Raw genomic sequence first — 57,243 nt, forward strand, 5'->3', positions numbered from 1 at the left:
TATAAAGGGTGCTAAACTGGTGATTACTGGGGCTGCTGGGATGGGTTTCCTCCCCACTCTCTGCTGAGGTTTTGCTTAAAGAAATGAGCTGATGGGCTACAGCAACCTTCCAAAGACTACCTGTCACAAGTGGAATGCTTTGAGCAAGAAGAGGCTCACATATGAGACGTGGACCTTGTTTCTGCTCTTATTTACGTTGCTATAAGCAGGAGCAGTTCCTGTGGAGCCACTACAGTGATGCGCTTGCAGCATGAGAGCAGAACTGAGATTGTGTGCCAGGGATCACCTTGCTGCAGAAACATTGATGGTGGTGGAGACTTTTGAGGAAGGATATGGCCTCCTGGCTACTCCCATACATGCCAGCATCTGAAAACAGTTTTAAGCCCTACAGGCAGCCCTACTACAGCAGCACAGCAACTGGAGAGGACCCATTTTTCTTCATCGATGCAGGCAATAAAATGTTCACTGTGAGGTTTTCTACTGTTCCTCTGCACACTCTGGCACCAGGCACTGCGTTTTATCCATGGGGCCAGCGTGGTGTCTGGGTAAGGACCTACACAAGACCAGGAGACCTGGCTCTGCTCCCTTGGAGCTGCTCTGGGTCCTCCAGCAGACGATTCTAGGCAGTCAGAGCCACAGGAACAGATTACATGAGTTCTTTGGGTTCCTCCTAGGCCATTTTTCTAAGACCTAATTATTTTTGTGCTCAGCGTTTGGGTTCTCCTCACTTTTCCTTGTCTATTCTGGATGGTATCTCCAAGGCAAGAGCTGTTCCTCACAATATACCAGGGTTCTCATGATACTGTGTGGACACCGGCACAGGGTGCCCAGAGAAGCTGTGGCTGCCCCATCCCTGGCAGTGTTCAAGGTCAGGTTGGACACAGGGGCTTGGAGCAACCTGCCCTAGTGGAAGGTGTCCCTGCCCGTGGCAGGGGTTGGAGCTGGAGGAGCTTTAAGGTCCCTTCTAACACAAACCATTCCATGGTTCTATGGTTCCCTGGGTCTGTATCTAGGATTTATGGCCCTGCAGGTGCAATCCCACACAGCACAACTCACCGTACTTCAGCATTATGTCTCTTTACTGGTTTCCAGCTGATTCCTGACCCTTGTCCTGCTGGGCACAAACCTCCAAAGGGGCCCCTTTCCCTCCTTCCACGCAAAGATAACAAAAACAGGTGCCAAAGGGGTTAAAGCCTCCTCCAGAAGGAGCGGCCGGGAGCAGGACAGCCGGTGGCGCTCTCGGAGCCCGGATCTGTCAGGGATTGCGGAGATAATGGGATTTGCGGAGCGGTCCCAGCTCATCCCTCCGGCGCGATCCATGTTGGCTGGCTCGGGCACGCATCCAGCGGTTTGCACACCCGGGTGCACACTCGGATTCCTGCTCGGGAGGGGAGAACAAAACCATGGAGATGCGGCGTCAAGCGGCCGGGGGGGGGGGTGGGGGTGTAAAAATAATCCTAACGCCAATAATACAATTAAATCATCTCACACACACACAGAGGCACGCGGAGAAACGCACCCGCCCCAGCCTGTGTGCTGCACATGAACCTCGGCTTCTATCGGAGCCATGATTGTACGGGGGAAAAGGGGGGGTTGTGTCTGTCCATAGGCTGCCCCCGGCCCCCCCAGCGCTGCCCGGGGGGGGTCGAACACCCCGCAACCCCCGCGAAGGGCGTCGGGGCTGCGAGCGGGGCGGGGGGAGCGCGGAGTAGGAGGAGGAGAGAGGAGGAGGAGGAGGGAGGAGGAGTGTGTGCGTAGAGGGAGGCGGGGGGGGGGGGGGGGGGGGAAGGAAACCCTCATGGAAGTATGAAGGAGATGGTGGGAGGCTGCTGTGTCTGTTCTGATGAGCGGGGCTGGGCGGAGAACCCGCTGGTGTACTGCGACGGGCACGGCTGCAATGTGGCGGTGCACCAAGGTAAGGCACCGGAGCCCGGCCCGGCCCGACCGGCACCGGGCACCGCGGGGCCGCCGCCGCCGCCGCCTTCCCTCCGCCGGGCGCCCCGGGGAGGCCGGGGGGAAGGCGGGGGACACACACACACAAACACACACGGGGGAGGCGAAGGGAGGCGGGGGCGGGGGGGGCTTTGTTTTATCCCTATTGTTCAAAATAACGGTGTCGCCGCCGGCCTGGCTCGGCGGAGGAGCCGCGGGGGGAGCGGGGCGGGCATCAGCTGCGCCCCGGTTGCCGGCGATGGCGGGGGGGGGGGGGCACACACGCACCTCCCGGGGTGCTCGTTACCGGGAGCCGCCGGCCGCGGGGGGTTGTGGTGGTGGTGGTGCCTCCTGGGGCGGCGGAGCTGGGTTTCCCCCCCCCCGTTCCACCGGGTAGGGCGGGCTGCTGAGCCCCGGGGAACGGGGGTCCGGTACCCTCCGGTAACCCCCGGGGCGGGCGGCAGGAGGGCAGCCCCTTTGCTCGCAGGGCTGCGGGTGATTTGCATTTTAAATGACTTGGAGCACGCCCCTAACACACGGCACCGGAGTGGAAAGTTTGTCCTCGGGTCTGCCACCCAAACAACAACAAGAAGATTAAAAGGATATGTATTTGCTTTCGCTCCACGCCAGCAGAAAGGCACCGTGATTACCCTGGCTGCGTTGTTTTGAATAGCACGAAGGTTTCTGGGCTCATCTGGCATGTCTGTTTTTCCATCTATTATTATCCCATCCATCCACCAGCACATCTCCAGCCTCTTCCTGTACAAGCTCTCCCTCGGTGCCTTGATGCATGCTCCTGGTTCCAGCTCCGCTGGTGCCTGGGTCCGGAGCTTGGGCTTGCTTTTGCTTCCCCTGCTTTTGGTGTGTCCCTGCTCATGGGTTATTAAGAAGTCGCTTACAACCAGGTGACTAGAGGGGAGTTACAATGAGGAAGTGAAGCTCGTGGGGGTTTCTCTTCAGTCCGAGGTGATGCTCGAGTGTCTCCTGGCATCAAGCAGCCCTGAGGACCTGGCAGGACTTCCCTATGGAAAGATGCTTCTTTCTGGTTTAATTTCACTGTTAGAAGTCTACAGTTCTCATTATTTATCAAACACCATGCTAGAGAACAGGTTTCTTCATTGCTGTCTTTTTTGGAGGGAGATAAAGGGCATTGGCATCCTTCTGCCCACTCCCAAGATGAAGAGAAACACTTTTGCTTACCGGCAAAGGACAGCTTCACACGTGGAAGAACAGTTTCAAATGCACCATGCTTTTATTCTTTTAGGGTGCCTGTTCCTAGGCCCGCACAGGTCTGGTGACTGGATGGATTTGCTCTGCTGTTGTTTTGGTAGAGTTGGAACATGTTAGAAAAGCTTCAGGAAGAGCATCGCTTGCAAGCCTGGAAGCCCCAACTGTCTGCTTAGGTCTTGGATATCCTTGAGGATATAATAATGCATTTGTTGCTCAGGGAAGCTGTGGCTGCCCCATCCCTGGCAGTGTTCAAGGCCAGGTTGGACACAGGGGCTTGGAGCAAGCTGCTCTAATGGAAGGTGTCCCTGCCCGTGGCAGTGGCTGGAACTGGATGAGCTTTAAGGTCCCTTCCAACTCAAACCATGCTGTGATCCTATGATATGCAGTGTAGCAGTGTGTAGCGGATATTCTTCAATCCCCTTTTTGAAGCCTGCTCATAACCCTCTCAGTACTGTGGTGGTTTGGCTGGCTTTTCTTTCTGAAGCAGAAACAAACCACTGAAGGGGATCATCTCTCTAATTCGGTGCAATCACACCCAGGGTTTGGTGTCGGTGCTGCTTGGATATCCGCAAAACCAAAGTTACCTTTTGATATGATTGTACAGTTAAATAAAGGACGCTGGACTTAAAAACCCCCTTATTTTATAGCTACACTTTAGGGCTGACTCTTAAAACTACCTGTCCCGGTTCTGTGATGGTGCTTAGAAGTCTGCTTACTCAGGAAACAATTCTGAATGTTAACAAAACCATCTGATTGAAATGAAGCTCTAATAAGATAGTTCAGAACGCTTACGAATCATATTGTCGGCTCTGCCTTACTCATGGTCTGCTTTCCTCCTTGCTTTCCTCCTTCCTTGTTTTCTTCCTTTTTGAAGCAGCGGGCACAGAAGCTCACACTGGCTCCAGCTGAGTGCTTGCCTTTGGCCCTAAGCCCGCTGCTAAAGATGGACCCAGACTCCTCTGTCATTGCTTTCATGTAGCTTCTATTTTCTTGTGCATACGCCTTGGCTCATCTCACAGTCAGCTCTTTCAGTTTAACTCCACAATTGCATTCGTTTTCCTGCCTCATGTGGGGTAACAGACATTAGAGAGATGGAGAGAACCTATTGCGGGTCGTGTCTGGTCCATCCCCTGGGGAACATCACAGGATCGCTTCCAGCAGGATATTTTCAGATGCTTTGTCCAACCTAGTTTCAAATGTCTCAAGTGACTGGGATTCCATTCCAACTGCTAGCTCGTATTTGAAGGTGGAATGAGGAAGATAGAATTTGTTCTTTCCTAGGAGACTCCTATACCCTTGTCTGAGATGCATAGTCCTCTTACCACTATCTTTACCAGCCTCTTCTGCTTTAAATCCACTTGTGTGTTGGCTAAGAGCCCTTTCAGGGTCAGAAACGCTTCCTTTGGGGCTCACAAAGACCATCCTTAGAGAGTTAGAGGGAGGAGATTGCAGAAGAAGGTGAACAATCTTCAAGCAGTGTTGCCCCATCAGAGAAGGGCTAATTGTAAAGAAGTGGGAGCTGCAGCTTGCCGAGGGAGACCCTGAGAGCATCAGTAGTGATGTAGAAAGCAAGAGGGATGTGAGGTATAGCTGGATAAAACCAGATCTGTTGGGTTAGCAGCTGGAGGCTTGTACTGACACAGAACCTGCTCACAGGAGTAGTCCTGAACAGCCTGAACTCAGTGGGTTTGGAAGCCTGCGGGAAAGGCTGGACTCAGAGCCAGTTCCACTTGGTGTCTGTCTGAATTCTCATCGAGATGATTTCCTTCGTTATGCTGAGATTTAGTCTTAGTCCTGTTTATGGTTAAGGGGCCTCATAGCCATCCTTTACACAATGTTATATTGAGAATGATAATGACACTTCAGAGGTAAGAAATGACTCTGTGTTCCCTAGGCCAGAGGTAGCCACAGTTTATGAAGCGCTCCATTCCTGCTTAGGCTGGGTTTCCATAGGAATTTCTCATCCTGGGCATGAGCTTATTGGAAAGCTTGTGTAAATGGGCCTCTTGCAAAATGCCCCCTGTTGCTGGGTATGGAAACTCGAAAGAGGAATAAAACGTGGTGTAGATGTCACTTTTGGGTTTTGACACACATCTCTGAGTGATATCAGATTATCACTCAGCATCTCTGAGTGATAACAGCTCTGGCAACCTTTGATATACCCCTGACGTATGAAACAGATGATTTAAAGATGATCTAATGGACTCTCTTTGCTTTTCTTCCAGCTTGCTATGGAATTGTCCAGGTTCCTACCGGACCCTGGTTCTGTCGGAAATGTGAATCTCAAGAGAGAGCCGCCCGGGTGGTGAGTACAGAGCACGCTTGTACTTACACTGAGGAGCACGTTCATTCGGTGCCCTTCATGCCACTCCTGAGAGCCCCTGGCAGAAGCTATAGAGCCTGGAATTCCAGCACTGCTGCGATTGCGGCCCCAGCTCTGCCCGTAACCTGCTATATCTTGTTTATACCACGCTGTTAAACAATCTGACACAATGCTGTTAGCCATTTTGATGGCAATTCTGCAGAATTCTGCTTTTAAGCAAGTTATCAATGTCAACAGTTTTGAGTCTTGGAGCCCTCAATCTTCTTTAGAAAAGAAAATAATCATGGCATTCTTCTAAAAGGTGCTTTCCCTGCTCTGCAGGAAGCTTTAGAGTGGAGGAGAGTTGGCATCCAGAGATGCTGCTCTGCTGTCACAGTTACCGTGCTGACTGCCAGGGTGGATTGGCACTCGGCTCTCCCTTGCAGCAACAGTCTCCTGCATAAAGCTTTCTGAGTTTGTGAAGCAGGGAAGTGACAGGGAGGTGGATCAGGGCGCAGTTTCTGGCTAAAGCAGTGATTCAGCGGCCTAGAGCATTTACAAATGTTCTCAATTAATTCAGGCATTTCCCGGTGAGGCAGGGAAGTGGAAACAATCAGGCCCAGGGCTGCCTCTGAGCTCTCTGTGGCAAAGTTATTTGGGCAGTAAACTAGGCTGTGAGTTTATGACACGCCAGCTACTCTGCAATTACTTCCCACGTGAGCCATTCTCCGATACGGCTGCACCATAGAGCATCCTGAGTCGGAAGGGACCCATAGGGATCATCGAGTTCAACTCCCTGCTCCTCCCAACCGACTGCTGGGGCATTGGGATGTAGATCTTTAACGTGTTAGTGATGCCATGGGTGCTGCTTTTGCCATGCAATAAATCTTCCCCATTTCCTGCCTTTTGAACTGGTTTAGCTGAATCTTTTCTAAAGCACATGCTTGGTAGAGTTGATGTAGGTGAGCTCTGTGGATCTGTGCAGATAGCGTGCTTCATCTCAGCTGGGCTCTGCTCCCTGCACTACAGAAGCTTAATCTGGTTCACAGATGGGCAAAGAACTTGGCAACGATGAGCGAATGGGGGAATTAGGTATCTGTACCATGCTTTTGACATTGCATTAACTCATTCCTCATTGGAAGTGGGAGTGTAAACAAGGCCAGACTTTCAGACCTGAGCTCCTCTCCCATTGTAAGATGCTGCTTTTATGTGCACTGCAGTAAAGAAGATCAAATGTGTCTTTGAGTGGTTTTACTTCCTGCAGGTAGTTTCATAGCAAAGAAAGGAATTTGGGTTTCCTGGGCCTCCTTCCCCCTGCTCTCCCAAATGTGCAGGTAGAGTGAAGCCATTCAGCATTAGCTACAATGCAGTGTGAGCTGTAGTAACATGTATACACACAGCCCTTCTTACCTGTACTCATTGCAAGGACTGACTTTTCACGTGCACATTACACGCTTCAAGCTGCCTTCAAGGTATCAAGCCAACAATAACCCTGCAGGTGGCTCCTTATTTAACTTGCTCTGGGTGAAAGCCATTAGACAATGTCTGGTGGGCTTCGGTCATGCCATTCAGTCCGGTGGCATTCAGCCCTGCTGCTATAATAACTGAACAGTGCTAATCTTCCTTCCTAAGCAGAACTGGGGGTGATTTCCTATCTAAATCCCTCACCTTTTCAGTTAAACAGCAGCAGTCATAGCAACAGACATGCAGATGGGTAAATCTAGTTCTTTGATGTAGGGAGCAGCATGATCAGAGTAAGGGAAATGAGTCAGGTCTTATGAGACCTGTGTGTGGCTCTGCTACTAAACCACTTCAGATTTGAGCTCTGTGGTCCAGTGAGGCTGGAGGTGTGACTCTTCCACTGCTTTCTCCAGCTGTAAAGAGGGCATTACCAGCCTGCAAACACTGCCTTGGGGAGCTCGAAGGAGAGGCGCTGAGATTTGAGCACAAAATAGCCTGGCGGCAGCAGCACCAAGAAGGATTGCTATTCGTGTTTCTTTCATAATGAGTGTGTCGCAAACTCCTTTGGAAAACGTTTTTCTTCCCACATCTGCCTGCACAGAAGCATCTCAAAGCAGTTTACAAGCTTTGTCCGCAACAAACATATGTCTTGGCTAAATATTGATACTTCTGCTTTGAAAACGAGATACGGAGGCATGGAGAACGTTGCACTCCTTAGCTTTTAAAACATAGCTCTCCTGATTCCTGTATCTGTCCTTTGAAGAGATGGACTCCATCCCCAATTCAGCTTTGGAAAGAGGGTTCAGGAGCTCTAAGTTTCAGGTGTAGTCTGGTGGTAAATCCTGGAGTTAGGAGCCCCAGGGGCTCAGGAGCTCTCATCTTACCCATCACAACCTGGTTTAAATCAACCAAGCTCAGCTCTTTTTCCCAGAGTTGAAATAAAACCCCTCAGAGACCTCCTTAGCCTATGCAGGTTGAATAAGAGGAAGAGGTACTGCTAATCCCTGCTCATAACCCCTCCTCAGATGCTCAGGTCCCTAAAGGATGCTGTGGATGCTATTGTGCTTACAGTAAGCAACTGAAAGCCCATCCACTTTGTAATCAAATTGCCTCGGAAGCCCGGTGAGCTGAATGGCCAGAGGGCACTCATGTGAGGGATCATGTGAAGGCTTTAGCTGTCATTTGGAGGCAGGGCTATTAAAAGTCTTGTGTGGGGCCGATGGAGCTGTTAACCCCTCTTGTTACAATCAGAGCTTTGCTAATCGCATGGTGGGAGAGCGGCTTTGATCTGAGGGGTGGAGGGGAGAGCGGAGGGGCCTTTTCAAGTGCAAATTTCTTATTACAGTGTCTCAGTTAACCCATTTCTTCTTCTGTCTTGGCGCTGCCGGGCTTTCCACTGTGATTGTGAGAGCAGCTCCGGCAGCCCAGACCTGACCAGGAGCACTGAGAAACCCCTCCTGTATCACCCATCCCTATTTCAAGCCAAGTTGCAGGGCAAGTGAAACAGTGTCCTGACAGCAGCGCAGGTCTTTGTCCCCTCATCTCTTCTATGTTATCACAGGGATTTTGGGCTTGCCAGAGGTGCCTGTTTGACAGCCCTGCATGCTTCACTCCCATGAAAGCACTTGAGGATTGGGCTTAGCCTCCCTTGCTGCCCATTGCGTTACAGCCCTATTTATTGTGCCAGTCTGTCCAGAAGGTAGAATTGCAGCAGAGGAAAGCTTGCTTGAGGAAAACCTTTGTGGAAGGTCCTCGGGGACTACTTGGTAGCAGAGGCTTTTCCTTTAGCTGGTTATTGCTCACTACAGTGGTGTTCTTTGAGGCATGGAGCATCTGTGCTGTTGTGCTTACCAGAGCTGAGCGATCACAGTGAAGCGCAGGCAGGTGAGAGCACGGGGTCCCACACACTCATAGTGGCAGAGCCTCCTGTCTCCCTTTGACATCAGGCACCTCATTTAGAAACTTTCTGACAAAACCATTTAGAAACTTTCTGACAAAGCACATTTTTCACACAAAACAAGGGGTTTGTTTTGGGTTTTTAACAAATCTGACATTTTAACTGGGGGAGGAAATGAGGAAATGGAGAGGGACTTTTTAACAAGGACCTGTAGGGACAGGCCAAGGGGAATGGCTTTAACCTGCCCGAGGGGAGACTGAGCTGAGCTCTTAGGCAGAAGCTCTTCCCTGTGAGGGTGCTGAGGCGCTGGCCCAGGGTGCCCAGGGAAGCTGTGGCCGCCCCATCCCTGGCAGTGTTCAAGGCCAGGTTGGACACAGGGGCTTGGAGCAAGCTGCTCCAGTGGAAGGGGTCCCTGCCCGTGGCAGGGGTTGGAACTGGAGGAGCTTTGAGCTCCTTTCAACCTAAAAAAGGTTTGCACCTTTTCATGCCTTTTTTTAAAGTCAAAGAAAGCAAAAAGCACATTGAAATCTCCCCTGACCCATGCCATCGAAGCCAGCAGCTGGGTTTGGGTGTGTTTCGGGCTGTTCTGGGCTGGTAACACACCTCAAAACCACCCCACCTTCCACCAACCCTTCATAAAGGCGTTATGGCAGGGGGCAGAGCCCTCATGGAGTAACAGGCCAATGTAGAGGCTGAAATGAGTGAGCGTCTCATGTCCGGTGCCCCTGTGCCTGCTGGACCCGGATGGAGGAGATGTGTTCTTCATGGTTCTCCCCAAAAATGTCTCGAGAGAGAAGGAAGGAAGGAAAGAGGCAAAGGCAGATCATAGATAATGGTTTCTTTCTGCTTGCCTCCTCTCCAAGTCATGGCTTTCAGTTTTACCCCCAACCACAAAGCCCAAACCCATTTGTGTTTCAAAAAGCCCTGTGAAAGTCAAGGTTCATTTGTTGCCCCGTGCCCCTTGGGCTGAGGCGTTAAATACATCCCCATCAGAGAGGACGACATCGAGCTGTGTCAGAGCATCTTTGTGCACCCAAACCACCCTCAGCCCTTCTTCCACTTCCTCTCTTTGAAAGCAGCCCCATCTTTCATACCCGTGTTGTAAATGAATCATCTTTTCTGGCCCTGCATCGCTGGGAGTTCGATTAAACTTGTTGTTTCTGCTTTAATTTCAAGAGATGTGAACTGTGTCCCCACAAAGATGGAGCCCTGAAACGGACCGACAACGGAGGTGAGTACGTCTGCGCGGAGCTGGGTATGTCACACAGAGCCTCTGGGGCTGCTCCAGAGCACACAGGAACTCATTTCTGAGCCTGTGTCACCAGCAAGGCAAGGCTGGAGGCTCCGGAGGAATGGAAGCACTGCCTTTTCCTTACAAAACCTCACTTTCTGAAGCCTCCACGCTGAGAAGACCGTTCCCTGTGGAGAAGCCTCCCAGACCTCTGGCTGGCATTGGAACATGCAGCTTCTTGAGCGCAACCAGTGCGTGAGCTGGCTTTAAGAGAAACGTGGATGTTGCAGTTATTTGCTTCGTGCTTGCACAGCAGCAAGGTGATCCTTGGGTTACCAGAGCTTCAGCCTGGAGTCCCCGTTCGAGAGCAGGGACCAGGACACAGCAAAGATGTTTTTTCTCTGCAGAACTCATCACTGATGCTTCGCAGCCTCTGGTGCTGGGAAGTGCTGTGGAGCCTGATTTCAGTCGTCAGAGCTTGTAGCTATTGATGCTACTGGCTGGATAGGTCACATTTAATTCCTCTCAAACCCCTGTTTTTCAGAAAGGCTTCTGTACCTACCTGCCACTTGCCTTAATACACAAAGAGGTAAATTAGACAAAGAGGTCTTTCTTCTGACCCCCTATTTAGAGAAGAAGCACCAAGTCCGGGATATTTTGTGGAAGCATCCTCTAGAGATGGTCGTAAGTGCTAAGAGGCTTGGTGCAATAGCACAAGTATTGTGCTGGGGGATTGTTTTATAGTAACATAGCATCTTCTTCCAAACATACTATTACATGGTTTGGTCAGGTCAGTGTAGACAGGCACAAGAAGTGTTAGAGTCATGTCCCTTTACAGAATTATATAGCTCAAGTGCTTATGCTGCTGTAGGATTCTGTAATCACAGAGTTTGGTTCTGCCTGCCCAGGTGAATCCAGCCTTATTCTAACTAAATCCTTCCAGTGCAGTAGCCATACAGTATGGGTTAGCCCCCTAAGGCTTCTGACCTTTGAACTTGCTCCATTCTGATGTGACCAGATGGAATTTCACCTTACACATCTGATTTGCAAAGTGGCTTGGTGGATTTAGATTTTAACTTGATTTGACTTGCTGAAAAAGAGCCTTCCTCAGCCGTTGATAACAGCCAATAAAGGGAGCTTTGTTTCCAGTGGTGTGGGGCCACACGTCAAACCTGTCCCATCGACATAAACTGCATCTCTTGGATGCTTTTCCTGGGTTTGGTTAGGTCTTAGCTTTGGGTCTCAAGTGCTGGGGGGATGCTTTTCAGAACGGTGGGTGCTGTACAGGTCTGGTCCCAAAGAAACCTCTGTGTTCTTGTTTAATGTGGAGGTGGTATCCGTCTATCTTTCACCCACAAAGAATTTGATTCCTAACCAAGTTGCAACAAGCAGTATTTCAAATCTAACATCTAACTTCAGTTGGCTCCCTTCCTCTACTCCCTTCCCTCCCTCCCGTGCTTGTCTGCAGCCCTGGCTGCATTTATGCCTCCCCTGGGTTGCTCCATGTGAATCTCCACTCTCTGTCTCCTTTGCTTCCCCAGGGTGGGCCCACGTTGTCTGTGCTTTGTACATCCCCGAGGTGCAGTTTGCCAACGTGCTCACCATGGAGCCAATCGTCCTGCAGTATGTGCCCCATGACCGCTTCAACAAGGTAAGGCCACCTCTCTCTCCTGCTGCTCCAAGTGTATTTGCCCTCCCTTAGCTTTTTGGGGTCATCTTATCCTACCACATCTGTCCAATTCGTTCTAATTTCCAGGTACTCAGATCCCTTTCAAATTAACAAAGTCAATCCCCATTGTTGAAAGTAACTCTTGGGTCCTCCATTTCTCTCTTCCCTGACTCCCTACAAGTTGAGCAGTCTCCACTTTGGGGTTGGATGTTGGTTACTGCACCTTTTGATCTGACACCGTTGTTACTGGGGGAGGAAAAGAGGTGTGAGTTTTGTGCCTGCCACTGGGAAATAACCCAGAGCTGCTGTCCTAGGAGGGCGATGACTGGCCACGGAGTTAGGAGGTCTTGAAGGCTTTGCCTCCTGGCGAACAGCAAGAGCGAAGCACAGATTTTACCTGCCTAAAGGAGGCCTTTTCCTTTTCTCTGCAGACCTGCTACATCTGCGAGGAGCAGGGCAGGGAGAGCAAAGCAGCCTCTGGTGCGTGCATGGCCTGTAACCGGCACGGCTGCCGGCAAGCTTTCCACGTCACCTGGTGAGTTCCCCACAGCGGCCACGCTGCGCACGGGTGGTGCGGGGAGTTGGGCTGATGCTGCTGGGTTTCTTTGGTGCAAGGGGCATCTCATCCGTGCTGGGCTTGGGAGGGGAAGGCAGAGCTTTGCAGTGAGAAACGAGGGCTGGGGATTTCCCTCAGACCATGTGGGATCCAAGAAGAGAAGAGATGAGTCACAACGCAGGAATGTTCCTTCTGCAGCACAGCACATGCACAAGTATCATTCGGATGATGTGATTTCAAGGGCTGATATTTTCGTGTGCCCTTGCAGCCTGAAAACAACGCTGCCTCTCAGCAGAGCAGGGGCATTCCTTTACATGGATTCCTTGCTCATGAGGCATCCTTTGTTGGAATTGTGACTGGTTTCCCAGGCCTTCCTTAAGCAAAGCAAAGACTGCAAGATAAATCTGGTCGAAAAGCAGTGACAAGTTTGAAGATGTTCATATGAATTAAAACTAGTCTGAACTTTTCCCCCTTTCCTCCTTGCATACGGTTTGCCAAGCAGAACAGGAATCTTCAAGACCCTGGCTGGCTATCCTGAGCTGTTCTTTGCCCTTTGATGGGGTCTGTGGTCTGGTTGTACGATTTGCTCTATTCTCCCCCTGCTCTCATGTATTTCAGTGCCCAGATGGCTGGCCTCTTATGTGAAGAGGAGGTCCTAGAAGTCGACAATGTCAAATATTGTGGCTACTGCAAGTACCACTTCAATAAAATGGTGAGTGTCTTCACCCCTGCAATGGGGATTTTGCCACATGGAAGGCATCCTCTTCATCCTAGATTGTATCTGTACTCGGAGCAGTAGGAAATGCCAGGAACACATAAGCAAGGTCTGCAGCCTATTTCCCTTTTCAGCCATTCAGTCAGAGTCACTTAGGAATAAAGATTAGTTTATTATATTTCACATTTCTATAGCAGCTTTAAACCCATTTTCAAAACCAGGTGTTGAACTCTTCCCATCTGTTTTGGCCTCCCCAACCCACTCTGTATGGCTGAAAGATAAAGCCCAAGAAAGGAGAGCAGCTACAACGTTTGATGCTGCAGGGCAGCCTGGGGTATAGCTCAGACACCATGGGCAGAAGGGTAACACCGAACTGCTGCCTGAGGACACAGCCCAGAAGAGACGTGGAGTCATTCACTATTGGAGGGTTATTTGGGGCAAAGGACTTCCCCCTATTAATTACAGTACAGACGGAAGGAGAGGAACCCCTTTCCTCTTCTGCATAATTAGTAGACACCTGCTCTCCCTGCTCCAGCAGAAAGGAAACCTGATGCTCTCACTGCAGCTTTATGTCTCAGTGCTGCCTTTGTCGCTGGACTTTCCCACTTCTCCTTCCTGCTTATCAGCGCTGTCACATACAGTGACTGATGTCTCGAGCTTCCCCTGCAAGTCAAACTGGAGGACACCGTTCCTGCCCTTCGGGTCCCCTCAGTCTCTGACACAAGTGTAGCTCTGTATCGAGTTTACTGATGCTGAGATAGATAGCAGGACTTCTGCTAGAGCAGGGCGTCCTTCCGCTCCCCGTCATGACTGAGAGCTGGACACTGCTGCTCGGGAGGGCTGGCTTGTCTAAGCAGCATTGCTGCTTCCATTGAGTTTGCAGAATGGGTTCTTATCAGATGTGCCTTTCTTGTACAGGTGTCAGCGTACCACCAAGAAACAAAGACTGGGGGAGTTAGATCTATGTGCTGTTTGTAGCCCACTAGTACGGTGTTCGCTGGGGTCCCCATGTTAGGAACCAGGCTGGGCACTCGGTACAGGGAGAACTCGGTCCTGCATGTCGTAGATAAGCCATTCACTGTAACAGCGAAAGCTGGACTGTGTGACACCGTTTCCTCTCTCTCCTTCTCTATTTTCCCCCTTTTTCCCATCTCCAACTCCTCTCCCCTTCCCCACTTACCTCAGAAGACCTCACGTCACTCTGGCAGTAGCTCCTTCATTGCTGGAAGGAGGAGTCGATCCACATCCCCTGCTCAAGAGAAGCACGTATCCCACCACGAAAGGCCAAAGAAGGTAAGAGCTGCACAGAGTTTGTCCGTCCCGAGAGGCACGGTCGTGTGGGATGGAGGGGAGAGGGGCAAGAGCGTGCAGAGAGCACTGATGGCCTCGCGGGTGAGCCTTGACTCTTCCCAAGGAGTTTCAGTGCCAGAGATCTGAGTTGTAGCTGTGATTTTAACGCGTATGCCCAGAGAGCAGCACAGCCATGGGGGACATGAGGCCAAGTTTCCATGTTTGGATTACGCCAGAGGGGTCCTGGCAGAACGTGCCTGTGGAACGTGCAGCTTTCCCCTCTCTGTCCTTATGGCAAGTCCACTGTGAGACTTGAGTGGTTTCCAGCCACTGAATCGATCCGTGTGGAAGCAGCCTGGGCTGTGATTTCAAATGCAGCAGCTTGAAAACATAAACTGGAGGTCGCTGGCCTCAGAGCTTGGATTCCAAGTTTTAAAGGGCAAAAAGATAGTGAATAGAAACGTGCGTTGTGGCCAGGAGGTTAATTGTAGGCAAGAGCAATTAGCATGAGCCAGGTAGGACTTTGTGAGCTGGATTAACCAGCCACACGGATGCCACCTGCTTCAAGCCTCCCTGTGAAAATAGTTTATCTTCATTACACACCTATTTAGGAGAACTTTGTATGCCAGGTCTGATGGGTACAATAGTTACTGATCCAACTCTGCTGCTTAAGACCTACTCATCCAAAGTGCTGCAGTGCTCCGGGACGTGTTAACAGCACACCAAGGTTCATCATTAACCAACTGCCTCACGTGACAAATGCTCCTGTTTCAAGGGAAAACAGCAGGGAATGTGGAAGGCAGAATCCCAGGGGACTCCTCGGCTCTGACAGGGCTGCAGGTTCCAGTATGGAAGGGGATAATGTAATACAATAGCGAATATCATATAATAATGAATAGCCCTAAAGGGCAGGGCGTATGTTTTTTGGAGGATTCAGGCTCTAAAGCGAGAGGCAGCAGAATAAGAAGTCGTTCCTGCCCCCCGAAGGATACACACCTTTGGCAACATCAAGAATCCACAACATAGTATTGCCACTGTCCTTTGCCACCCCATCTATCCAAAGGGTTGGGGTGGGATCTGATGCAGAAATAATTAGTGCAGGGATACTGTCAGTATGGATGGGTAGGTTTTAACACCTTATGGGCCACATCCTGGCTTTTTTTAGCAGAAATCCAGAATTCCTCTACCAAGCAACCCCTGGATATATTCCACTATAGTCAGAAGCCAAATTTTCCTTGTTGTATAAACATAATTGATGCCCCTGTAAAGGGCAGCATGACGCTTTTAAGCCTTGCCATATGTGTCTGGCTGTTTACTTCTTTACTTGTTTTTGCCTTGTGGCGGTAGGGGCATCCTCAGAACGTGGAAGTGATTTGGAATGGTTTGTGATAGTGACCCACATCCAGAAAGAGCCCAGTGACACTCCGGTGGCTTAAGTTGCCTAAGTCGGATGGACCTCAGCCCAGTCTCCCAAGGTCAAGGGCATCCAGGCTTTCAAGAGCAGTCTGGCTGTCAGTTAATACTGACTGACCCCCCCCAGCATGCCCAGCTGAGAGGCCATAAATCCTGTGGGCAGGAAAGACATCTCCTCCTTTATTTACAGAGGTTATCCCGCAGTATCCAGTTTGAAACGCTGCCCACCCTGTCCATGACGTGCTCGGGAAGCTTGCCCAAACCATACCTGATACATGGGCAAACAAGGCAGAAACCTCAGTCACAAAGTGCTGCCTCCCCTGCTGCCCACACCGAGCCAGTAAATTTCCTGCTGCCGACAAGGCTAAAGCCTACGGGGAGTATTTACTCCTCTTGTGTGCTCAGCTGCTGCGAGCAGAGGAGGAGGAGGAGGAGGGAGGGAGAAAGAGCATCTGTGCCACGGCCGGGGAGCGGGCGCTTGGCACAAGGTGATGGGCTGTACTGGAACGTGCTATTTTTAGCCAAGAAGCAGGCAGCGAGGGTGGGAGAGAGGGCAGGATCGGGGTGATTGATGGCGGCTTTGGAGAGCTCGGCTGTAATTATAGCTGACAGACTGTGCAAGTCAAGGCTGGGGACCGTATGAGGGTTCCTGTACTTGCAGGGCTGGGAGCACGGTCATGTGCCTGGCAGGTAGGAGCAGGGGTGTGAGGAGTCTGCTTCCCAGCTTCGGTTGGAAAGCAGGTCAGTGCCAGGGGGAGAGCGAAAACAGGAGGAATACGGGTTTATTTATAGGCTTCTCAGTGGCGCTTGCCACTATTGTTAGCCTGTGGGATCCTCAGGAACACGCAGAGACTCAGTCTCGCTGCTGCTGCCTCGTCAACTCTCCTCTTCCTGATGGCTCGTTGGGTTTGCGAGCAGCAGATCCGATGGAGGCCCCTTCCAGGGCTGGGATTGCTCGGCTTTTCCAACTCCTTGCCCTTAGAGAGGGGCAGTCAGCAAGGAACGGGGGCCGAGGCGTGCGCAGCCGCTGCGATGGGCAGGGTGAGGAAGGCGCTGCTGGCTCCCAGGGGTGCTGGGTTGTGAAGCGCAGGGAGGAAGGGCTGGGTGTGAGGCCGTGTGGGAACGGAGACCTTCCGAAGGGCTACCCGCCGAGGGGCCCGAGCCGTCCCTTCCCACATGCAGTACGTGACTCGCAGCGCATGATCTAATCGCACGTGTTGCAAGGGAACTGGGCGTGCTGCTGCGCTGACCCCAAGGGGAACAGCTTCTTCTTGAGCCTGTCCAGCTGTGCAGCAGCTGGTTCCTTGCCCTCAGGGCCGGAGGCTCAGCACACCCCACAGAACCCTGTGCTGCAGGTGCTGCTGGCTCTCGGCTCCAGAAGGAGCTCAGTGCCTGACAGCTCCCTTGCAGAGCAGGGCTGGGGCTGCTGACTTAGCCTTTATGGAACAAGAGTGAATGGCTAAGTTGAAGGGTGCAGGATTTAACCCCATGGCTTCAGTCAGACAGCAAAGACTTGGGATTTGGACTCCTAAGCCCTGCTGTAAAACAGTTCAGCATTTGTGAAGAGTCTTGTTCTCTGAGGAACAAGGGACAATTGTGATGTGGGGCTGCGAGCCAGCGTCAGCAGCACGAATGATACCAGCCCAGGCGTTTCCTTCTGGGCTGTCCTGAAAATGGGAAAGCTCCAGGCTTTGGGTTTTCCTCTGCACATACCAGGCCTTAGCAAAACCAGCTCCATTTATGTCTCTGGGGTTGGTATTGCGATGTGTGTGCTCTGCCCTGTAGGAGCCTTGTTTGCTTAGGAAAGAAGAAAGAGAGAAGGGAAACAATAGCTAAATACCAAGAAAAGGCCGGATGACGCACAGGGGTTGAATGAAGTACAGATGTTCTGTCACCTATATTGTCTGCTTGAAATGCATAGGGGAAAATCACCACGCTCCGTGGAATGAAACTGGGCACACAAGGAGCCGATGGGAGCACGTGCACTACAATGGTTTCAGGTGGATACCCCATGGAGGGAGACACTCATGCAGTGTTATTCTTCATGAACACTTGGGACCTATAAGCAAAATCGGGAGGGGGGGGCTTTAGTTTGGATTTGGAGAAGGAGAGGAACAGTGCGTGCCCCGTGACACGGGAAAGAGAGGCAGGCACTTGGAGCAAATAAGCCAAACCTGCAGTTGTTCCTCAGGTCTGGGTACAGAGCCAGTTCTCCACGGTCATAGCACACCTTTAGCTCCTGAACTGCTTCCCTAGCCCTGGAAGGGACGGCTTTATTGGGATACAGGGCCTGGGTCTGTCCTGTTCCCTCTCATCCCTTCAGAACCAGCCAGGGCAGTGCAGGAGCCCCAGTCCCATGGTGGCTTGAGCAGATGCAGGGCAGAGCCTGCCTGCCACAGCCGTGTCCTGCCTGTCTGGACCCGATGCCAGTGGAGGAAGCGAGCCAAGGCTCCAGCCTGGCAGCTTTAACACACTGGCGAAGTTGTACTGGGCTGGAGTCTAAACCCACCGGGTCTGTGAGGGGCTTTGTGTTTACATTGGGGTTGGAGGTGGAGGTCTGCCTCTTGGGGTTTCACATCCACGCAGGCACCAAAGGGCAAAGGGGGCATTTTTACCAAGTGGGATGCAGGTGGCTGCTGGCATGGGGTTTTCAGGGAGTGCTGAACTTAAACCTGCTCTCATTTAGCTGGAGCAGCCTTGTTTCATAGCATCCTTAACCACCTTTCTGTGCCTTCTCGTTACGTGGGTCTCCAACCACCCCCAGCAAAGCCTTCCATTAGCAGGGGCAGCAGTAACTTGCGAGCACACAAAGCCCGGCGAGGGCGGTCTGTCTGTGTTTGTCTGTGTCTGCCTGCCCCTGCCTGCCCCTCTCTCGCACTCAAAGGGCGTCTCAAGGCAAAACCACAGACTCCCCATCAGGACCCAGCGCGAGTAGGGTCGCAGGAAAGCGCTTAGTGCCTCTGTGCCCGATGCTGCTTCCTCCTCGCTGCCGCTGCCATGGCTGCAGCCCAGAGCCGGCCTCCTCCTCCTCCTCCTCCTCCTCCGGGTGCGGGAGTTCAGAGAGCCTGGGAAAGAGGGAGGGAGCAGCAGAGCCCGCTTGGCTCTTTGCAGCTCCCGGCTCTTCCCTCCCTCCTTCCCCTCCATCTCCTTGCCGTGATCCAATTGCGGGTGTCCGGCAGATCAGAGGCAGGGGCTCGGGGAAGGGGAGCAGCAGGAGCGCTGCACATCCCCTTTTGGCAGCCGCAGCGCCCGTTTGGTCCCTCCTGCGCCGGGGAGCTCCGGGGGAGGCCGTGTCTGCGGCACGCCCCCCCCATGCCGCCGCGCTCCCCCCGCCGCAGGCCTGCCCTGCTCCGTGCCCGCATGCCAAGCCCCGGCTGCTCAGCCCTGCATGGGGAGAGGTGGTGCTGCCCCGTGCCGCTCGGTGCTGGGGGCAGGTTCACGTTGCCTGCAGAGCGCAGCGAGCACCCAGCAAGGTAGGGCTTGGCTTCGGCTTGCGAGGATGGGACGGGGGTGTTGGAAGGTTTTCTCAGTGCATCCCCTTCTCCGTCTTGCCTGGCTCCTGCCCCATGGCACAGCCACGCAGGTCCCTGCTGTTGGCAGTGGCTGTGTGAGGTTGCCTGGAGGGAGGGTTTGCAGAGCGCCTGTGTGCCGGGAGATGGAAGGGCTGGATGGGGAAGAGCCAGGTAGGGAGGGGATGGGACGCTTCTGAAGCGGGTAGGGGTTCGGGTGCTGCTTTGTGCCCTTGTGGCTCTTGCAGGAAGCATTTGGAGCCTTCCGCTTCCTGGAGAGAACCCACACGTTTAAAACCCTCTGGTGCGAGCTGGGGATGCCCCAGGTTGTCTGAGGACCTGTCGGCACAGGCAGGAGAGCCAGGAGGGACTGAGCACCCGGTGGTCTCTGCAGCATCACCTTCCCACCAGTGCCATGGTCTGGGGCAGCCCAGCTCATCTGCAAAGTGTCTGCGGGGTACCAGGATTGATTGTCCTGCCTGTTTAACACAGGGCACTGCCTTTGACCGCTGATATGGAAGAAGATGTCAGGTCCTGACACCTTTCTGAGTACCCAAAAGCATTAGAGAGTCACTGGAGGGTGGGAGGGGGGTGCTACTGGATGGGCAAAGGCAGAGGATGCTCAGACTGTGCGGAGCTTAAGGACTGCAGCCCCGAGTGATCCTGGGTGGCTGGTGCTGGGGTTTCTGCTCTGACCCAGCAGAGAGCCTGGAGAAGATGTGGTGTGGTGGGAGAGAAGTGTTTGGTAAGCACAACCGAGGAGGAAGGTGTGCCTGTGGGCATGGCCCGGGGCTGCGTGCAGGGACATGGAGCAGAAGTACATTGAGTCTGCGGTGGTTCTGGTTTCAATGCAGCCCTTTGAGCAGAGCACGAAGCCTGGTCTCTGCGGGCCAGATTTTCTAAATAGCTTGAGTGCAGTTGCTCAGCACATGGAGACAGGGACAGATCTTCAAAAGAACTCAATAGCCAGCAGTTGGCTTTCTGGAAAACCTGACCATTTATTCAGGCATCTAAATGGGAGCTGAGGCATTCCAGAAATCTGGTCCCTGTCGTGCAGGCTGGGGTCTTGCTGAATGTGTACATGTGTACACGCTCCTACATGGAAGCAGAGGGCTGCTCAGTTTGATGTCGCCTCTGCGCTGCCGACAGCAAAGGGAGATGGTTCAGGACACAGGACACAGGACACAGGCAGGATTGTGAAGCCGGAGGATGCGAGTTTGGTGGTTGCCATCACAGTGAAGTTGTGGGAGGTTTTATGGTTTGCTGTGGTAACAGGCAGGACATTGCTGCCTTTTCCCATGCATGTGCACACGTGTCTCTGTGTGTAGGTTCATTGCGGTTAGCCAAAACGGCTTGGCTCTGCTTTGTGTCATCTTGACCGTGATATGTGAATTTAAACCATCACAGTGCTGTCCTGCTGCCGTTTGCAGCTTCATGACTGAAACGCATTTGGGATTGGGGGCCTGGAAAGGAGAGAATAAGCTCTGTGGTACTCAAAACATTTAAGGATTGGGGTTTGTGCAGTTATTTGGCAAAACGTATTGCACTGGGGCTCCTGTTTTCCATCTCTGGCTTCCATGAGCGGCACTGGCAGCATCTCCGAGTAGGTGAGCGTGTATCCAGGTGGGATGGGGATCCCTGGTGTTTCTGTCTGAGTGTATGGATGACTTTCTGGGAAGTATCAGCAAGTTCCTTCATCCCTGGTTTCCTCATTTGTAAAACGAGATGTAGACATTAAAAACCCCTCTTCAGCCCCTTGAAACTCTCTCTGCTGTGTGCTATTTAGTGAGTGCAAATTGCTACTACTGCTGGAATAATGAACACTGATCTGCACATGGTCTGTGCTTAACTTAGCTGCTTAACTAACTGGGCTAGTTTCCCCATCTTTCTGTCCTAGAAGGCCCACAAGACACAGAGTTTATGGCACGAGAAGCCCCGAAGTATTTAAACCATGATGAGATTTAGTGAAGATTTAATTTTCATTTGTCTTTCGGCACTTAGGCTGCAGGAATCGCGTTTTCAAGCTTTCCATGTTCACTGCCAAAGCTGGAAATACGCATTAAAGAAAGGGGGTGGAAGAAAACAGGGATTCTTGTAAAATACCATAGCTCTAACAGAGGCTTTCACAGATCCGCTGAATGCCAGGAGTCTGGTGATAAAGTGATGGGTACTGGCAGCGTTGGTTGGGCACTCAGCAAGTGCAGTGAAGCTCGAGGCTGTGTTGGCCTCCTTTTCCCACCAGCTCATCCCAGGGAAAGCTTCCGTGGTGCTTTTCCTGCCTGGTGGCTGCTGCATGGGCCTCCTTTCAAGGGGAACGAATCCTCAGCCAAATGCACACCGGAAGGAGCTGCTTTCTGGAGCTCTTTTGCTTCACTTCATGCCTGCCTCCTCCAGCCTTTTCCTCCTGCCCTGTCCTTCCTCCTGTCCCTTTTTTTCCCCATGTAGTGCCCTGTTTCCGAAGCTGATTATTCCACTCTCCTCTCTCCTCCCCAAAACCACGTAGTGGAGCTCATGTATTTGCTGCAATTGCATCTTCCCCTGACAGCATCCCAACTCTGGCATGTGCTGGCAGCTGTAGCCTCGGGGCTTTGCCTGCATGAGGAAGCAATCAGCATCTTTCTGAGGGTCAGTGGATTGTGATATGACTGCTCTGTTCCGAACGCACCTTCGGTCCAGACTGAGCTCTTCAGCTCCTAGAAGAAAAGGCCCATGCAAGGGGGTTGTACCAGAACAGGCACAAAAAGGTCTCAGACAGGAGGATGGATCTCTCCGAGCCCTGCATCTCCTGCAGGTGTTTATCTGACAGCAGCTCTCTTGGTCCACACAGCAGTGACCGCACTGGGGAGTTCAGAACTGAGCACAAAAGGTTCTGTACCTTCGGCAGAGCAAGCCACATCTTTAGCTGGTATCAGTAGCATGAAAAGCTCCTGTAGTCAACTCAGTGTGTTCCCATGGGAGCATGCAGTTAGGAAAGCAGGGAAGAAGCAGGAGTATGGGATGAAGCATGCTGTTCTAGCCATCCATCCTCAAGCCCCAGTGACTTGAGGTGATGCAGCCGTACCTCTTCAGTCCTTTCACTGAGAACATCCAGCTAACACTAAGAGTAGCCTCCTTGGTTACAGTACGTTCCCCAGGAGAATATAACATGAGGGCAGGCAGGACTTGGTGCTTCCCAGGCCATGATTTTCCCTTGGTTTTCCGTTTGAAGAATCCCACGGTTCTGGGATTTTAGTGAGATTAAAAACCAGAATGAAGAAATCAAACTAAATAGACTGGCTCCTGTGAGCAGAGATGGACCCAGACCAGCTGTCTCCGTTGGGAGGGGAGACGTGAGGGATCTCTCTCTGGGTTAAGCCTCCGTTGTGAGATCCCCACTGCCTGATCTCTTTACCTGTGCACATACAATAGGGGCTGAAATCAAGCTTCTCCCGTCGGCTGCACAGGGTGGATCTGAGAAAGCCTTGAAGGAGGTAGAGTGAGGGGAAGGGGCACAGAGTCCTGCTGGGGAGATAGCAGGAGGAAAGGTCAGGTTCCTTGGGATCAGCCAGAGCTTGTTGAGCCCTTCTCTATCATCTTACCATAAACTGATTTGGGGGCTTCTGTTGATATTGTGCGCTCCAGATGTTGGCTGCAGCTGGGGCAGAGGTAGTGGGATGCTCCCAGGCAGAAGAAGCTGGGATGTGGGGGGGAGGGGAACTGGGCTCATGTGGATGGGTGGAGAAGGAAAGAGGGCTATGAATGTATGGTTGTAAATCCACACCTACACACCCTGCTTTCTTTTCCCTCACAACTGCTGTTCTCTGCAGAGGAAAGGTTTGTACTTCCAGCGCTCTCTGGTTTCTTTCGCAGAGTCGGAAGGACAAAGAAAGACCTAAACAGAAGCACAAAAAACGTCCGGAATCTCCCACCAGCCTTACCCCATCCTTGGTGCCCGTTGCTGCAGAGAAGGTACCAAACCTGCAGGATGTGAGTGTGGGGACGGAGGGCAGGGGGAAACCATTGACGCTAAGTGGGGAGGGCAGGGCAGGAGAGCAGAGAAAGGGGTTTGTCCCTGTGGTGTGATTCCTGATTCGTCACATTCTCACTCCTGCCTCGCTCCTCACCTTGGGATTTTAACATGGCAGCTGGCTTGATTCCTGTCAGCGCTGACGATGCAGTCATGGAGCTGAGCTCCCAAGTGATGGAGCTGTAAGTGCCAGCCTGTTCTGCAGCAGATGTTCAGATTGGAAGCTCTCATGGAAAGAGCTAAATATCCATGCTTTGGCCTCGGCTGCTGCCACATCGTGAACAGCTCAAGGCAAGGCTTATGGGAGGAGGCGTTATCCTCCATTAGACAAACTGATGGAGCTGAAGGGAAAAACCCAGACCATCTTAGAAGCACATAAGATCTTCAAAGGGCATCACAGAGGTGGCTTTTCTGTGCAGGACAAGGAGGGGTTGGTTTCTGTTTAGTTCCCCCAGTTCAGGAACATTCAGGCAGAGGGGCACAGGGAGGTGGCCTGGGTTGCTCCTGAGGTGTAGAGGCAGGGAAGATGCTGCATGCGTGGGTTCATCTCCTCAGTGCCCGGGGCTGGTGGGACGCAGTCAGGATGTCAGTGCGTTCCTCTATTCACTGCTGACATCGTGCTGCTGAACATGGACTTTTGCACCTGGCTGTAGAACAGGAAACCCCATGAGCCCTGAACTCCCAGTAGTGCAGAATAGACACAGCTGAGTATGCAGCAAGGTGAAGGCGAAGCCTGTTCAGGGTCAGGGAACAAGTGAGGTTACTCCAGCGCCTGGACCCTTGGAGTTGGCCTCTCCTGTGTGTAGTAGGAATGTAAATTAATGCAGCTCCTTAGCAGGGCTGTTCTGCTATAAGTAAGGGTAGGAGCAGGGCCAAGCTCCTGCTACAGCAAATGAACACCGTGTCCCAGGAATGTCCTTTTGTGCACAGAAACGCTCCTTGGAAAGGTCTGGGTGTCCTTTACGTGGCAGGAGTGCCTTGTGGAGATGAAGATTCACAGGTTAGCGGTGTCTGCGTATGTGAGAAGCACTGCAGGGCCAGTCCGGAAGGGAGAAGGCTCCTGCCAGTCAGCACAGGGTGGCTTTGGGTTAGGGCTGAAGAGGATTTGCTGTGTTCTGGGGGGGCCCAAGGGAGCAGATGTAGGTCAGAGCTGAAATGGCAAAGCTGCTCTCGTGGTTCTCAGGCTGGGAGAGGCAGAACGTTAGAGCAGGACAGAGCAGAGGAAGCGCCTGGGAGCTGCCGTCACTCGTGATGTACCTGGGCCTTTGTTCAGCTCCGCTCTGGCTTTCGGGCGCCGCAGGTTCACCCCGTTACCAGAGCTGCCAGGAGCTGATGGCCTGAGAAGATTCCTTTCAAGCTGAACTGAAACCCAAGCCCTGACTCCTGGCCAGCTCCAGCCGTTGTGAGACAATTGCCCACTGTCTCCCCCCGAGCCCTGCCAGGCCTTTGTCAATGAGGAGGAAAGGTGCAATTCAGTTTTACAGGCAGCTTTCAACTCTTTGTAAGCTGAAATTCAGGAGATCCCAATTACTGCAGCCCTGCTTGAGCGGCAGGGTTTTAGTGTTTCCCTAGGGAGTTACTGTTAATCCTCGTAACAGCGAGCGTATTTCCCTTGCCTATTTTTGTGCATAGATCCCAAAATCCTGTTCCAGCTCTGTTACCAAAGGTCCTCCAGGTGGAATTTAAGAGCTGCTCAGCAGCCTGCTACAACCCTGCACAAACCCCTCCGAGCATGGTTCTAGGAGGCTTTCTGCAGAGTTGCACTGGTGTAACATTGCATAGGCTAGCCGAATGGAAAACCTTGAGCCACATCGATGCAGCACATCCAAATAGGTTTGCTCTTGGAAGCCGAAACTCTCTTGGACCTTTCTGGGTCATAGATTAGTGCAACTCGTCGCAGTGGAGTGTACTACAAACCACAAGCGTGGTGTGCATGATGTGACCGCGCAGAAGAGCATTGCTAGTCCCTGCTGTGCCATGGTTAGAGTCTGGAAAGAACTGGGGTCTCTTCCTCTCCTTACCATTTGCATGATCTTGGATAAGTCATTTATCACCTCCATGGTCTTCTCCAAGTTCCCAGTGAACCAGAGCCCAAACTCCCATGGATAACCCCTGTAGGAGACGCAGCACCCTATCTTTCATGGGGAGCAGTTGGGTGAGAGCACATCTTAACATCATGCAGCAGCAAGGGCAGATGCTCATGTCCAGGCTCCTGGGAGCAGGACGCTGGCCCACAGGAGGCTGGTGCAGCCCTTGACATCCACACCAGATCCATGCTGCCAGCACTCTGTGATGCTCACACTGTAGCCAGAAGAGCACCACACACAGTGAGGCTCCTGCCCTGGTGTGCAGGAGCAGGGGTTGGACTGGTGGCACTGAGCATCATTGGTGTTCTGCAGCCAGCAATGAGGAGAGGAGCCAGATAACCAGCAGATTCAGGCCCTGACACTGTTTGCTCCTTGGACATCAGGACTGCAGGCAGACTGTAGTGTGGCACCAGCTATGGAGAGGTGTGACTGGTGCCTGAAGCCACACTCCAGTCTCCTCCCAGTTCACTTGGCCTACAAGGAGCTTGCAGCAATGGGCGTCTGAGCCCCAACATCTGATGTTGCTACCAAAGCCCTCTGAAACTGTCAGCGACCCTTTAATAACGTATTTTCTGAGCTATGCTCCTGTGGAGCAGGACTTCTCAAGCTACTTCAGCAGGTGAGGCTGACAGCAGCAGCACTATGGCATTGCTATGGAGGAACCATGGCATATTCCACTTCCCTGTTGCCTCTGGCAGCCTGGCCTCCACGTTCACATTTTGCTCTAGTTTTGCAATCCAGATTTCTGTTTTCCAGTTTTCACCTAATCCATCGTCCACCCCGTGCTCCCCTCTTGAACTGTTTAGTTATGAAGATCCTTTGATGTGGTTTCAGTCTTCCTCTCACAATCAATAGCAGGAGACCTCTGACTCTGCCAGGTTTTGGAGCATGTCCCTGAGTGCTTCCCGGTGTCATCTAGGGCTCTAAGTACCATTAATACCCGACACTGGGACTCTCCCAGGCCTCCGTGTCCTGTGTGCGCAGGGACAAGCTCTCACTGCCTGGCTCAGGTTTGGCAGATAAACATCCTGAGCACACGGCGTGGCCTCAGCTCTCGTCTGCACCGGGAAGTGAAACCAGGGTGTGAATTCACAGCATGCAAATGCCTCTTCATAACAGCTCGTTGCAGCTCTCCTCCTGCCTCTGCAAAGGGGCTCTGGGTGATGAGGTGTTCATCGCCCTCCCGGAGGGGCAGGAGACCTTTCGGAGGGCACACAGAGCTGTGAGCCCCAAATCCCCCGGTGGTGGTTTTGGGGGGATTTGGAGAGTGGGTTTGTGCTGGGGGGAGGTTCTCTCTCACTGTCACTGGAGCTCACAGAGACTGTCTGGGGAGTGGGAGGCAAGCAGAGAACATCCCCTCTGGGTAAGAGCTTCTGCCTCTTTCACGTGGCCCATCCAGAAGCGGTGCCAAAAAGGATGCTTCTGAGCAGCCTGTTGGAAAGATGGCATCTGTGGAGGGGGTCTGGGGCAGAGGAGGGTTTCACACCATGGCAGGAGCAATGAGCCTCACCAGTAAGTGTTGGCAGCCAGCGCTGCTCTAGCTCTATAGTCACTGCCGACATCAAGAGGCAGTTTCTGTGCTCAGGATCTCTCTGTGTACCTGGTGCCTGGTGCAGGGATGGGGTTAGCGAGCAGCAGCACAGCAAACCTGCCCCTTCCCTCCCGCCGCGAGCATCCCTGGGGGACCCATCCTGCCGCTCCCGGTTGCTCTTGCAGTGAATCTGCAGGATTCCAACCCCCCCATCTGCCTCCTCCTGCCGGCTGCAGACATCAGGAGCACTTGTTGACACACTCACACATGCTCCGCTTTGGGCTGCAACATCTGGCTCGCTCTGTGTTCTGTAAGCTAAGCTGGGGATGCCAAGGCCTCTCCGCATCCATCCTTCTCCAGTCGGGTGCTGGAGGATGAGCAGCTCCTGGTTGCAGACCCCATGGAAAGCAGGGAGGCTTTCCATGTTTTCCGCTGTTACTTGAGCTCTCGGTGTCTTCCAGAGCAGGCCTGGAGCTGACAGATCCTGGGAATCTCTGCGCTGCGCCTGGCTCAGGCAGATGCACAGTCACAGTGATGGGGTAGGAGGTTGTGGGGGGAGGCTGATGACTGTTCCTGCTAATCACAGCATGTCTCAGCATGGATATTTACCATAAGAATTCCCTTAGCATCCCTTGTCCTGACATGAGTGGGAATTTGCCAGTGACATCAGGGTCTTAACAATAAGGTCTTCACAGAATCCCAGCCTGGTTTGTGTTGGAAGGGGCCTTAAAGCTCCTCCAGCTCCAACCCCTTGCCACAGGCAGGGACCCCTTCCACTGGAGCAGCTTGCTCCAAGCCCCTGTGTCCAACCTGGCCTTGAACACTGCCAGGGATGGGGCAGCCACAGCTTCTCTGGGCACCCTGTGCCAGCGCCTCAGCACCCTCACAGGGAAGAGCTTCTGCCTAAGAGTTCATCTCAGTCTCCCCTCTGGCAGGTTAAAGCCATTCCCCTTGTCCTCTCACCACATTTTGTTGTCAGAAGTCCCTCATCCCATCTGTATCTCCTATTTCCCCCTACAAACAACAGCAGCAGAGTGCTGCCTGATCTTGAGATGGAGGGAAGGGACATGGTGAATACTGTGACTGGCTCAGACACAGAGAAGCTGCGAGATGCTGATGGAGACTCGTCTGATCTAGTGATCCAGTGTGGAAAGGCAGCTGATGCTTACCCTGCCTGGGTGGCTGCTTCTGCACATCACCCTGCAGTGCACGGCTGGAGGAGCCCTTGCTCTCATCGTGTTGTTCCTCCTTGGCATCCTCCCTGCTTCCCCTGCCAGTAGTTTAATCCAGGGCAAAGCTGCTCTGTGTGGCTGACGCGCGGCACCAGCCTCCCCCTTTTCCTTCTGGAGCCTCTCAGTGGTTCCCTCTAGGAGCTCATCCCGCCAATCAGGAGGCAAAGAGATGCTCTTCTGATTTCCCATCAATAAATTAATGACTGAAGAGCTTGGGTGCTGCACAGTGTCCCAGGGAGGCCAGGAACCAGGTACAGCCCCTCGGGGGACAGGAGGTACGTGCATCCCGGCGCGACTTCATCTCACTGCGGGCTCCTGGGTTGAGGCAGGAGTTTCCCCATCAGGCTGGCACCTCCAGCTGGTTTATTCTGGTGACATTTTTCCCTTGGTTGCTTTAAATAAACCTTCAGAATGTAGCTCCTGGCTCGTTTTGAAAGAGAGCTCTCACTTCCTCAGTGCTTCCCTGCTTTTTTCCCCCCTCTGCAGCATGTCACGCCCCCCCCAACCTGTTTGCAGCACATGAAACAGTGGTGTTTCTGCACACACACGGATTTCCATGCTGGAGAATAGCCGATGATCCAGGGATTGAGACCTCTGGTTGTGCCCGAGGCATGCAGGTTGCTCCAGCCCTTCATCAGGAAGGCAATGGGGCTGCAGCCCTCATCACTGTTATTGCTATTGGCATGATGATAGCAGACCCCTCCCCTTCAGATGAAGGCCGTGTTGTGCTTGGCAGCCCACTTGTGTCTCCTGGAAGGCTCCACTGCCACACAGAGCCTGCAGGCCCCATGGAGCAAAGTGGGAAAGAAATAGAGGCACAGAGAGGGGCAGTGATTTAGCGCGGCTTCGGTTTCCCTCTCTTTGCTCCTCAGGTGCATTGCTTGGGCCCTTGCCCCAAACTCGGGCTGTCTGGAACGGCTGCTGGAGAAGGGCCCTTGGTGGGGAGGAGGGTGGGAGTTTCCACTTGGATTTGTCTGCCATGAGCTGCTTGGCAAACGCTATCTAGGGTGGCTTTTGGCAGGAGGTGGGAAAACGCTGCCCCTGACATCCCTGGGAGGCTGTGAGGTTGGATAAGCCCTGCAGGTCAGTGTCTGTCCCTTCGCCACCTGCAGCTGAGCCAGCTCAGCCTCCCTTACCCTCTTTGGGTTCGATTTTCCCTTGATTTTTGTAATTCAGATTTATTTGCCAGCCCAGATTTCCCCCTCCCACCCTGCACTCCTTCATTACCTGCCCTGCACTCCCTTCCTGACACTGGGGATCTTCTCATGTGGCTTCCCCCCTGCCCTTCTGTGGCCTCGTGCACCTTGTGCAGGGAGCTCCAGAGAGGTGAATTTATGGGAGGAAAACCCAAGGCTTCGCATCTGTGCTCAGACGTGAGCCATCTCCTTCCTGCCACCCCGAGAGCAGGCTCTGGACTTCCCATAGCCCCCCCCAGCCGCTGCTCCCCTTTCCCTCCCCAGGCAGATGTGGAAAGTCAGGAAGATTTTCGTGTTCCCTGGGAGCTCGTAAATCAAGGAGGTTCAATCTCCTGCATCCAGGAGGCTGTGATGAGAAAATACAGGACCCCCCCCTCCTCTCTCCCCTAATTTCCACCACTCCCTTCCTCCTGTCTTTCATATTCCCCGCACATCTGGTGTGTGTTAGGCTGCCAGCTGTTGCACTGTGCAGAGTGATTAAGCCATGTGGGAGGAATGGGGAAAGGTTCTTATCTGGCCACTCAGGAGTCTGCATTAGGAGCCCTTTTTTCCTTGAGCTCTCCCCAAGAAGAGGTCATCTGGAGTCAGGGATAGTGGGATGTGGGAAAGGGATCGGGCTTCTTCCTTCTGTCTGCTCAGTAGGAAAGGAAAGGAGTTTGCACTGATGTACAGGTGTTACGTTTGGGGCTTGGAGCCATCCCATTAGGGCTCTGCCTACGATATTGATTGGTTGCAGTAATAGCTTGCAAGAAGTCATCTTTGAACTGGCTTGGCTTTGAAGTGACTTGAAGGTGAAGGTTTCATATCCCAGGGTGGGTGCCCCGGGGGATCTGGTTTTCGGTTCGTTCCGCTCTCCCCCTGCTGAACTCCCGCGCTTCTTCCCACTCTCTCATCCCAAGCTCCTGGATTTCCTAGCATCTGGCCAGCCTCTTCATCCCCCCTCCTTGCTTCCCTGTCTCCTGCAGGCTTAGATGGGGTTTGGAGAGCATCTGTTGCTGCGTGGTCAGATGCTGCTCTAACAGTGTCACTATGAAATACTGCAGTAGGTCTTGGAAAGCCCTGGCTGGCCCCAGTGGCTGCTTTAGGGAATCCAGGGAAACTCCTGTCCCAGCACAAAGACAAGTAAATTCCCCCGGTTGGAGTGACCTTGCTGAGAGCAGCACACCTGAGGGATGCGCCTGAGATACATGCTTGAATCCCAGCCAAATTCAGATCGGATGCTGGCTGAATAACCCTCTGAGGTACTTCCCTCTGCTGACAGTGCAGGGAATCTCTGATGCCTGTGCCCGGATCGTCAGTTCCCTGTTTAATTTCCTGCAGTTAGATGGGATGGGAAACAGCAAGAGAGGGAAATGGGGCTTTTTTCTGCTGAGCAACATGACCTGAGCATCGCTTTGTGGGCAGAGGGGGCAGTTGCTTCTCTTAAGGGGAAATTGGCCAAAAGAGCCCCTGCTGTGGCCACATCTGGCCTGAGGGAGTGACCTTTGTGTCTGCTGCTGCCAGGGCTCTACCAGCCACCATGAGGGGAGCAAAGAGACCTCGGAGGTCAGCCGGTCGGAGGTGAAAGGCAGGAAGTCCTCAAGCCATGGAAGCAGCCACAAGGGGAAAAAGACTGGAAGTGGGAAAAGCTCGGTTGGCTTCAGCTCAGCTTCGTCCAGTGGGACCTTCCAGCCTGCAGGTAAGGGGTGAAGGAGAGGCAAGAGGGGAGGGGAGAGTGGATGTTTTGCTTTGCCCCTCTTAGAGATGTAGCTGTAAATACACCAGCAAGTGCTCATGGCTGTTCCTTTAATCCCTGGAAGAGAAAGGGGAAAGCCTTGCTGCTGCTAACTCCATGCACAGAGGGAAGAACCGAGTCCGATGAGTGTTACAGCTCCCCTCCTGCACTGCAATGGAAAACAGATCCAGATGTGTGAGTGGAGGGAGGAGGGAAGGGATGCAGGCAGTATGGGCAGCACCTGCCTTCTCCACCCGAGGTGGTACTGTCTGCAGCGGTGTTTTAAGGAGTATGAGTGGGGAGATCTGAGACAAACTCTGGTATCCAGGCTCCCCTGAGCTCCGAGTCAAAGCCGTGCCAGGCTCCCATTGCTCTGACCCTGCTCTTTCCTGAGCTGTTGCCATAATGGCCAATGGGTTTCATCTCCTGGTACCCTAATGGGGCTGGAGGGATGGACAGGGGTGATACAGGGCCTGGGGGAGCAGACATGGGCATGGTTGGGTGAGGTGAAGATGCTGGTGTGCACCTCTTGTGTGTGCCAAAGAGCATCAAAGGTACCTGCTTGGAGGTGGCAGGGGTGGCTTTTGATAACCAGCCTGTGCTAGAGGAGCTAGGCCAGGCTGGACGGGACTTGGAGCAGCGTGGGGTAGTGCAGGGTGTCCCTGCCCTTGGCAGGGGGTTGGAATTTAGCTTTAAGGTTGCTTCCAACCCCAAACATTCCATGGTGCTATGATTCTGTGACCTGTGTTGTGACCTTGCTCCTGTTGTTATGGACTGAGGTACTGCCTCCATAACCCTTCCCATCCCTGCTTCCTTCCCCAGGCACCTCCTGCAGCAGCTTGCAGTGCTCCCAGGACTTTGTGACATTCCCCAAGCTCGAGCAGGACGACGAGAAGTACCGGAAGCCTGTCTCTTCCTCCTCTTCCTCCCACTGCTCCCCTCTCTATGAAGGCCAGAAGGGGGACATCTTTGAGCAGAAGGTGATCTTCTCCGGCTTTGGGTCCATCATGCGCTTCTCCACCTCTGCCGTGAGCCAGCAGAGAGGCCGGGATGCTTCCCCCGTGGACTATAAAGCCTCCAACACCATCAGTGGCCCTTCGGTGGGGAGCAGTGGGACCGGCAGCAGCAGCCACAAGCGCATGCCATCCCTCAGCATGGAGGAGGGAGAGGTGCTGAAGGAGAAGAAGCACAAGGGCAGCAAGAAGAACAAGCATGGGCCTGGCAGGCCAAAAGGGGGCAAAAGCAAAGAGATTTTGGGTGCCCAGCTGGCTGGGTCCACGTCTACGTCCTCGTCGCCCTTCTCCGGGGGCTCTCTTGTCAGCTCCAGCATCGGCAGCTCCTCCAGGCCCTTCAGCCACACAGGGAACCTGCCCAGCCTCAGCATGGAGTCCCCGCTGCTGGGCTCAGGTATGTTCCCCCTGAGGGCTCCAGGTGTGCACCGCTCCTCCCTCCCTTCCCATCCCATGGAGCTGGTGTCTGGACCTGTCTGCACCGGGTCCAGTGCCTTTTATTCAGTCCCTGGAGCTGTAAAAACCCACATCTGGTTCTCCCATTTCCATGTTGGCCTTCCTGCTAGGATCAACCCTAGGTCAGCTTCTCTGTCGTTAGAGCTTGTGGAGCGTTTCAAACCCTTTTTGCTGGAGAACTCAGCAAGAGCTGAGTTTCCAAAGGGATAGGGTGGGATATCCACAGCCCAAACCAGAACACCCACAGCCTGACCCCAAATGAGGCTCTCTCATAAGTGGTTCAAGTTTAACCCCCCCTTTCTGAAAGCAAAACCTCCCATCCTGGTCTTAGCGCATCCACACAGGGTTGGGAGACTGGGTCACCATTCACTCTGCTGAGAGGCTTACAGCCATTCCCAGCTGGAGTTCCCTTCCTGGGCAGGGATGGGGCAGGCAGGAAGGGGTTAAGGCAGCAGGCAGAGGAGGAGCCTGCTGCTCAGGGCTGAGGGTTGACACTGTTCTGGCAGCAGAACTTGTCATGGGTCTATTGTGGGTTGTTTGCAGATGTTCCAATTTAGGTCAGATTGCACAGGGAGGGGGGGAGGTTTGGGTTTGTTGTGTGTGCCTGGGAGCCCTGCCCTGTTTGTCTGAGAGAGGAGAGGAGCTGCAGGCATTGATGCAACTCCCATCATCGTAACCTGGGGCCAATGGTTTTTTGCCTTCTCCCTGGAACAACAAAGGGATGTTTCAGAGAGGAGGCTGCTGCCAGGCCCTGCTCTCCTGCCTGCTTGTTCTCTCATTCTTCTGCTGCAGAGATGTTGGAAGGGCTCAGAAGGACCTGGCTTTGGGCCCCTGCTGCGTGTATGAGCCAAGGGGAAGTCAAACGGGTCCCGTCCCTCAGCAGCAGCTCCCTCCTCGCCCTTTCTTCCTCATTTATCTGTCCTGCCCCACCGTGGTCCCTGGGCATCACGCAGGGGGACAGGTCAGCTCAGCAAGTGTGGTCCCTTGGCTAGCACAGGCAGCAGAGAGTGGGACCCCCTCCTGCCACTGGCTTGTGCCTTCGGTGGGTCATTTTATGGTGTGATTTCTCTGTATCGGGGGCTGGAAAACACCTTGGATATTGATACTGGATATTGAATATACCTTTGGATACCCAAAGGCTGTGATACCTTTGGATAGAAGGACTACGGGCTGTGACCACCCTCACTGCATGCCAGGCCATGAGATGCTCAAGCCTCTCCTGCATTGGTGCCATCCTCCCTTTTTGACACGGAGCCCTGCAGGCCCCCAGCTGCTTGCAGGCCTTGGAGGGGAGCGTGGCTCTCTAACCATGCCCTCCCCTTGCAGGGATCTACACCAGTAACAAGGACCCCATTTCCCACGGCGGGGGAGTGCTCCGCGCTGTGTGCAGCACCCCGCTCTCCTCCAGCCTCCTGGCACACCAGGGCACGTCGTCCCTCCCGCAGCTCAACCGCTCGCCCTTCGCCAGCACCATCCCCGCTTCCTCCTCCTCGGTGTCCACCACGCAGGTAAGAACATGGGGACCAAGATAGGGGCTGTAGCTTGGGAAGAGCTGGGCACAGAGGAGCTGCTTTCCTCACTTGGGAACAGCTCCTCTTCCTTCACTGTGCCAGCTGCAGCTTCCCATAGAGTGGGTGGAAGGATGTAGGGGGTTTGGCATCACAGCCCACAGCCTGTTTGAGGGGGGGAGGAATTGCAACCTAAAAGGGCACGTTGCTTTCCACTGACTGTCAGAGGGAGCACAGGCAGTGCCCAGGTCGCAGAGGCTTGGCTGTCCCTGTGCTGTGTCCCCTGCTTCCCAGCGGATCCTGCCACTGGTGCTCACCTTAGTGGGAGGGCTGGCACATCCCTGCTGGGTGGGCTCTGCGTGTGCCAGGAGACAGAGCCTGGTCCTTTGTCGGGAGCTCGCTGTGGGAGGTGTTTTACGGGGAGGAGAGAGTTGGTTTTACAGCTTCAGTGTTAACACGGCTCCTTCAGACCTCTTGGCTCCGAGAAGAGCTTGGGAAGGTTTCAAGTGTCTAGCGAGACTTCCAAGGAGGTATTTTTAACACTGTCTCATGAGCAAGCCGGGATCAAGAGTCAGGAGGAGGTGGAATAATGAAGCTCTTTTCCTCCTGCCTCTTTGAGAAGTCATTCCTCTGTCTCTCCCTCCTTGTTTTGCCGTGTAGGTGTTCTCCCTGGCGGGTTCCACCTTCAGCCTCCCTTCCTCACATATCTTTGGGAGCCCCCTCACATCTGGGCTATCCATCAACCCGCTCTTAAATCAGTCGGAAAGCAGCCGGGCAGGTACGTGAATCCGAAGGTATGTGAGCTTGGACTTCCAAAGGGCTCTCCCTGGAAGAGTTGGGACAACCGCATCCATAGTTCTCCAGCTGCCCTCCCTGCTTGCTCCCATCCTGTGCCTGTGAGAGCCAAGGAATAGGAGAGGGGGACAGTGGCTTTTTCCCCGAGGCGGGGGGTGCTTGTGTTTGCCTTACTGCAGCGCTGGCTTGCAGCCCTGTAGAAGCACATCTGCCGGTGTGCCCCTTGGCTAATGTGTGGCCCTGCACTTGTGCTAGGAAAGCACGATGTGAAGCCCTTCCCTGCAGGAATTCATTGTCTTTTCACACACTGAAGCTGTCCAAAGTGAGGGAAACCTGTGGCCAGCTCCTGCTTGCTCGGAAGAAGTGAACAGTTGTTTGTTGGGCCTTTGGTTTCTGGGGTTCTTTTGGGATGAGAGGTGTCTCACACTCCTAATTCCCATCTTCCATTCCTGAGTTACTTCCAGCCCTTCCCCATTGGCTGTGTTGTAAGCGCAGCAAACCCCACTGGTTTAAGCTTCCAAACACGAGCGTGCCAACCCTGCATTACTTACAACTGCTCCGATTTTCCCACCAAGGCAGATTCATTTTTCTTGGAAAATTGCCTATTTAATACGCAGGAAACTTGGAAGCATCATGACATTTTTATTTTATCATTATCTTTTCCCCCCCAAAACAGAGTGGGCCCTGTCTTTGGCTGGCACCAGTAGTTAAACAAAAGCACCCTCCTCCTTTTCAGATGGTTGCAGTTCGTGCTGCAAGTGTCTCGTGCGCCCCTAGCCCAGCCGTGCTGGCAGCTCAGCATGCTGGATGCTGAACTCCGGGGAGGCAGAACCCTGCCCAGTGTCCCACGGGGTGATGAGCACTTGAAAACACACATTAGAGGTGGTTCTGGGTTCTCTGGATCATCAAATCGGTGTGCCTTTATTTGCCTTCACAAGTGTGCATGCCTGCATGTAAAGCATGAATGAACACGTGTGCTTGCTCCTGACCTTCGCAAGCCCTGGGAGGTGCCTGGCTGTCCCTGTGCCCGTCACTGGCAGCATTTTGCCTGTGTCCCCCCCCCAGCAGCTTGGGTTGAACTTAAAGGGGAAGGAGAACAGCACAGCTGACCTTAGCGGGAGCCAGGGCCAGGGCGTGCGAGCTCTGAGTCAGGAATGAGTCACTCACCTGGAATTAAGGGAAGAATGGGATGATTCAAGGGGTTACTCTTCCCTCCCAGCAGTCAACAAGAGGGAGATGACCCAGTGCTGCTTCCCCTTGGCTGTGATTTTGGCGAGGTGCTGACAGCAGAAGGAAGCGAGTCAACTGTCAGGAATAGCCCTGTGGCTCCGGCACAACACGGGCTCAGCAGTCTGGGTTCTGTTCCAGCCCTGCAGCTACTGCTGGATGAGTCATGGAGGCAAAATCCTACAGACAAAGTGCTCAAACACCCCCCCCATCCCTTCCTGGTTCTTAGTTTCCATTTCCAAAGCTGCTCCTTTTGTTTGACTGGGATTTTATAAGCTTCAGGACATGTTTTTTCCAGTTCAGGCAGCGTTTAGAACAGCTCCTGGGTTTTGTCACGTTTAAGGTTTGCCCATCACTATCTCCTGCTGCTGGATTTGGTGGCCCAGAAGGTGTTAAGTCCAATTCCCTTTTGTTTTATTCCAAGGGGATTAATTAACATGCATTAAACCTCCTGTCTGGGGCCATTTTCACTTAAAACTGTGGTGACTGCTTTAATCCCAGCTTGTTAACAGGGTGGTTGTGGAGTTTCAAGTAATCCTCCCTTGTCTTTAGTTCTGATCACCTTTCCTGAGCATATCTGTACAGACAGATCCCATGGAGACATCGCTTTCATGGCAGTAATATTTGAGCTTTCCACCATTTTAATGTGATGGAGGGAAATGGTGTCACCCTGTCTTACAGATGGGGGAACTGCGAAACTGTTCTCACTGATGGAGGTTGATACCAGGGTGCCTTTGGCAGTACAAAAAGCCTGATGCTTATCTTCCCACTCCCTTAGCTACTGTCTGGTTCTTCCTCCCACGGCTTGTCCTGGATCCTTCCTCATTACGATGACGGGCTGAATGTATTTATCTTCTCTAGTTGTCTTCAAACCTCTCTTTCATACTTGGTGCCTTGGAAAGGGCTGTCTTGGTGTGATAACTCAGTCATCTCCCCTTTCGGGAGACAACAGAAAGGGTGGTGTTGGCCAGGAGATAATTGAACATGGAGCCTGGTACTGTGTCAGAGATCCAGCATTCTGTATGTATGTGTGCAACCTTTTCGCTGCCAGCAAACGTGACAGTAACAAGCAGGCATCAAAGCTTTGCTGCATTGAATTGTTGGGTTGCCAGTTAAAACCCTTGCAGTGAAGCTGTGCACAGTGGGCTCTGAGCATCTTCCAAAGGGTTTAGGTGGTCCTCGGATGGAAACAGCACTGAGAAGCCCTGCTGTGGGCTGGCTGTTCCCAGCCTTCTGGTGGCTGATCCTGGCTGGAGAACTTAGGAAGTTTTCATGCCTTGTGGTGTCCCTGAAATCAAGACTTGTCTCCGTGTGGTGCCTTACACTGGGAAACTGTTGCTGACTGGCAACTGCTGGTCACCCTTAGCAAGCAGTGGCTTCACCCCAGAAGGGCAGCCCAGCCAGAAGGGCATTCCCATAGGGATGAAGGAGTGAGGGTCCCACTTGTACCTGTCTGTAAGAGCTGCTGAGCAACAGCTGCGTTTGCTTGTTCTCAGCAGTAGAAAATACCCCGCTCGGGGCATTACACTGTAAATCACAGCGTTCCCTGCAGGAGACTTCCTGGATTCTTGTACATAAGAAACGTTCTCTTACTGTGTGAAGAGGAGGAGCAAGCCAGCCAGCTGGTGCAGGCTGTAGTCACAACATCTGACACGTCCCAGAGCGAGGGGAACGGGTGTTTGCAGGCTGGCAGGCTCCGGGGATGGAAAGCAAATGGCAGATAAATGTACTTCACTTCTTGAGTGCTCTTTGGCTGGGAGATACCCTGCCCGTGAGCACAGGCATAGCAGCTCTGTCCCCAGCACTGCAGTGTCCCAGCTCCCTGGGACAGATGGCTGTGAGGGTCACTTCTGGACACTCAAGCACTTCTTTATGCTCTTTAGAAAGGAGCTGAGCATCTGAAAACCTTGGAGGGCCTCCAGATGGGGTTTAGGAAAGGATCCAGGATGCACAGGGCTGCTAAAATCATAGAACCACAGGGGGGGTTGGGTTGAAGGGACCTTAAAGCTCATCCAGCTCCACAGGGACCCCTTCCACTGGAGCAGCTTGCTCCAAGCCCCTGTGTCCAACCTGGCCTTGAACACTGCCAGGGATGGGGCAGCCACAGCTTCTCTGGGCACCCTGGGCCAGCGCCTCAGCACCCTCACAGGGAAGAGCTTCTGCCTAAGAGCTCATCTCAGTCTCCCCTCTCCCAGGTTCAAGCCATTCCCCTTGGCCTGTCCCTACAGGCCCTTGTCCCAAGCCCCTCTCCAGGTTTCCTGCAGCCCCTTTAGGCACTGGAGCTGCTCTCAGGTCTCTCCTCTCCAGGCTGCCCCATCCCAGCTCTCTCACAGTGAAGGAAACGTCAAAACTCGTTGAATTTGAGCCCCCAAAAGCCGCTTTTTGCGCAGTTTCCGCGGCGCGGGAGGGAGCCGGGGCTGGGGCAGGGCCCGGTTCCTCCGCGGTTCCCCAAGGAAAGGGGGTGTCGGGGGTGACCTTCCCGGGGTGACCCCCCCCGTGCCGGCCGTGTGGCGGTGACAGCCGCCCCGCCCCGGGGCGGAGCCGTGCCGCAGTGCCGCTGCCTGCGCTGCTCGGTGCTCCCATCTAGCGGGGCCCGGCGCCCCCGGGTGCCGAAGCGGGCCCTTGCGCGGGGCCGGGCGCCTATGAACCGCGTCCCTCTGTGTCCCTCTCCCCTCGCAGAGCCAGACCTGGAGGACTGCAGTTTCGGCTGCCGAGGGACGTCGCCCCAGGAGAGCCTCTCGTCCATGTGAGTGTCCTTGAGGAGAGGGCAGGCACCGGGGGGCATCCGCATCCAAACCTGCATCCGCATCCAAACCTGCATCCGCATCCAAACCTGCATCCGCATCCAAACCTGCATCCGCATCTGCACGGCGGTACCGCGGGAAGCGTGGAATGACACAGCAAGGAAGGGGAAGGAATCTGCAGGAAGTAGAGGCAGCTCCTTCCCTTCTCGTTTAGGCTGGGGATGGGATGGGATGAGAAGAGGCAGGTTTGCTTTGCTCATACGAGCAGGGGCTGGCAGGAATGGAGGGTTCTCCATTCTCTGCTCCACTTGAGGCTGTCAGGAATGGAGGGTTCTCCGTTCTCTGCTCCACTTGAGGTTGTCAGGAATGGAGGGTTCTCCATTCTCTGCTCCACTTGAGGCTGTCAGGAATGGAGGGTTCTCCATTCTCTGCTCCACTTGAGGTTGTCAGGAATGGAGGGTTCTCCATTCTCTGCTCCACTTGAGGCTGTCAGGAATGGAGGGTTCTCCTCCACTCGAGGCTGGGGGGATGCAGCCACTCCCAGCGTGAGGCAGAAGAGATGTGGGGAGAAGGTGCAGATGAGGGAAGCATCTCTGACATCTCCCCACCCCTTCCCCAGGTCCCCCATCAGCAGCCTGCCCACCCTCTTCGACCAGACCGTGTCCTGTAGCAGCAGTGGGCAGCTGGAGAATGTTCCCCAGGCCACCCCAAACATCGAGCAGCTCCTGGAGAAGCAGGGCAACGGGGAAGCCGGCGTGAACAGTGAGTCACTTGGGGCATGGGCTGTGGGAGGACAGGGCCTGGTGCATGGTTGTGGGGGAGCCAGCTGGGATTTTGCCCACAGGCAAAGGAGCCGGGTGGGGGACAAAGCACCAGGCTGTGCCATGGGGCAGTAGCTGGCAGTGGGACTGGGATCTGGTGCCAGTCTCCTCCCCCAGTGTGGACTAACTGCGGTACCTCCTGTGGATCCCCTTCCCCTCTTTCCTCCCCTGACCCTGTCCCTCTTCCCTCCTCCCATCCCTGCAGTTGTAGAGATGCTCAAAGCCCTGCACTCGCTGCAGAAGGAGAACCAGCGGCTCCAGGAGCAGATCATGACGCTGACAGCCAAGAAGGAGCGTTTGCAGCTCCTCAATGTCCAGCTCTCCGTCCCTTTCCCCGTGGTGACCACCAGCAATGGCCCAGGCAGCCAGGCCCAGTACATCCTGCCTCCCAACGGTGAGAGGACCAGTGGGGTGCATCACCCTCTGCCCTTCCATCACAGTGCCCCGGGGTGGGCAGGAGGGTGGCGGTGGGGTGGTTGTGACCCGTTTCTTTCTCTGTAGCCACTGTCCCTTGCTATTGCTATGGCAACCTCAGGCTCCTCCCCTGACTCTGCATCCTCACTTCTTTCCTCCTTACAGTGTGCAACAACGACTCCCTGAGCATCAGCAAGAGCCCTCCGTGCAAGAACAGCTTTGGGATCGAGAACTCGCTCTCCACTTCCTCTGAGGTACACTGGGCACCACATCCACCAGGCAGCTGGGGAAGGGCCTGGGGAGGGAGCAGAGCAGTGCAGTCCCAGTGCTCTGATTTGATAGCCAGCAAATAAAGCCTCCTAGTCCAGGCCCAGCAATCACGTTTCTTCCTCTGGAGTGCCGGTCCTTCAGTTCATCTCAGTGCTGAGGGTCTGTGTTGAGTAGCTGAGATTGGGAGCGCGAGGTGAGGATGCTTCTGGGTTATTCTGGCTGCACTTCTGGAGCTCCAGCAAAGCATGTCTGAGTTCTGGGATGCCTCTGAGCACACACCTGCGCTTGCACTCGCAGCCCCCCCTTCCCACCTCCAGCTCCTGCCCTTCGGAGCTGAGCTGACCTTTCACAAGCTGCCCCAGTCCGATGCTCTTGTGTCCATTTCTCCCCCAGGACCCTCATTCAGGTTGCCCCAGCAGGAGCAGCTCTTCCCTGTCCTTCCACAGCACTCCTCCACCCCTGCCCATGCTGCAGCAGAGTCCTGCCTCGCTACCCCTGCCCGGGGTGCAGCAGGTGAATGGCCTGGCCAGGGTGGCAGGCAGCGGGCTGGGGGGTGGCCCCACTGCCAGCCACAGCCTCTCCACGGTGCCCATGGTGGACGGCCTGATGGGGACCCTGGCAGGAGGTCAGCAGATGCCCATCAACGGGATCCTGGGGAACCTGAACGGAGCTCAGGCTGCCCAGCCTCCGAGCGCGCTGCCACAGGCCAGCGGGCCGCCGACCCTGCAGCTCTCCACCAGCCTGAGCAGGTGAGGACGGAGCTCGCGGGGACAGCCCTGCCCTCTCCAGCACACGCTTAGCACCGGGAGGGAGGGAATCCCTATGGATGCAGGACCAAGACGGGCGGCACTGACCTTCCCTGCCCTGCTCCCCTTGCAGCATGAGTCCCCTGACCGAGCAGCAGCGGCACGTCCTGCACCAACACGAGCAGCAGCTCCAGCAGCTTCAGCAGCTCCTGACTTCCCAGCCGCTTAATCCGGTAAGTGTGCCTGCTGGCACCTGCCGCCTGATGAGCTGGTAAATGGGAAAGCCTCGGAGCAGAGAGCCAAACTTGGAGCTCCCTCCTTCGCATGAATCCCCTGCCCGCAGGGCTGCAGCATCGGGTGCCTTTCCCAACCACAGCTCCCAGCTGCGGGAGGAGGGAGGAGAGCAGCTTTAGGCAGGAAGGTGCGGCACCTCCTGGGGGAGGGGGGGTGAGCATTTGCGCTTGCTTTGTACCAAGGAAAAGCTCCAGTCTGGGTTTCCCATGTCCCAAGGCGATGAGCACATGGTAACACCAAGCCACCATAAAACTGTTGGCTCCTCCAGCACCTTTGAATGCAAATCGTGCCTGTTCCTGTGCCGCCAGCACGCAGGTCTCTGGGCTTGCAGATGTGCTGAGGCCCACAGGAGAAGAAGAACTCGCTTGAGGACACTACTTGAGATTCAAACGAGATAAGCACCAAATTGCTCAGCCCTGAGGCAGGTGAGCTCTGTCTGGGCACATTGACGTGGGGAGCTGGAGAAGCCAAGGGGAATGCGTAGGTGGCTGAACACTGGGGTCACAACAAGGATCAGGCGGCTGTTCTGAGGATCTTGGCTGCCTGCCTGCATCCTCCTGGGTGGAACAGCAGCCCCATCCCTGGCTGTTGTGGGAATGGCTGCATGGATCGATGGTAAACAAGCCCCTGAGTGTGTAAAACCCGCATTCACTCGCCCTACAGAAGCCTCTGTGCCGTCCCTGCCCTGCGGTGGAGCTGCCTGGGAGTGCTGACAGCTCCTGTCACTGAAGCAGTGCTCATTCAGATGTCCCATCAGCTTGGCCCGTTGTTTTGGATAGGTTTCTGGGTCAGGCTATTTATAACCCAAGAAAAGCAGATTTGAAAGGGCTTCTCTTTAGAGCAGCTGATGTCACCGTGTCATCAGCTGCATCCCTGTGGGCACGGGAACAATGTCAGCTCTCAGCCGGCAGCATCGGTCAATGGTTGCTATGGTGATTGCACAGTTGGGTTGGATTTGAAGGCATCCCTCCGGGTGCAGGTGAGCCGTGGCCCTTGTCCCCCCCTGAGCCCAGCTCACCTACACTGAACCTGTGTGTCAGGGCTGAGCCGCGCAGCAGGACAGGCCGGGGAAGGAGGCTGAGGACAGTGAATGCCACAATCCATGGGCTGATTGATTGGAAGGAGAGAGCAGATCTGTGTGCCTGCAGGTGTCCCAGTGAGGGTCAGCTGATCCTACCCTTCAGGAAGTAATGGGGTTGGAAGGGTCATAAGCACAGGCTATTAACGAACACAAGACACTGTTGCTTTCTCTACCTATAGGGATGTGATCAAGGGGACTTCCTCCCTGTCCCCAGTAGTATCGCCTAGGATGGAGCGTGCCCCATGTGGCTCCTGGCTCCTTTGTGTTAGGTGTCACCTCTCTCCCTGAGCCCTTTCTCCCTCCCATTGACTTCTCTTCCTCACCCTTCCCTGCAGGAGCAGCAGGCCCTGGTGTTCCAGATGATGCAGCAAATCCAGCAGAAGAGGGAGCTGCAGCGGCTGCAGATGAGCAGCTCGTCCCAGCTGTCCATGACCAGCCTCCTGGCAGCCACCTCTGCCCCCCTGCACTCCAGCACCAGCGCCCTGATGACCTCGGCCCCACAGCCACCCCACAGCAGCTCTCTCATGGCCTCGCTCTCCCCACAGCAGCTCAACCCTAGCAATGCCCTCCTGGCCCCGCAGGCCACCCCACCGCTCAGCACTCCTGGGAGCAGCCTCCTGGCTTCGGGAACGGGCATCCCACCGGTCCTTACGGCACAGACTAACCCCTTTCTCAACCTGCAGGCTGATGGCAACACCCCGAAAGGAACGGTGCGTATGCTGCTAGCACTACCCTAACCCCACTGAGCTCGTGGTGCTGGGCGCTGTACAGACCGGGGGAGAGCCAGTCTGCACTTAGGGGAGCAAGGGCACCACGTAGGCACAGAGCCAGGATGCTCCGCTGGCTTTGCTGCAGCCCTTTCTAGCCGGTGTCACGTCCTGATCCTACCTCCAAGGACTTTTGTAGGGCCCAGGCAGGATCATGGGTAGGCACAGAGGCTCCCGAGGTGCCCTTCCATGTGTGTGTGTGTGCAGATGCACACCAGGCCCGCCGCAGGGATGGGACAGATGTGCCATCTGACACAGGGATGGGACAGATGTGCCATAAGACCTGGATGGGACAATGTGCCCCTGGCAGTGCTGGCCCTATTGGAGCCTCCTGATGAAAGACGAAGGTGACTGCATGTTGAAGCCCAGGGTTTAGGAGGAATCTTGCACCCAGGAGGAGAGGTGGTGAAGAGGTTTACAGCCTCTCTGTAAAGCAGCCTTGTACTGGAGCACCAGTGCCTAGGGACTGATGGCGTGATACTGTCATCTCCATCCCTCCCCTGGCCTCTGCCTGTACCCAGAAGGTCCAGCCCTGCTTGGAAACATTTAGGAGCCAAAAGCCAGGGTTAAGGGGCCGGTTTGGTCTGAACTGGGCAGAGGGGGAACCTGGGGCCCCTCCGTGTCTCCGTTGGTGTCAGAGGAGCCCGAGAGGTCGCGGTGAGCAGGGCCAGGGCCAGGGATGCTGCCCCTCCGGTACTGATACCTGTCTCCTCTGCGTCTCTTTTCTGTTTGTTTTTTAAAGAGCATGAATGAAAAGGGAGCTCCTCTTACCCAGGACAAGGGCTAAGCTCCCCCCTCAGCCCGAACAAACCAGCAGCCAGCTCCTCTCAGCCAGGGGAATGTGGCTTCCCACAGTCAACCTTGATACTGTTAGAGCAATGAGCACAAGGCTTCCAAGAAGCATTTCCTGCCGCCAGGCAATGCCAAGAGGTGCTTTGGAAGACAGAACATCTCTGACCAAGCCCTGGTGTCACAAGGAGGGAAGGTCCCTGGGCCGTGCCGCACGTGCTCAAGGTGAAGCTGTGTTCCCATGCAGAGTGGAGGAGGGAGTTAACACCAGATCCCTGCTGAGCACGAGCGTGTCTTCATGTGTGTACCCCCCGGGCCAAGGCGGTAGAGAGCATCGAGCATCCTTGGCCAAAGACCTTGGTGGAAGGAGGCTCCTTTCTGCAATACCCCCGGCAGCAGCACTGGAGGTGACAGCGCTGGGGATGTGGTGGCAGTGCCCACGTGCTCTGCTTCGCCCTGATGGGGATGTTAAGAAATCCTCTAGCTGAGATTTCTCACCTGCTTTTCGTCTGCTGGGCTCTGAAGATGCTCTTCTGAGCCCCAACACCTCAGCTGGATCCAAACGCAGCCTGCAAAGACACCAGTGGTGGAGCGATGGGTAAGGACGAGTGCATGGGGAGGTGAAAGCCACCTAAAGGACGTTGCCACCTCTGCTCTGCCAGCTGCTCTGGGCTCCATGCTGTTCCATAACATGCGAAAAGCGCACTCCTGTTCCTTGTGCTGGCTCTCGCTCTTCCAACATGTCCAAAGGCTAAAGCTGGGAGATAGAAACGTGTGTGGAGAAGAGAGAGTCCCCAGTCCGGTACCTGCTCACTCTTGCCAACCACAACCCATTCCAGGCTGGCAAACCCACGTTCTTCCACTGGTCCTGGGCACTTGAAGAGGGATCTCCGAGCAATGGGACAGTCCCAGTCTCCTGAGCTAGGCCAGCAGAGCCTTCGTTGTTCTCCACCCTTTGACCTTAACTCCATCTTGCAGCCTGGAACCTCAGCAAAGAAATGGGCTCCCTCTGAGCTTGGATGCAATGGATTCATGGAAGGACGAGTGGGGCAGCTCTGGAGGAAGGGGCCCATCGGCGTCAAACGTACAAATGCCCCTTCTCCTCCTCCTCATCCCCTGGTTCCATCCAGAGCTCCTGGGGGCAGGCGGGAAGATTCCAGCTCATAGGAACCCCGAGGGTCTTAACAGCACATCGCCAGACCTTAATGGCTACTTCTCAGCACATTCCCACTGCCTCTTCACTTAGTTTGCACTATTCACACTTGTCAGCAGTGGGGCTGTGCTGATAGGATGAGAAAAGCTTGTTACAGGCAAAAGACCCATCTGCTGAATAGCTTTCTTTTACTTCTTCTTTTGTGTTTCCTTGGAAGATGGTCACCGCGACGGTTGGATAACGCTTAGAGGAGAGCAAATCCCTTTCTGATCTCAGCCTCCAGTTCTGTGAACTGGGCAGAACACTGCTGTCTGCTCAGAAATATATATATATTATATATATATCTTTTTTTTTATATCTATAAAGAAAAGCTAATGTTTTAACAAGGTTAAGAAGCTATTGGAAAGATGGAGATGGCAGCTAAAAGTGGAAATGCCCAGCACTGAGAAACCACCATCTTTCAGTTGCAAATGCTTCAACTCTTCGGCTCCTTGTCCCTGGAATTGCTCCGGCACAACTGTGTCCTTGCACTTATATTCTCTCTTTTTCTCCCCTCACTGTGTTGCTCCCCATCCCCTCTGCAAGCAGAGGTGCCTCCAAACCCCCCAGCACAAGGACCCTCTGCTCCATGTGGGATCTGTCCCACCTTGGGGCTCTTTCCATGCTGCCCCCTCCATGTAAGGAGTTGCTTGAAAGCAACACCCAGAGCATCCCTGGTTGTGTGTTGGGTGGCTGCATCCATGTGAAGGCCGTACCAGCTAACCTTTGGCAAGCAACAGGTCCTTGGGATTTGGGAACAGACATTCCTTAATGCTGATTTGGGTCAGCAAGGTGATGGATTCCTCACCCTGGAATCGGTACCGGGAAGAGAGGGGAAGGGAAGGCGGGAAGGCTGAGGAGCATCCATCCCTTGTGGAGCGAGTCATGGTACAATGTGTGTTGCCTCCCAGGATGAGCAAAACCCATGTTCATATCAGTGCTTTGGTGCCTAAATCCTTGGGGGACAAGAGAAAGCTCAGTGGCAGGTACTTAGCAGTGAGTTTGGAGTCAGGAAACTTGCTGCACAGGGAAAATAATGGAGGAGGCTGGGAATCAAGGGCTGAATTGCAGGAATTTCACTGTAGGCAGGAGCACTGTTAAAGGCAGGGAGGGCATCCCTGCTTTGTGCTCCCTGTGCCAGGGGTGTGCTGGTGGTGGCAGGAGTTTGAGGACAAAGCCACTCTTGGAGCAGGGAGGGATGAGGATGGAGAGGACGAGGCAGGGAAGAGACATCCAGACATAGAGCACTTATTCCCTGACAGCTTCCAAAGGCGCCCAGTCCCTTTGGCACATCCTCCTCACCTCAGCACCTCAACCTGCCCCAGTCCCTTTGGCAGACAGAGGGAGGGGGAGGTCAACATCAACCATTATCTCTGTGAAAAAGAGGGCGAGCAGGGGAAAGAGAAACTAAAAGCTAAAGATTATCTGTGTTTCAGTTGCACTGGGGTATGTTTCTTTACCCGTTTTGATGCTAATGTCTCATTTAGTATGTTGCATGTGTCCTTTTTGTTTTGATTTGGGTTTTTTTTATTGAATAAAAGAGAAAAAATGTGTATATTTTTGGCAATTTAAGGTAATGTAGCTAAGATATATTTTTTTCACGCTGCTTGACTGTTCTTTATTATAATAAATAATATTAATATTAATGCCAAAGACTCTTTTAATACAGCTGAGGTTTCGCAATGGAAATGCAATGGGGTCTGGTGGTTTGAGGTCCTGCTGCTCCACCGGGGCGGGGGCCGGGGCGAGCCCCCACACCCGCGGAAAGGGATGGGGGGAAATGCGGGGACACCAACGGGCCGGGATCGTGCGCCCCGAGCGGGGACCCGGAGCTACGGCATCCACCGGGACAACCGGGACCCTTCCGCAGAGCCCGCCCCGGCTCTTCCGGCGGCGCCGGGAGGAGGAGCCGCTGCCGGTGGAGGTGATCGGAGCCATGCGGGTGCCGAGCCCGGCCGCGCTGGTGACGCTGGTGAGAGCGGCGGCGGGGGGGGGGGTCCTCCGGTGCCGGATCCCCCCGGGCGGGTCTCGCATCCCCGCGGTGCGGCGGAGCTCGGGCTCGCCGCAGGCGGTGATCGCCGCTAAGGAGCCGTTCGCGGTGGAGCTGAAGGCGGGCAGGACGTACGCGTGGTGCTCCTGCGGGCACAGCAAGCGCCAGGTCCGGGATGGGGACCGAGGGAGGCGGTTTTGGGGGGTCTCGGTGCGGCCAAAGCCCCGGCTCTGACTCCCCCCCGCCCCTTCCCGCTTCGCTTTGCAGCCTTTCTGCGACGGCGCCCACAAGACGGCGGCGCCGGGGCTGTCCCCGCTGCGCTTCACCCCGGAGGAGGACGCGCGGGTCTGGCTCTGCGGCTGCAAACGCACCCGGACCCCCCCGTACTGCGACGGCACCCACAAGGGGGAGGCGGTGCAGGGGGCCCCGCTGCCCCCCCGGCCCTGACCCCCTGCACCGCGCTCGGCTCGGGGCCGCTGGGATGCTCAGTGTGGATAGACTGGAGGAGATGCTGAGCTCCCACCGCAACCAACCGCTGAGAGGGGGCAGCAGCTTTGCTTTCAGCCCCACTGAGGAATAACCCAGTGGATAACGGGACTTCCCGGAGTGGTTTTCATTGAATCAACCGGGTTGGAAAAGACCTTTAAAGCCATCACATCCAGCCATTGCCCTCACTGAGCCTTACTGAACCTCATACAGTCAGCCCCATTGATCCAGATCCCTGCACAGAGCCTTCCTCCCCTCCAGCACGTCAGCGCTCCCACCCAACTGAGTGTGCACTTGATCCCCTCTGCAGCTCATCATTAAACAAGCCTGGCCCCAACGCCAAGCCCTGGGGTTGCAGGATGCAGGACAGAGGAACCAGGTGGCTGCAGTTGTGCAGGCAGATGGAGGGAACGACAGTTCTGCAGCATTTATTACATTTACAAAGCTGTATAGTTATACAAATGTTTAACCAATAACAATATATGAATATCCAAATATATTACAAGACATTAAAACGTCGTACGGGATGCAGACATACAGAGCAGTTTGGTTTGTACCATATAGGAAAGAACAGAAAACAAAACACCCCCCGCCCCGAGCCCCCCACAAACCCCGACCGAGGCACCTCAGCTGCCTCCCTCGGCCCATTCTGACCTATTTACAAGGAGAAAAGGGGTGTCAAAGTCGAGACAAACAGAGCCCCCCAACACGCTTCAAGCCCCTCGTCCAGCCCCAGCTTGGGGATGGAGAGGAACAGAAGAGGCCCCATTGGGGGGCTCATTCCAAGCCCATTCCCAGTGCCCGGAGCCTGGGGCTGGGCTGCAGCAATGGTGCTGCTGTTGCATCCGTGCTGGGGGTGCCGTGCTTCCAACAAATGAACTAAAGGATAACAACACTTAAGAAACACACTGACGACATCCCACATTTCCTGACCTTTGGAATCGGGCTGTTCAGACAATTCCCGTGCTGCTTTGCCTTTGGTCCTCACTGTGCCGCTGTGGGGGTGCTGGCTGGGTGCTGCAGGCACTTGCTTGGTTTATGTCCCCCTCCCCAGCAAGGGCAGGAATAATCCCGCCCCCCCGGGCTCTGTGCTCCTGGGGCTCGTGTGCTTTATATGGTCCATGTAGAACGTTGGTCCAGTCCCTGGTGCCGCTCGGCTGCCACCCAAGGCAAGGCAGCACCTTCCCACCATCGCCCCTCACCGAAGCCTCCTGGCTAAAGGCACTGTACTCTATAGTTTCTCTATTTAAAAACCCAATGGGGGGGCAGGAGGAGAGGGTGGGAAGGACGAGGGCGAGGGGAGAACGCAAAGGAAAGCTTTGAAACGCAGCGTGGAAGCTGTGGGGAGGCAGTTGTGGGGTGCTTTGAAGCCCCTGGGTCCCACAAAGACTCATCCAGCGCTGCCAAAACAGCCCCCAATGGTTTAGATCAAAATCACTGCTGGCACCAAGTGCAGTCCCAAGGAGGAGACACCAGTATGTAGTGGGCCTTGTGCTCCTGCCCCCGGCATGGTTGGCCCTTCACCACCCAACCTACTTACTGTGCACAAAGGGGAGCGTATGCATGAGGCTTGACGAGGGCAGAGCCTGAACCCTCCATCCAGAGACCACATGGGAAGAGCAGATAAAGGAACAGGGAGGCGCTGGGCAAGGCAACGCCGGCAAGCGATGCTCGATGCCAACCAATGGACCCAGGGCACCCCGTTATCAAACCTGGGGCTAAAAACAGAAACAAACACAAACACAGCAATAAACCACAGGGCACGGCGGGGCTGGGGGGACAGTTTTTGGCTTCTGTGCTTGGCCTTTACCTGTGCTTCACCCTTACCTGTGCAGCTGCGAGTCCCCCCCTGCCCCATTGAGGGGAGAGGGATGGGGTGGAGAGGGGAAAGTGGTAGAGAAACTGAGCAAGGAAGGCAGCAGCGGCTCCCAGCTCCGGCATGCAGCTACATAAGTTAAACCCAAAGGAAAATGAAAGGAAAAAAGAAGGTGGGGGGGGAAATCATTTAAAAATATTCAACCACCTTTATGCATCTTATTTGCACTTTAAATTAATCTGGTCGATCGATAGAAAATAAGTATGTATAATTTGTCTTGTTTCGCTTTCGTTCTTCGTTCTCCCTCTGTACACATATATATGTATATATATAATATATAGAGATCTAGAAAAGCCAGCCAGGAGTCCCCGGTCCGCCCGCTGCTTAGGTCAGGGCTGAGGCCGTGCTGCCGTTGACAGTCGCTTTGCGGCACCGGGCGGCGGGCAGAGGGTGGCAGTTCGAGGAGCCATTGAGTGCGGTGCCGGTGCCGGTGGAGCTGGGTGAGCCATGGGACGGGGTGCCCGGGCTGGGCAGGGAGGAGGAGGTGGCCGGCAGCGTGGCCGGGCTGTGCGCTTTGTCGCTGACGGACTCGCACTCGGAGGCGCCGCTGGTGTTGGTGCACTCGGGGGTGAGGGGCTGGGAGAGCTTGAGCCGCTTGCAGGCGGGTTGGACGCGGTACTTCAGGGGCAAGGGCCCGTTCTGCAGGGGGGAGATGGGGAGAGATGTGGTACCCGGCACCCTGCGGCACTGGGGATGGCCGCCAGCCCTCCAGCCTGCGCTGGAGATACAGGGAGAGAAGCACGAGCAGCGCCCCCCCAGCCTCCTAAAACCCATCAGGAACAAACACCTTTGCAAGGAAAAGCCTGTGGGGTTTATCCGTGGAAATGCCCCAGATTTTAAGCTCTGATTCTTAAGCTTTCCAGTTCATAAGTTCTTCAGTTTTAAAGCTCTTTAATTCTGAAGTTCTTCAGTTTTAAAGCTCTTCAATTTTGAAGCTTTTCAGATCTGAAGTTCTTCAGTTTCTAACTCATTCCATTCTGACACTTCCCAATGCCCACAGCCTTCCCCTCAAGGGCTGCTTTCCCAAGCTTTCCTCCAAGACAAGCCCCCAGTGCCCGTACCCATAGCAGGGAAAGAGGCAACTCCGCTTACCCTCCTCCAGGGATAGATGTAGGCGATGTCCATCAGGGTGTAGTACTCCTTCAGGGGCTCATCTTCGTAAAGGACTTCAACCTGGTGCAGGGGACAGGGTCAGTCCTTCAGCACGGGCACAGAGGCACCACCAGCTCCCCCCCAGAGGGATTTGCCATCCCCAAGGGTGCTGCTGGAGCCCCAGCACTGCTTTTCCTGGAGCAGCATCCCCATTGAGATGCAGCACGCCATAAAGGCTGGATCCATCTGGGATGCGGGGATGCAAAGCCTGGGCTGCACAAAGCAGAGCAAGCAAAGCACGGTGAATGTGCAGCAGAGGATGCAGCCAAATGGCATCCCCCTCCTCCGAGCCCACCGCGGCACATCCCAAGGCCAAGCTCACCTTGTACTTGCTGGGAACATCCATCTTGTTGCGGAGGAACTTGGCCAAGTGCATGACAGTCATGGCAGCCGGGCAGCGCAGGAACCGCAGCCCGTTCTTCTGGGGACCAAGAGGCGTTGCTGAGTCCGCGTGCAAGTAAATGGGCAGCTCCCACCTCCTGCACTGGGTTTGGGGGCCCCCCTGTTCCCTCCCCAGCCCAAAAGCCCCGGACGCAGCTGGACACGGAGCTCTCGGTGTCGTGGTCCCACCACACTCACCTTCTCCTTCTCCAGGTCCCCGTTCTCAACGCTCCCTTTCTTCTCTTCTCTGGGGGGAGGAGAGAAAACTCGGGATGAAGTTTATGGAGGAATTAAAAGGCAGGGAGAAACAATAACCCAGCAGAGGGGCTGTCCATGGAGGGGGAACATCCAGGGACCTTCAGCCAAGCTCTGGCTTCCCCCATGCAGTCGCTGCATTTCCAGCCCTCTGCGCTGCAGCCGCTGCCCAGGCAGCCACATTCCCTGAATCCCTCTGAACCACTGCCCTGGATGCTGCTGACATCCTTGGAGGCCACCGCTGGAACTGGGGATGTGGCAGCCCTTGGGCTCTGCTGCCTGCGGATACAGGGATGCCGCTGCCATAGCAAGAACCCACAGAGGATGCAGGATGCGGGACCGGGACAGATGGGGTTTGGGTGCTCCTCTGGCCACTCAAGCATCCCGGGATACTTGGCCCCAAGCAGGGCCATGTCAGCCACCACCAGTTCACCTCTCAGAGGTGCCCCGAGAAGCTGTGGCTGCCCCATCCCAAGTTCAAGGCCAGGTTGAACGGGGCTTGGAGCATTCTGTGACTCTCTGATCTCAGCTCCATCTCCGGAGCAGGAAGAAAAGGTGAGAGCTCATTCACAACCCCAAACCCAAGGCAGCATCTTGGGAGTAACCAGAAAATGGTACCTTGACCCTTCATAGAACTCTATGGACAGGCTGACGATCTCATCATCTGTCAGGTTCCCTTTGTCCTGCTCGGAGACTTCCCCGCGATCCTCATTGGACCCATTGGGAACTGCAGGAGGCAGAGGGAGGGAGAGGCTGAGCCATGGGGGGGCACAGCCGGGGTGATGGGGGTCCCTGGGGCTGACACTCACCCTCTGCCACGGGGTAGGCTGCATAGAAGTCGCGCCTCCTCTTCATCTCATCTACGGGAGAAGGGAGGAGGAAGGTGAGGGGGAATCCATCGCACCAAGGGGAGATGGGTGTGAGGAGGGGAGCCCTGGGTTGCTGAGTGCCTGCTCCCGACCAGCAGCCCCAGCACAAGCTGCCCACAGGACCCATAGGAGCGCAGTGGCTCCCAGCGTTGCTTCATGTGGCTCCCCCCGGCAGCGGATGGGCGCTATCCGGATGGAGCCATTCCTGTCTGTTCACAGCAAGCGTTTTCATCCTGTCCCAGCCCCAAGGATGGGGGGGTGTGTGGGGACCAGCCTCACTGGTGGGTGGGAGCGAGTTACAACCAACCCCAAACCCACACAATGATAACTGTGCATGGCGGTACCTTTGAAAAGCCCCGGGACCAGTTTGTACACGATGTCCTGAAGGGTTTTGTCTGACCTGAGGTGGGCAAAGAAACAGGAAAAGAGGGAGAAATCAGCTGGAATGGGGAGCAGTTTGCTTCCAGGGCTGCCACTGGCCAGCCCGGATGCTATTTCCCCCCATCTCCCAGCACAAAGCCCCAACTCCCCAACCCATGGTGATCCCAAAGCAAACCCATCCAGCCTCATGCTCACTGCAAAGGGTTAACTCTGGGAAAAGAGAGAAAGCCAGCTCAAAACCCCTTGCAATCGCTCGGAATTAGGAGCGCAGGATTCGGGGGCCAGGATCCGTTTCAGCAGTCAGAACAATTACAACGACACGCGGAGAACTGAACAGGAATTACATCCCTGAGATCAGCAAACGTTCCTGCACGTCTCAATTGGCCTCTCATTTTACTTCTAGAGGCGGCTGCCGTTCAGGCTCAGGCTTTGATTTCCCTCTGTTGTAAGGATGATGCAGGGCAGCATCCAAAGGCAGGGAGAGCAAAGTGGGCTCTAAACCGCAACCGTCTCAAGGCAGAAAAGCACTCGAGGAACCGGGGAACTCAAGGCATGGAGATGGGAGCGGGGCTTTACTCAAGGCTTGGGCTCAGGCTGCTGCAGGAAGAGGATGCGGCACAACTGAACCCCAGCAGCTCAGCCAAATCAGAAAGGAAATGACCTTCCAACCCGAGCGGGAGCAGTGGGGATGGTGGAAGGTAAATGACAGCTGCAATTACTCCCATTTGAATAGTCAGGCCTCTAAAGAAAACCAAATGACCAGACCCTGTAGTATTTTTAGCCCAGCCACGTCTTTCATCCCTCACTGCTGGGTGATGTCAATGTGGTGCACGAGGCCCTGCTGTCATCTGAGTTCCAGCACATACCCAGGGCATTCACTTTATGATTTACAGCAAGCTGATGGAAAAGCAGCCTTGGCTGCTTGGCTGGCGGCTGAATCACCAGCCAGAGCCTGCCCGTGGGGGAGTCAAACCCATTCAGCATCAATGTGGGGCTGGGGAGATGGGGCACAGCATCCACAGCATCGGTTTGGGAAGTAAAGGGGAAAGCAAGGCCCTGATGGGCACAGAGACTTCTCTATGGCATCACATCTGGACCAGGCCCACATGTGCCCCACATTGCCCCCCACCACGACACGGCACGGCGCCACGGTGGGATCCATCTCTGCATGCAGACAGGGATGTTTCCCTGAGGGAGCAGTGGGAGCCAGAGTGTAAATATTTCATAGTGAAGCAGGAAAAAATAGAAAGGAAAAGGCAGAAGAAGTGTTACTACAGAAACAGATTTACATGGGAAAGGGTAAAAAAACAGAGGCTAAAAACACCACCCCAGTGATGTACTACAGCCTTTCGTGGTTTCTATGCCAACCACCTGCAGAGCCAGTTCCACAACTGAGGCATGATGTGTCTGGCTTTTTCCAGCCAGGGCAGGCTGGTGTGAAGGCACCTGCACCGCTGCACTGCCAGCCTGGTACCCCCCGAGGGACACAGCACCCACGGAGGACAGAGCAGGCAGTTAGAAAGCACAGGAAGGTCCCAGGTTAAACTATGCATGGTGGGACTGCGGGATGGAGGGATGATGGATGGAGGGATGGAGGGAGGGATGGAGGGAGGGATGGAGGGATGAGGAATGGATGGATGGAGGGATGGATGGAGGGATGCGGTCTGGGATGTGCAGACATGGGCACAGGGCAACCATCTGGCTCCTGCCCCAGTCACGTCCTGCTGCCACAGAGCTATCCCCGAGTCCTATCCCCTCCATGGTGCCATTTCCCACCATCCCCATTCCCCTTCCACCTGGAGACCACCCTGAACACCCACTGCTGCAGGGCACACGGCCAGGAGCAGAGAGGTTCCACACTGTGAGAGCTGCAACTGGTCCCTGCTTGGCAGCACCACTGTGCCCCCCCGTTGGCTGCTGAGCCCCCAGAGCTCACCTGATGCTGAGGAGGGGCCTGGTTTTGTGCACTTGGACATCACACATGGGGCAGTACTTGTTCGTCTCCAGGTATCGAACGATGCAGGTTTTGCAGACTATGGGGAGAAACCCAGTGTGAGCAGATGGACCAACAGACAGAGCCCCTGTGCCCCCCCCCAGCACCCCTGCCCCGCTCCAGCCCTATCCATGACCCCGCAGCTCCATGCAGCAGCAGTGCCTGATGCAGGATGGGTTTGAGCCCTGTCTCAGTGCGGCACAACCACCCTTCCTGCACCCCTGGGTGCAGCGCGGCCCCGGCCAGGGGCCCAGGGCACTCACAGGAGTGCAGACACTCCACGATGGTGGTGGCATCTATGAAGTAGCCGCCGCACAAGGCGCACATCAGGTGCGGGTTGAGCTCGGTGATCTTTATCCTGGTGGTCCTGTGCATTTTGGAGCAGCTCTGTGACGGATCCTCCCTGCAGGGAAACAGCCAGGGATCCCCTTAATGGTCAGGATGGGATCAGCGGGACCCACCTTGTGCAGCCCAGCTCCCAATGCCCCATGCCTCCATCTCCCTGGGGGTCCCCAAGTGGGTTCTCCTCATGCTAATACAGCTCTGAGTGGGGACAAGTTAGCCAGCCCCTTGCCTGTGCACACACACACACATGCACACACACACATGTGCACACACACATACATGCACACACACACACACGTGTGCACACCCATACACACAGTGCAGTTCTGTTTTGCTGCCCGTGCGCTCCGGCACTTCCATGTTTACAATGGGAGACAGTGGAGCCGGAGCCCCAAATCACTGCAGTTTAATTGCTGCCATGGCAACCCTGATACTTGGCAAGGGGCCAGGGTATTATTACAACCATGCAAGGCGAGGGGGAGAGGGGAAAAGAGCCCCCAGGTTTGTGTGTGGGTGCAATGGCAGAGCCAGGGTGCGCTGACAGCAACTCCCCACGCACCCACACCCGCACCCACAGTGAACAGACACACGCACACGTGTGCCGTGTGTACACACGTGCTGTATGTACACACACCCCCCTCCCACATGCAGGGGTGTACACGTACACCCGCACACAGGCGCTCGCACGGGGTCTGCTATGGGGCAGGGTCACCGGCCGCTTGACACCCAACAGCCAACAATCAGACAACAGCCAAGACAAGCACCGAGGGATGGGGTGAACCCCGCATCCAGGGAGCCAGCAGGGTGCACGTGTGTGCGTGTGTAAAGGTGTGCAGGGGTGTGCAGGGGTGTGGGTCTGGGGGTGTGTGCTCAGGGCTGTGCATGGAGTGGTGTGTACAGGTCTATGCCAGGCTGAGGAAGCTGCCCCATGCTCCCAGTGCTTCTCCAGGGCTCCGGTCTGGGTCTCTCATCTCATTTGGCCACCATCAAGTGCCCGGAGGCAGCTGGGCAGGGATGGGGACCCCAGCAACCAGGATGGAGATACCATAGGGTTGGGGATGGAGATGCTGCAGGAATGGGGATGCCACAGCGCCTGGGATGGGGATGCTGCATGCACCATGGCGATTGGGGATGGAAAAGCCACAGGGTCCAGGATGGAGACGCTGCAGTGATGGGGATGCTGCAGGGATGGGATGCCATGGGGACCGGGATGGAGATGCTGCAGGGATGGGATGCCATGGGGACCGGGATGGAGATGCTGCAGGGATGGGATGCCATGGGGACCGGGATGGAGATGCTGCAGGGATGGGATGCCATGGGGACCGGGATGGAGATGCTGCAGGGATGGGATGCCATGGGGACCGGGATGGAGATGCTGCAGGGATGGGATGCCATGGGGACCGGGATGGAGATGCTGCAGGGATGGGATGCCATGGGGACCGGGATGGAGATGCTGCAGGGATGGGACCCACAGGGTCCCCTGTGCTGAGAGAAAAGGAACAAGCTGAGCCCCATGGTCCCCTTGCAGAGAGGGGCCCATGACCCGCAGGGTGTCTGGGAAGCTCCAGCCCTGCAGGCTCAGCTCCCTTCAGGCAGCCCAATGCTGAGGGGGCCGCGGTGCCCGGCTTCACACCGACCCCCAACAGGGGACCGGGCACCGGACGCACCGGCTGCGTTTTGGGTGGATTTTGCCGCTCTCGGTACCCGCAATGGCCGCCCGGGTCTCGGCGGAGGGGGGGGAGCCCGAGCCACCGGCGCAAACCGGTTCCAATGAACCGGGCGATAACAACCGCGATTTTCTGCCGCGGGGGTGAACAAAGCCGCGGTCCCCCCCCCTCCTCCAGGCACCGGGACCGGCCGCAGCACCGGAGCCCTCGGGGCCGCCCCGTCCCGGCACCGGAGCGGGTCCCCCTCGGACCCGGCTTTCGGGGTCTTTTGTCTCCGTGGGCGGTGTCCCGGCCCCGTGCCCCCCCCGTCCTCAACCCCCCCCCAGGCACGGGTGGGGAAGGACGTTTCAAAGTCACCGGTAACTTGGACCCCACCGGCCGCCCCCTCCCCGCGGGACCCACCGGCGGCGGCGAGCACGGGGAATGAACCGGGACGGTCCCGCCCGGCACTGCCCGCACCGGGAACGCGATGGGAAGGAACCGGAACGTGAACCGGAGCCCCCCGGCAGCGCCCGCGCCCCACCGAGACCCCCCCCGGGGCACCGGCAGCTGCCGAGGAGCGGAACAGCGGGGACGGGATGAGGGGGAGCCCCGCGTGTCCACACCCCCGTGTACGCGCAGGGACCCCCCCCGCGCAAACCCGGGACCCGCTCAGTGCGTGACACCCGCCCGGCGCGGACACGCGTGGCCGCGGGGGTCCCCAGTTGCAGCCCGGTCCTCCCCGGTGCCGCGGCTCCGCTTTACCGGCGGGGGGGGAGCGGAA

General features: G+C 55.1%; 3 protein-coding genes across 3 annotated transcripts; 2 read left to right on the top strand and 1 right to left on the bottom strand.

Annotated features, from left to right (window-relative positions):
- Nucleotides 1–1,806: 1,806 nt before the first annotated feature.
- MLLT6 (MLLT6, PHD finger containing) lies at nucleotides 1,807–43,891 on the top strand (the record flags this gene model as incomplete). The annotated part of the gene is made up of 20 exons (XM_080633567.1): nucleotides 1,807–1,915; nucleotides 5,388–5,467; nucleotides 9,999–10,053; nucleotides 11,595–11,704; nucleotides 12,154–12,257; nucleotides 12,897–12,990; nucleotides 14,179–14,286; nucleotides 23,055–23,153; nucleotides 30,761–30,935; nucleotides 31,794–32,378; nucleotides 33,764–33,945; nucleotides 34,606–34,723; nucleotides 38,647–38,713; nucleotides 39,331–39,473; nucleotides 39,738–39,926; nucleotides 40,112–40,200; nucleotides 40,610–40,965; nucleotides 41,096–41,195; nucleotides 42,673–43,047; nucleotides 43,847–43,891. The coding sequence occupies 20 exons, from the start codon at nucleotides 1,807–1,809 to the stop codon at nucleotides 43,889–43,891; spliced, it is 3,183 nt and encodes a 1,060-aa protein (XP_080489693.1).
- Nucleotides 43,892–46,865: 2,974 nt separating this feature from the next.
- On the top strand, nucleotides 46,866–48,019 carry CISD3 (CDGSH iron sulfur domain 3; the record flags this gene model as incomplete). The annotated part of the gene is made up of 2 exons (XM_080633489.1): nucleotides 46,866–47,243; nucleotides 47,343–48,019. 2 exons carry the CDS (start codon nucleotides 46,866–46,868, stop codon nucleotides 47,520–47,522), a joined length of 558 nt encoding a protein of 185 aa, XP_080489615.1. The 3' UTR covers nucleotides 47,523–48,019.
- Nucleotides 48,020–49,761: 1,742 nt separating this feature from the next.
- PCGF2 (polycomb group ring finger 2) lies at nucleotides 49,762–54,843 on the bottom strand (the record flags this gene model as incomplete). Its single annotated transcript, XM_080633626.1, has 9 exons — nucleotides 49,762–50,076; nucleotides 50,530–50,610; nucleotides 50,912–51,010; nucleotides 51,169–51,217; nucleotides 51,844–51,952; nucleotides 52,035–52,085; nucleotides 52,439–52,494; nucleotides 54,412–54,508; nucleotides 54,732–54,843. The coding sequence occupies 9 exons, from the start codon at nucleotides 54,841–54,843 to the stop codon at nucleotides 49,762–49,764; spliced, it is 969 nt and encodes a 322-aa protein (XP_080489752.1).
- Nucleotides 54,844–57,243: the final 2,400 nt, after the last annotated feature.

This window comes from Psittacula echo (assembly GCF_963264785.1).
Source record: "Psittacula echo genome assembly, chromosome: 23".
In the NCBI taxonomy this organism is placed as follows: Eukaryota; Metazoa; Chordata; class Aves; order Psittaciformes; family Psittacidae; genus Psittacula; species Psittacula echo.